Genomic DNA, 71,369 nt, shown 5'->3' with positions numbered 1-71,369 from the left:
TGGATTGCCAGTGTTTACAAGCTCTTGCAAAAAATGTTTTTTTGCTGCACCTGACCAGCAGGGGGAGCTCTAACAGAGACAAAGTAACACCATTACCCTTATGTTCAAAAGTCACACCAGACTTAGATTAAGTTTAATCATCTCAAAGATTCAGTGTTATGGCCCGTCTAGGCGCGGCCAGACCACAACATAAGGGTGATCCATCCCCGTCCAACCCAAGCAGCACGTCACACACTTAATATTTGTGACAGTGATTTATTTACAATGAGTGCAGTTAAACAAGGAAGGGAGCATATCATAACTTCAGGTGACCCAAGGCCAAAACAACAAACAAAAGATAGCCTATCTCAGGAATAAACACAACTTACCTACTCAAAAGAACTAAACCAAACGACAATCACTTTCCTCCCTACCTAACGAAACAGGAGAAAACTGATCAAACAAAAAGGCGGTCCACCCCTACATGCTCTTACATTAACCAACATAGTAACAGTGACACAGTGAACGGTCTGCCGGTTGGGTTGGCCGAGGATGAATGAATGGCAGTCCCTGGTGGTCTCTTCTCATCCGCTGCCTCCCGGTCGTCAGCCAATCGGTGCGAGCCATCCACCCTGGATGCACCAACCACGGAGGAGCACCTGCACACTCAAATTTGCATATGATTACAATCCAGTCGTAACACCCCCTTACCCAAGAATTAACATTACCACCAAAATGTTTAATTCAAGGAGAAAGTGCCCTAGACAGAGTATCAGCCAACACATTCTCTTTCCCTTTCTTGTAACTGATCTCCAAGTTAAAATCTTGCAGTAACAAGGACCAGCGCATAAGTCTTTGGTTGGAATTGCGCATTTGGGAAAGAAACACTGGGTTGTGGTCGGTAAACACGTGCACGGCAAAACACTTGACCCAACATAGACCTCAAAGTGCTGTAAAGCAAGTAGTAAGGCAAGAGCCTCCTTTTCAATGGTACTATAATGGGTCTGGTGTCTGTTAAACTTTTTCGAAAAGTAGCAGACGGATGATCTACGCCACGACCATCTTCCTGTAATAAAACAGCGCCTGCACCACACGCGCTGGCATCTACTTCTAATTTAAAAGAGCGCTCAAAATTCGGCGCAGCTAGCACTGGTGCACTGCACAACAATGCCTTGGCAGACTCGAATGCCACCTGACATGCTGGAGACCAAATAAAAGGCTTTAAAGGGCTAACAAGATCAGTTAGGGGACTAACCACATCAGAGAAATTTCTGCAAAACCCTCGATAAAAACCAGCCATTCCTAAAAAGCGACGCAGAGCTCTTTTTGTCTGCGGGACAGGAAAATCAACAATGGCCTGTACTTTCGCAGTCACAGGGCGCACTTGCCCCTGTCCGACCTGTTTCCCCAAATAAGTAATGGTGGCTTTCCCAAACTCACACTTAGAGAGGTTTAATGTGAGAGAAGATTCGCAAAAACGTCTGAACACCTGAGAGAGCGTTTCTAGATGTTCTGACCATGTTGGAGAATAAACGACAATGTCATCCAAGTATGCCTCACAGTTTTTCACTCCACACAATACCCTCTGCATTAGACGCTGGAATGTTGCAGGTGCGTTTCGCAACCCGAAGGGCATTACAGTATATTGGAGGAAATGATCTGGAGTTACAAAAGCGGAGACTTCAGAAGCTCTGGGGTTAACGGAACTTGCCAATACCCTTTTAACAGGTCTAATTTAGTGACAAATGTAGCTGAGCCGACACGATCAATGCAGTCCTCCATTCTGGGAAGAGGAAAGGAATCTGGTTTTGTGACTGCATTAACCTTTCTGAAATCGGTACAGAAACGTGGGGTGTTATCAGGTTTCGGCACCAAAATGCAGGGCGAACTCCACGCACTGTTACTGGGCTCAGCTAACCCATGTTTAACCAGGTACTACTTCCTGTTGCATTAAAATCCGCTTGGTTGGATTCACTCTATAAGCGTGTTGTTTTATTGGCTTATCAACTTCCACAACAATATCATGAAACAGCACAGACGTTTGCCGGGGATGGTCAGAGAAAATCAGCAAATTAGCTTCGATCAGATCACTGATATCTTTGCGGGCGGAACCTGACAGATGCGACAGAAAAGATTCTAAGTTTCCTAACACTTCTGAGTTTCGCAAACGGGCAACAGGCATACAACCGCTCTTCTCAATCAAGTCATCATCTTGCAAAACATACAGTGGTGGTGCCGAACACAGAGACAGGCGCTATGGGTGAGGTTTTTTCAGCTGCCGCGTCCTCTCTAGAAGCATAGCGTTTAAGCATGTTAACGTGGCAAACCCTCAATTTTCTCCTTCGATCAGGAGTTTTTACTGCGTAGCTAGTGTCACTAATCTTTTTGTCCACCTCATAGGGACCGGAAAACTGAGCATGGAGGCTAGACCCGACTAAAGGAAGCAACACCAGAACCTTTTCACCAGGAGCAAAATGTCGGACCACCGTCCTTTTATCATACCGGGCTTTCATGTTGCCTTGGGTTTGTTCCAAATTTTCACGGGCCAGCTGACATGCCCGGAAAAGACGCTCTCTAAAACTGCAAACGTAATCTAACACATTATGTTCGGCTTGATGCGACTCTGATAACCACTTTTCTTTAAGCAGTCGCAGGGGACCGCGCACAGTGTGTCCAAAAACTAAGTCAGCCGGACTAAATCCAAGGGATTCCTGGGTGGCTTCTCTAACAGCAAAAAGCAGAAGTGGAAGTCCCTCCTCCCAGTCTTTACCTGATTCAAGGCAGTATTTGCGCAACATGGTTTTTAGGGTTTGATGAAATCGTTCCAGTGCACCTTGACTCTCTGGGTGTAAGGGCTGGACCTCTGATGTTTAATTTTTTAACTCCTTCAAAACCTGGGCAACACCTTTGACATAAAGTTTGTTCCCTGATCAGTTTGAACAACTCTGGGTAACCCAAAAGTTGAAAAGATTTTGTGGGCTTCACAACGTTCTTTGCCTTTAATGTGCGTAATGGGATTGCCTCTGGAAAGCGAGTGGCAGCGCCATTACAGTTATATGTACTGGTGGCTGATTTCGATTTGGCAACGGGCCACACAGTCCAACAGAACCCTCTCAATGGCTCACCCAACGCTGGAATAGGGTGAAGAGGCGCTGGTGGAATCGGTTTATTTGGCTTTCCACTACCTGGCAAGTATGACATGAGCGACAATATTTCACCACATCCGATTTAATCCAGGCCAAAAGAAGTTACGTAATACCGGTGATAGTCTTCTTGACCCCAAGATGTCCAGCTAAGCTGGCATCGTGCGCGAGACTGAGAATCTGGAGTCTATATTCCTTTGGCACCAGTACCTGATTTACTCTGTGTAGATCAGTCGAGTCAGGGACCAAGACCGCAAAAGCACACCGTTCTCAGGAATATTTTACTGGCGCTTTAGATGCCTCTGTCCACAACAGAGGAAAACAAGGCACCAGTGAAGGGTCACCCTGCTGCCCTTTGATCGACATTTCTCTGGACATGTTTAAGCTTTGATTAATGTCTTCAGGAATCATTCTGGAACATCACATGCTGATATTTTCACAGACTCAATGGGTGACACAAAGAGTCGTCTTCATCAAGCGTTGCCATAAACGACCCGAAAGTCCACCATCTCACCCATTTTACGAGCCTGCGCCGAGTAATTGCGCACGCAGGACACCTCTGAAGCGGGTGAGCCTGAATCAGCAGCGAGGGCAGGAACATCAACGACTTCTGGCGGGGGAAACATGCCCACCAGCTAGATCATTACCCAGAATGAAGGACTCCTTCAATTGGCAATCGCTGGCGCACGGCGACTTTAACGTAGCCCGACACTAACGGCGATGCAGGTGTACCATATGCAGAGGGGCTTGGTCACACTCATTTTTTTCCCCACACTAGTATGTCGGAACCACAGGATGTTTTCTCAGATAAAGCAGTACAGACTCTAGTAAATGAGTGATAGCACCGTATCTCTCAGGATGTGACTGGCACTTTATCATTTTCTTCACCTGTCAACGAAACAAGCCGCGTGACACAATGGTAGAACTGCGGGTCGCTGTCAGTTTTCGGGTTTTGTTCAGCTCCATGCGCACCTTTGGCGAGCAACGGTTTTATCAAACCCACGCCTGCAGGAGATTTAGCGCCCCTCGCTTCTTTTCTCTTTAATACGGGCACGCGCATTAATGTCCTGAGTCCTGACAATAAAACATTCGCGACCGTTTGATTTAGCAATAACGCAGGCATATGTTACGCACTGCTTTTGGTGACCTTTTTCGTTCAGGAAAATTTCCGGAAACGAATTCTGTGCACAGAACACACTTTTGTGCGTTAAAACAAACTCGTCAGCCAAAAGTGCTGCGTTGGTGAGAGATGAAACCTTTTGCTCGTTTAAATAGGTCACTATGCGTTCTGGCAAACATTTTTTAAAGTCCTCCAGCAAAATAAGAGTTTTCAACTCTTCCACGGTTTTAACTTTACATGAACACACCATTTCTCAAATAACACATTCTTTTCTCGCGCAAACTAACAAAGTCTGGTTAGCAGTTTTATTAAGATTCCTAAATTTCTGCCGATATGCTTCAGGGACAAGTTCATATGCATGCAACACAGTTTTCTTAGAGTTTCATAATCTAAACTCTGTCAATAGACAGGCTTGACACACTTCCTGGGCTTTTCCCACAAGCTTACATTGAAGTAGAGGGACCAAAACTCCTTCGGCCACTTCAAAGCAGCGGCTATGCGCTCGAATGCTCTAAAATAAGAGTCTACCTCAGACTCACGAAACGGGGGAACCACTTGATGTGCTTACTTATGTCAAGCTGGCAGAAGAAGAAGCACTTGTGCTTGACGACGTCGGGGAACACCAGCTGAGCCCTTTCAAGCTCAAGAGCCCTGATACGGAGATGCATAGCTGCACCTCCAGCTGCCTGTTTCGGTCTCCACCTCTCTTATGCGGACGTGAGGCGCAGATCCTCAGTGGACGTACCTTCACTGGATTCAGAAACCCGACCTTAAAAAAACAAACAAACAACAACACACACACACCCACCACACACACACAAGAACAACAACAACACAGAGAAGAAGAAGAGGGGGTAGTTTTACTATGCATCATAAAAACGCATCATGCATCTCCAACCGTATCTTTCTGTTCTGGCTTAGAATCATTGGTTGTTTACTGATCCGTACTTTGGTTGTCATACTGTTGTGATACTGGGGAGAAAGGGTAGGTTGATAGACTAAACCATTACACACAAACTTCAAAACCTAAAGAGTGTGTGAGACTGCTAGCTGTGTGGTTCAGCAATAACTTATCTCAAATGTGTTAGTAAGAGTGACGTGTACTGCTGTCACATTAGCAACGGTTTAACAAATTTCACTGCAAACTATAAAGGAATCTGAATTTTAATAGAACATAGTAGTGATGGATTAAGTGCAGGAACACAGTATAAGTGTCTATGGAACAAATCTCCTTCAGTGTTCAAAATGACCAAAGTGAGGACTACAAGCGTTTCTCTCAGTTGGTTGTGTTTAGGGAAAAGCAGCTAAATACACTGAGACTGCTCCACATTGTTAGCAAGTTAACTCTGGATATCTGTGGGTTTGTCAAACTTGGAGTGAACAAAAGCAGAAAACAGTAAAGATGCAGACGGTGAAAGTCTGGTTATTTCATGACACAATGAAACATTTTACAGTCCACAGAGCAAAGTAGCATACATGATAAATAGATACACATAACACGACCTGTGAGAAGTAAAACTCATCGTCTTACCACATGTTATATTCTGTAAACTTAAAATAAACCACAGAAATTAGAGTTTAGTGTTTTAAAGTCATCTATTAAAACACGAGTCACATTACTGAAGTGACACTTTAACGATGCTTCATATCACAGTCTTTATGATGATAAACATGTTCTCTCATTAGTAGATGTCTGCGCTGTCACTTGTCATGAAAATGTCCAGAGCCTGGGTTCAGCTTCCTCTTCAATTACCATTGATCATTAATAGGGCCCGCAAAGATTTGTCACATTATGCCATAAACAACATGCTTTTATAGAAATCATTGTGACACAAATATTTAGATTCTTGTTTCACAATGTGCATGAACTCAAATCTTTAGAGTTTCATATTTATAAAGTATCGCAATAATACATTTATACCATTGTATGAGCCACACTTCTTGTAAAAAAATGATTGGAAATGCGTTTGAAATAGCTCCTGCTGTGACCTTCCTTCTGTGAGGGCACGCACACTCACACTCACACACACACTCACACACTCACACACGCACACACACACACAAACACAAACACAACTGTTCCTCAGGCCTGACTCTGGGATCCTCTCGTACTCGCTGTCACTTTCATCCAGTTCGCTGTCCTATATTGAACAATGTTAGGGTCTGATGTTGGATCAATGTTAAATTCTGATTCTGATTTTCCACCACGTTTGCACCTTGGATAATATTGAAGCAACAATAAAATCATCATTAAAAACCAACAGGACTTCACAGGTATTTCAATCAATACTAAACCACTGCAATTACCATCAATACTGTGAAAAGACAATTGTGTATGATATAAAAAGAATAACCATTATCTGTTAAGCATTATGTTACAATTTAACACAATGTAAAATTGTAACATTGTAAACATAATGTTACAATTTAACACAATGTAAAATTGTAACATTGTAAAATAATGTTACAATTTTAAATTGTAACATTGTAAAATAATGTTACAATTTTACATTATGTTACAATTTAACATAATGTAAAATTGTAACATTGTAAAAATAATGTTACAATTTTACATTATGTTACAATTTAACATAATGTAAAATTGTAACATTGTAAAAATAATGTTACAATTTTACATTATGTTAAATTGTAACTGTTAAGGGTGGTGAGTTAGCGAACCCAGACGCTGACTCTCGTTTAAGTTGAACAGTGTCTTTATTACAGTGAAGCCAAACCAATCCACAGTTATCCACAGTGCAAGTCCCTTCAGTGCTCCTCTCCCCGTCTCCCCTCGTGTGTCCACAAAACTCCAGAGAATCAGTGAAGTCTCCCCTTCCGTCTCGTTCGCTTCCAGGCTTGGTGCAATACTCCAGCGCTGTCTGTCACTCAGCCACACCGTTAAACAGCCCTGCCAACGATGGTGGATAATTGGCAGTAGCTGGCGACAAATCGGTCGCAGCTGAGGCAGCTCAGAGCGGCAGCACTTCCGGGTCTGAGGTCTTCCGTTGCTACGCGACCGCGTGACAATCGCAGCGGAGCCGGAGAAAAAGCAGAGCGAGAGAGAGGAGAACAAACACACACACAGGTCGACCGGTCGGGCACCGTCCGACTCTGACAGTAACATAATGTAAAATTGTAACATTATGTTTACAATGTTACAATTTTACATTATGTTAAATTGTAATAAGTAAAATTGTAACATTATGTTTACAATGTTGCAATTTTAATGTAAAATTGTAACATTATGTTTACAATGTTACAATTTTAATGTAAAATTGTAACATTATGTTTACAATGTTACAATTTACATTATGTTACAATTTACATAATGTAAAATTGTAACATTATGTTTACAATGTTACAATCAGTAGCGGTTTTAGATACGGGCGACACGGGCAGTTGACCGGGGCTGCATCCTGGTGGGGGCGGCATCACGGGCATCGGCAAAATAAATAATAAATTAATTGCTCGTACTCATGCTGCCCGACATCAGCCAGCGCATATTGGGAATGGCATAGGCACGATCGTTTTCTATCGCCCATTTGCTGGGAGTAAGGGCGCCCTCCGTTTGCGAGGTGCGCCTGCTTCTTGCAGCACAGGGAGGAGAGGGCGGGGCGGCGGGGATTCTCTGGCTGACTGGAGCAGCATCTAATAACCAACTCGCAAAATAAACAAAATTAAAACAAACCAACAACACGAAAACACCAGACATCATGATACAGACTTATAATTTGCACTGATGTTTTTCGAAATTCTATACCTGAAAAGTGAGCGCGAGAGCTCTCGGTGCGCCTGCGCGCTGCTGAAGTCAAAGTAACTTTATTGTCATCTCCGCTACATACAGTCCAGTATGTAGAGAGACGAGACGACGAGGCTCCAGTTACAGCAGTGCAAGTAAACAAACAACAAATATAAGAAGAGTAAGAAATAAATATATACTTTAGGATTCGGGGTAAAGGGATCAATAACAATTTAAAATGTATATATTAAGCACCCACAGTGACACAGGTGTCACTGCCCCTTTACACATTGAGGACACTTTCTGTTAATGTTTCAGAATTGACTGTCCCATGGTTTTTATGACGGTAAAAAATGGGTCTGGGCTCTTAACACTGGAAGTGTTGGAGTAGTTGTCAAACAGCTAACAGGTCATCTGCAGAGGAATGGCTTATCTGAAGAGTTTCAGTCAGGTTTCAGAGCTCATCACAGCACAGAAACAGCTTTAGTGAAGGTTACAAATGATCTTCTTATGGCCTCTGACAGTGGACTCATCTCTGTGCTTGTCCTGCTAGACCTTAGTGCTGCGTTTGATACTGTTGACCATAATATCCTATTAGAGCGATTAGAACATGCTGTAGGTATTACAGGTACTGTGCTGCAGTGGTTTGTATCATATCTGTCTAATAGACTCCAATTTGTTCAAGTAAATGGAGAGTCCTCTTCACACACTAAGGTCAATTATGGTGTTCCACAGGGTTCGGTGCTAGGACCAATTCCATTTACATTATACATGCTTCCCCTAGGCAGCATCATTAGAAGACATAGCATAAATTTTCACTGCTATGCAGATGACACGCAGCTCTATCTGTCCATGAAGCCGGGTAACACACACCAATTAGTTAAACTGCAGGAATGCCTTAAAGACATAAAGACCTGGATGGCCGCTAACTTTCTGCTTCTTAATTCAGATAAAACTGAAGTTATTATACTTGGCCCTGAAAATCTTAGAAATATGGTATCTAACCAGATTCTTACTCTGGATGGCATTACCTTGGCCTTCAGTAATGCTGTGAGGAACCTTGGAGTCATTTTTGACCAGGACATGTCCTTCAACGCACATATTAAACAAATATGTAGGACTTCTTTCTTCCATTTGCGCAATATCTTTAAAATTAGAAATATCCTGTCTCAGAGTGACGCTGAAAAACTAGTTCATGCATTTATTACTTCCAGGCTGGACTACTGTAATTCTTTATTATCAGGATGTCCTAAAAACTCGCTGAAAAGCCTTCAGCTGATCCAAAATGCTGCAGCAAGAGTCCTGACAGGGACTAGAAAGAGAGAGCATATTTCTCCTGTTTTGGCTTCCCTTCATTGGCTTCCTGTTAAATCCAGAATTGAATTCAAAATCCTGCTCCTCACATACAAGGTCTTAAATAATCAGGCCCCATCTTATCTTAATGACCTTGTAGTGCCATATCACCCCATTAGAGCAGTTCGCTCTCGCTCTGCAGGCCTACTTGCTGTTCCTAGAGTATTTAAAAGTAGAATGGGAGGGAGAGCCTTCAGTTTTCAGGCCCCTCTTATGTGGAACCAGCTTCCAGTTTGGATTCGGGAGACAGACACTATCTCTACTTTCAAGATTAGGCTTAAAACTTTCCTTTTTGCTAAAGCATATAGTTAGGGCTGGACCAGGTGACCCTGAATCCTCCCTTAGTTATGCTGCAATAGACGTAGGCTGCCGGGGATTCCCAGTTTTCAGTTTTATTTGTCATATCCAAGTTAGCACAGGGTCAACATTGCAATGAAATGTGTTTGACGAGCAGCAGTCACTCAGCAGCATGATACAGTAGGAGAAAATATAACAAAATATAATAAATAAAATAAAATAAAAATAAAAAAATAGTAAAGAGCAAATATTAGAGAGACATGGTAAAGAGAAAAGATGACTAATATATATGTATCTATAAATATAAATATAAATATATGTACACTAGTGATTAAATAAGAAAATCTTGAAAAGAATATGACGGGAGGGCAGATGGGATATTGCACAGGAATGAGCAGCAGAAAATTACAGTATTGCACTTTTTAAATATAAATATCAATAACAATAAAGTGAAGTGACCAGTGCAGATTAAACAGAGTACTTGTGAAGCTGCAGGGTAGCTTCTGAGTGCTGTGTTGTGTGTGTTTAAGTGTTGTGGTTGAGGTGTCGTATGGCTTGGTGGTAAAAACTGTTTTTAAGTCTTGTAGTCCGAGCAGACAGACTCCTGTAACGTCTGCCAGATGGTAACAAGGAGAAGAGCTGATGTGCTGGGTGGCTGTGGTCCTTGATGATGCTGTGTGCTTTAGGGAGGATTCGCTGGAGATAAATGTCCTGAATGGCAGGAAGCCTCGTGCCAGTGATGTGCTCTGCTGCCTTCACCACCCTCTGTAGTGATTTACGGCTGCTGGCAGAGCAGCTTCCGTACCAAAACTGTGATGCAGCTCGTCAGCAAGCTCTCAATTGCACACCTGTAAAAATTTGAGGTGATGTTGGCGTTCATGCTAAACTTCCTCAGCCTCCTCAGGAAGTAAAGCTGCTGGCGAGCTTTCCTGATAGCAGTGTCTGTGTGGAGGGTCCAGGAGAAGTCCTCAGTGATGTTGACTCCAAGGAACTTGAAGCTGCTGACCCTTTCGACCTTGACACCGTTGATGTGGATGGGCTGGTGTTCCCTGACTGGTCGTTTCCGGTAGTCCACTATCATTTCTCTAGTTTTGCTGATGTTGAGAGTCAGGTTATTTTCCAGGCACCACTCGTACAGTGCCATCACCTCCTCTCTATAGGCCGTCTCATCGTTGTCTGTAGGTGTAGGTGACCTGCTCTACCTCCTGAGCTACAGCCACCCCTAAAATATTAAATAATCTAGAAGCATGAAATACATGTCTTTCAGGTTCTCATCTTCTCTTTTTAGTGTTGGTCTTATCCTGCATGAATATGCTGAATTTCAAAAAGAAAAGAGAAAAAACAAGAGATCTGGTGCGATTGTCTGTAGGATAATTTCCAAATGTCACATAACGGATATAGGAAGGATGTAGAGACTAACAGAGAGATAATTAATAAGCCGATGCTTGAAATAAATGAGGTGGTAGGCAGTTTGGGAGACGTGGGATTGCCAGTGTTTTCAAAGCTCTTGCAAAAAATGTTTTTTTTACTGCCACCCTGACCAGCAGGGGGAGCTCTAACAGAGACAAAGTAACACCATTACCCTTATGTTCTCAAAAGTCACACCAGACTTAGATTAAGTTTAATCATCTCAAAGATTCAGACAGAGGGTGAATACTGTTGCCGACCTTAAAAAAAACAAAACAAAACAAACAAAAACAACCAAACAAAACACACACACACACAAGAACAACAACAACACAGAGAAGAAGAAGAGGGGGTAGTTTTACTATGCATCATAAAAACGCAATCATGCATCTTCCAACCGTATCTTTCTGTTCTGGCTTTAGAATCATTGGTTGTTTACTGATCCGTACTTTGGTTGTCATACTGTTGTGATACTGGGGAGAAAAGGGTAAGGTTTGATAGACTAAACCATTACACACAAAACTTCAAAAACCTAAAGAGTGTGTGAGACTGCTAGCTGTGTGGTTCAGCAATAAACTTATCTACAAATGTGTTAGTAAAGAGTGACGTGTACTGCTGTCACATTAAGCAACGGTTTAACAAATTTCACTGCAAACTATAAAAGGAATCTGAATTTTAATAGAACATAGTAGTGATGGATTAAGTGCAGGAAACACTAGTATAAGGTGTCTATGGAACAAATCTCCTTCAGTGTTCAAAATGACCAAAGTGAGGACTACAAGCGTTTCTCTCAGTTGGTTGTGTTTAGGGAAAAAGCAGCTAAATACACTGAGACTGCTCCACATTGTTAGCAAGTTAACTCTGGATATCTGTGGGTTTGTCAAACTTGGAGTGAACAAAAGCAGAAAAACAGTAAAAGATGCAGACGGTGAAAGTCTGGTTTATTTCATGAACACAATGAAACATTTTACAGTCCACAGAGCAAAGTAGCATACATGATAAATAGATACACATAACACGACCTGTGAGAAGTAAAACTCATCGTCTTACCACATGTTATATTCTGTAAACTTAAAATAAACCACAGAAATTAGAGTTTAGTGTTTTAAAGTCATCTATTAAAAACACGAGTCAACATTACTGAAGTGACACTTTAACGATGCTTCATATCACAGTCTTTATGATGATAAAACATGTTCTCTCATTAGTAGATGTCTGCGCTGTCACTTGTCATGAAAATGTCCAGAGCCTGGGTTCAGCTTCCTCTTCAATTACCATTGATCATTAATAGGGCCCGCAAAAGATTTGTCACATTATGCCCATAAACAACATGCTTTTATAGAAATCATTGTGACACAAAATATTTAGATTCTTGTTTCACAATGTGCATGAACTCAAAATCTTTAGAGTTTCATATTTATAAAGTATCGCAAATAATACATTTATACCATTGTATGAGCCACACTTCTTGTAAAAAAATGATTGGAAATGCGTTTGAAAAATCTCCTGCTGTGACCTTCCTTCTGTGAGGGCATGCACACTCACACTCACACACACACACACACACTCACACACGCACGCACACACACACACTATTGATTACCTACACACATCAGATATTGATAACCTTTAACTGACCCCTGATCTCCTAACTGTTCCTCAGGCCTGACTCTGGGATCCTCTCGTACTCGCTGTCACTTTCATCCAGTTCGCTGTCCTATATTGAAACAATGTTAGGGTCTGATGTTGGATCAATGTTAAATTCTGATTCTGATTTTCCACCACGTTTGCACCCTTGGTTAATATTGAAGCAACAATAAAATCATCATTAAAAACCAACAGGACTTCACAGGTATTTCAATCAATACTAAACCACTGCAAATTACCATCAATACCTGTGAAAAAGACAATTGTGTATGATATAAAAAAAAAAGGATAACCATTATCTGTTAAGCATAATGTTACAATTTAACACAATGTAAAATTGTAACATTGTAAAAATGTTACAATTTTAAATTGTAACATTGTAAAAATAATGTTAAAATTTTACATTATGTCACAATTTAACATAACTTAAAATTGTAACATTGTAAACATGATGTTACAATTTTACATTATGTTAAATTGTAACTGTTAAGGGTGGTGAGTTAGTGAACCCAGACGCTGACCTCTCGTTTAAGTTGAACAGTGTCTTTATTTACAGTGAAGCCAAAACCAATCCACAGTTATCCACAGTGCAAGTCCCTTCAGTGCTCCTCTCCCCGTCTCCCCTCGTGTGTCCACAAAACTCCAGAGAATCAGTGAAGTCTCCCCTTCCGTCTCGTTCGCTTCCAGGCTTGGTGCAATACTCCAGCGCTGTCTGTCACTCAGCCACACCGTTAAACAGCCCTGCCAACGATGGTGGATAATTGGCAGTAGCTGGCGACAAATCGGTCGCAGGTGAGGCAGCTCAGAGCGGCAGCACTTCCGGATCTGAGGTCTTCCGTTGCTACGCGACCGCGTGACAATCGCAGCGGAGCCGGAGGAAAAGCAGAGCGAGAGAGAGGAGAACAAACACACACACAGGTCGACCGGTCGGTGCACCGTCCGACTCTGACAGTAACATAATGTAAAATTGTAACATTATGTTTACAATGTTACAATTTTAATGTAAAATTAAACATTAAAAACATTAAAACATTAAAACATTAAAATGTTACAATTTTAATGTAAAATTGTAACATTATGTTTACAATGTTACAATTTTACATTATGTTACAATTTAACATAATGTAAAATTGTAACATTGTAAACATAATGTTACAATTTAACACAATGTAAAATTGTAACATTGTAAAAATAATGTTACAAGTTTTACAAAATGTTACAAAAAGAAGAGGAGAGGCTGGGGATGGAGCCTGCCTATTTGCCTGACACGCTGTCAACTTTACGCAATAATGCGAGAGATGGAATTGCTTGCTTGTTTATTAAAGTGCTTGAAAAGTTTACAGAGCAATGTGATCGGCTTGCGATTCAAACTCTTAAAACATCACAGGCTCTAATGCAACAAGGGGAAACTCGTTGTGCTGCGGTCAACAAAAACTACGGCTGCCAGCCCTCCTCTCTGTCAAAATCAAACCAGTTAAAGGCAGACTGACAACGCCCTCTTAATGTCACTGCTAGCACCCACGTGACTCCCGTTACACATCACCATAGCAACCAAACAAATGTAAACCCAGTGATCATTAAAATTCAATACATTTAATTATGGCTCCTAGAAGGAGAAGCGAGCAAAAGACACAGGTAAGCAGATGTGTCATTGGATAATGGCAGGTCATGTATCCTAAAACATTAAGAATCAGAATACTTTATTCATCCCTAAGGAAATTATGTGGGTTACAGTTACTCCAAGAAGAAATGGTAAAAAAAAAAAAAAAAAAAAAAGTAACAGTAACGGACTAAACTCCAAAAAATATATACAATAATATAATATTAATTAGTCAGTGTCAATTGTTGATTGGTCCTGTTCTCATTGTATGACGAATTATGATGTTTAGTAGCCGTTTGCAGACTATGTATACTCTCTCTGTCTTCATAGTAGCCACAGCCACCCTGGGGCGCACTGACAGAGGCGAGGCTGCCGAACACTGGCGCCACCGGGCCCTCTGACCACCACCAGTAGGCAACGGGTGAAGTGTCTTGCCCAAGGACACAACGACCGAGACTGTCCAAGGTGGGGCTCGAACCGGCAACCTTCCGATTACAAGGCGAACTCCCAACTCTTGAGCCACGATCGCCAAACACGCTAGGACCGCCACTGACTACAGGTGATAATCAACCATGTTTCATAGGGATGTGACTACATTTAGAAATGTCACACATTTTTAGGTATACAGCAAAAGATGCAATGAAATAAATGAGTGATCACATATTTATCAAAATGAATTCACTGAAATACATCTGCACATTTCTGCAGCCTGACACACATGAACACAGTACACATTTGTTTACTGCAAGCTTGTTTCAGAGATGTAATGCAGTTAATTACATTTTTAGTTATTTTTTAATTATTTGCCTGTTTTATTCATTTTAATCTGGATGTGTCTGTTTCCTTGTAGCGTTAGTGGAGATGGTGAACCTGACACAATCCTGTGTTTAGTGTGAAAGAAACCAGTTAACAGCCGGTTTAGTGAAATTCTCTTGAACTCATGAAAAACTCATCGTCGTCTGGAAGTGAGCAGCTGAAGCGTCCTGTGTGATCAGAGGTCCTCGTCGTCCTCGCTCACCATGACGTCGAGCTCTTTGTCTTTCCGTACGACGCTCTCGGTGATGAACTCCTTCTGCTGCTCCTCCAGCTCACGCAGCTCCGCCTGCAGGCGCTCCAGGTGGAGCACTCGCCGGTTCTTCAGCAGCCGGCTGGGGAATGGGTTCATGTCATTGAAGGCGATGCTGGTCAGCTTCCTGCATGGACACACGCAGGCGTAAAGGACTCGATCACCAACACAGAGGAACTGGAAACTGATCAGCTTGAGCGTTTCTGTTTTATGCTGCTTGATACTTCAAGTACTGCAGTTTGAGCAGGAAATACTGGACTGACTGGACCACATGTATCCGAGAGCTGCAGATACTTACAAATCTCTAAACCATTGTTACTGTGACCAGTGAAATTTAAACTTCTCACAAGATTTCAGTAAAAAGAGTTTGAAGCTCAAAGATTCAACAGCTACATCCACTAATGCTAATACACTTCTGAGAGTGTAACAGCTCGTAGATTAAGGCGGGTGGAGGCGAGTGCATACCTGGCATTGGAGACGGTCTTTGTGAAGAAGCGTAGGTATTGGTAGATCTCCACGCTGTCGTGGATCTTCAGGATGTCGTCCTCTTTGTATTTGAACAGAGCCAGAGTGTATCTGAAGATCACCTGCAGCACAGACACGCATTTCATAACAGGACACTCACACCACACAATTAACTGGAAACTTTGAGGAGGTGAGTCATAAAATTACTCTTTCAGTTGTGGTGCAGTTGGGCCATTTACTAATTACAGCTCTGATCGATTTCCAAGAAGCCACTTGGTTCCTCACTTGCCAGATAATCTTATCCTACTTGATAGTTGAGCTTCTCTTGATCTACGTGGCAGAAGCTGTTGTCAGCATTTATCCCTGTGTGGTATAAATTTCTGGGTCTGAACTGCCTTCTTGTTTCCTGAGACAAACAATGTAAAAGCTGTGCTGCATTTTTCACATTACGAAACAAGCCCAAAGGAATTGGCCCGCTCATCTTCTGGATTTGCGCTGCTTGTGGTAGACTGTGAGGTCGTTACTAAAATTATCTGCCTTCCCACTCCTATTTCATGTCACATGACAGTTCCCCATGCGTAGTAAACAATGTCTTAATTACTCCTAAAATGTAAATAAAGACATCTAAAGCTCAAAACAAAATCATTTTTGTTTCCATGGATACTACTGTGGTGCATTGTCTGTATTTCTGTCATGGTGCGTTCGGGTGTATGGTACCTTGGTACCCTCGTACAGGAAGGCGTCCCACAGAGGCATCAGGATGTCGCTCGGCAGACTCTCCACAAAAACCACCAGGAACCAGTTGAAGGTGATGAGAGAGACGTCAATGTTGTGATCCTCAAAGTGAGATGCCAGGCGAGGAAGCTTCTCCGCCATGAAGTCCTTCAGCACGCGCTGGTCCGCCTGAGCACAAAGACTCTCACACATCAGCCTCACTGATCACTAAAACAGATCACAGCAGGCAAGCAGGTGTGTGCTGACCTGAGAGGCCACCAGATTCTTGGTGTAGTAGTCCTGAGGCATGATGGCTTCCACCACCGCCACCAGACACCAGAAGGCGTCTTCTTCACTTTGGAGGACCAGCAGAGCCAGGGCTGCTAACCTGTGGACATTTATGGAAGGTGAGATCATATCTGGAAGGTGGGTAAACATAAGTACTCAGATATCAAATTTATATATTTATTCTGACCTGTTGAGTCCTTGGCAGTAGCCAATGGCAGGGTTATGCCAGGAGAAGGCCAGAAGGATGCGGCGGAGCTGCTGGAGGGCGGGGCTGGACGGCGAGGAGAAGTGCTGATTGGTTGTCAGGGTTCGGTGAAGGTCCAGCTGGATCTGCCTGGAGGCAGGATTAGGAGCTGTCCGACTCTTCTCACACAGCTGGAAACAGAACAGGCGGATTACTGAGTGCTCGCCAGTATTCCCAACAGGAAGAAGGAGGAGCCACCTGTGCCCAGCTGCGGATAAAGCATTCTCTCTCTCTCTCTACAGCTGTACCTGCTGATAGCGTTGCGGGTGGCGCTCTTGGCTTGTCAAAGTTCTGGCTCGAACCAGACAGCGCCACACTCTCTGCCGATACTCCCGAGGGACGCCTTCACGCACCAGAATTTTGAGCTCAGGTGAGATGATGAAGTCATCGTCGGACCTGCCTGCCAGGTACTGAGCCCAGCGGCTCAGCAGGGGGTGCTCCAGACCCTCCTACAGGGACAAACGAGACCGCCAGTTACTGAACACCGTAGCTCTTGATCAAAACTGGAAAAAGTTTCTTTATGGGAAACTGCTTCCCGGTTCTGGACTGTCGGTCGGCTCTGAACAGGACATGATGAGAAAATAATATAAAATATCATTAATAAATATCATTAAACATACAAAATAATGTTGGTTATGACTATAAAGATTAAATCTTTAATAGGGGACAGGTGGAGACAGATGATTGGCTGTGGCAACCCCCTTAAAGGGAGCAGCTGAAAGAAGGTTTGGGGTGATTTTTTAGCCCTGAGTAGTGACTGCAGGCCCTGCTAGCCTGCTGGGGGATCACGCTGAGTTTATTTAAACTCCTCCGGATAAGCAGCTGTAAACTTTGGTTTCTTGGACCTGGTGCAGCAGGTTGTGGGAGCGAATCTCCAGCGCCTGGATCTTTGCCAACAGCTTCATGTCCTCTACCTCGTAGTCTGGGATGATCTTAAAGCCGTACTCATCGTGATCCCTGAGGACACAGCAGATCTTTAATACATTTAACAGGTTTGGAGTAAACAGTGAAAAATTTGATCTATTTAGAGTTTCTACTTCTCAGTTTTTAATTGTCATGTCAAGTGACTCTTGAATAAGAAAGAAGCAGGTTGTGTCTGTTATTTTGTCTACCCTGCTGTTCAGGTGCTCGTACCGGTCCACGCTGAGCTTCGTGACGCTCTTCAGCTCTCCCTTCAGAGCGTCCTCGATCATTTTCTGCACGGCCTCCCGCTGGGCCGGATGCAGAGATTTGATCTCCTGCAGCCTCCGCAGGACTCCCAGGTAACGGCTCTCCACCTGACAGTTAGTGGCTTCCAGGAAAGCACACTGCAGCCAATCAGAGGGCAGGAAAAGGGGCATTATCACTGTGCTGTAGGCTGTGGGCTGTAGCTGGCCCATAGCAGCTCTGTGTGGTGGTGGAGTGTTTAAATGAACAGAAATGGCATCAGACCGACCTTCACCATCAGGGTCTTCTCCTGCTCTGAGCTTTTCCTCCACAGTTTGGTCAGCTGGTAGATCTCAGAGTTCAGAAACTTGTTCTGAGTCTTATACGCCTCGATGTCATCCTGCAGACACAAACACAGTCAGACAACCTCGGAGGTTTAAGAGGTTTTAGACTCAGTAACGTAATATCAGCTGTTTCTTCACTGTTGATAGCTTCAGCTCATTTTGGAAGGTTTTTAAACTTTCTTTAAAACACAATCATTTACACTCGGTACCTTCAAGTAAAACTTTAATTCGCTGTAAATTATCACTGTGCTTCACCTTGAGGTTGTTGTTCTCCTGCCGAAGCTGTTTGAGAGTCTGAGAGTTGATGCGGCCGGCAGAGGACGAGTTGGGGCGCCGCGGGTCTGACAGACACGCCGTCACCTGATCGGACAGTTTTATGATCACCTGAGAGGAAACAGTTGCACAGTGAGTGCAGCTGCAGATAGACTTCATGTTTTACTGTCACACAAAGATCACAGGAAGCAAGAAAAAGTAACTGAGTACATTTACTCAAGTAGAAGTGCTCGTAACTCTGAGCACTTTTTATTTGTCTGCCAGCTGCAGGCGGTGATTCAACAACACAAAACTTTCTCATGTTGTGTGGGTGCGTCCTGTTTTGGTTCAGGCAGGAAGAAGAAGCTGAGTCACACAGCCAGTTACTGCCTAGATACGATACGTGACCACAGGGTGGAGCAGTTGATTGAGCTATATGGTCATAATGCACGCCACACATAAAACAGAATTAAAATGAAACCTTGACAGAGTCAAATATGCAGCCCGGGAGCCAGATTAGGCCCACCAAAGGTCCCAGTGCAGTCCTGGGTGGCTTTGAATAAAGTGAAAATTTAAAAGTTCAGGTATTTGGAAAATAAAATCATCTCCTACTCACAGTGTGATAATCCCAGCACAGGAGCAGAAGACTATGGGAAGTTAAAAGCTGCTTGAATGATAACGAAATGCTATTTAAACCTGCGACAGCAGAAAACTGAGTGAAGTTGTATGTTTTAGACTTCGTAAGCAGCTGACAGCTCATTAAACATGAACGTTTTGAGAATGCGTTTGGACTTAAAGGGAAATAATTTTGTCTTAACATTTGCCTTAGATTCAGAAATCTGCGGTGAACTCATTTCACTGGTCCGGCTGATTTGAGATCAAACTGCAGTGTATGTGGCACTCAAACTGACACAGCTGATCACTTTAAATAACTGAAACAACTCATGATTATGAAGGACGAGCTACCTAAAGAGCCCTACTCTCAGCACAGTTTTTATTTTTGATCGTCAATTATAACTCCTGCAGCCTCCTCTCTCCTCCTGATGAATTTTAGGAATTGAGATGTTTCAGTGTGGCGTACAGAAATTCAAATCCAGGTCACATGTAGGAGGACGGTCCAAATAAGGAGGCACAAACTTGAAGAATTAGAAAATATTTTAAAAAAACCCACCTCCGAAGAGACCTAAGTAACGTTGCAGAACACCAACCTGCACACTGCTCTTTAAAAGTGGAGACACGGAGCTCGCTCAATGAGCATTTTGCTCTGTGATCTTTCTCAAACGTTCCCTTTTTGGGGTTTTTTGGCTACGATTCTCAGTTTTCCAATAAATCACATGACACATCCATCATCTGGGCTGGTCATTTAGGTGAAGCGCTGAATGCACAGGAGAGGCCCTCTGTCTGATCTAATCAACATCCACCCACACTCGGTTTGTTTTGTGCTTTTTTCCTGAGCCAGCAGCAGCTCCAGGAACAGCCCCAGATCTCAGAGAAACTTTCAGTCATGCAAACAAACGTGCACGGGTTATTTTAACGTGACCAACCGGAGGTCAGTCTGACAGCAACCTCTGGTTTGTCCTCACCTCCTGTTTGGCGGTGTTCTTCTCCATCAGCATCGTGTTGTTCTGCTGCAGCTCGGCGACCTGCATGGCCTTCTCAGCCAGACTCTTCTTCACCGCCTCCACCTCCATCTTGGCCTCGTCCAACCGCCCCCGGAGGTCGGCCGCCTGCCGCTCGCGGTGTCGGAGCAGCTCCAGACGTTCCTGCTCACCCTCCTCTGCCAAAAACTCGGCACAGGTTCGCTTCTCCAGCTGAGAAGCCTCCAGCGCTTTGTGGAGGATCCACACCAGCTCCTGCAGGAGGCAGTGTGTTTGTCACTTTTTTCAGTGGCAGCAGAGATCAATAACGTTTTATGATTACCGAACGACTGATCACCTTCTGAGCTTTGACCTCCTCCATCAGCATCTCTTTCTCCTGCTGCAAGCGGCCTATCCGGTCTGAGGACTGAGACGCCATGTCTCTGCGGCGGACCGGCAAGGTGGACGCGCTGCGAGCCTTCACCCTCCGGCTGCAACTCTCAAACAGTGATGGTGACTCCCTGCCATCTGCAGGGGGGGCCTGATCAGCTGCATTGAGCAATGGGAGGGGAGGGGAGGGGCTCGGGGATCCAGAGGGAGTGCTGAGGTTTGGAGAGGCTGAGAAGTGACAGAGAAGGATTAAAAGAAGTCACACGCCCGGATGTTGAAGCGCGTAAATAAACTGATGGTGGTAATTTACAGGACAAACACAGACCAACAACCTCTTAATAAAAACCCGAGGACTGAAGAGGATCACGGCCCAAATCAGGTACAAAATACTCAGTACAGGTGAGTCACAGTTCAGGCTGATGTTTATGTCTTAAGTCTGAAGTCAAAACGAAAAAGTCCCAATTCAAGTCCAACTTGAAGTCACAGGTAACTATAGATGCATCTTCTTCCTTCCACACCTGATGGGCACCGCAGGCCTCAACTTTATTACATCTATATAACCCCAAATCACAAAAATGCTGCCTTATTATCTCAAAGTAAAGGCCTTACAGTATTAGAGAGACCTCAGTGATTACACGATCCCCCATGTGGAGCACTTTATGACAGAAGGAAGGAAAAAATCCCTTTTAAGGAAGACGGCTTGAACAGAAGCAGGATCAGAGGGGGGCAGCAATCTGTCTCGACCAAATGTGGGAGGAAACATTCATAACATGGTTTGGTTCACTGTCTCCTGTCACCTGACACCTACACAACACCAACTACAAGCTTTATTAAAAAGAGAAGTCTAATAGGAAAAGTAGGGAGTGTTCCTGAATCCAAACTGGGGAGCTCGTCTGTTATATTCTGCAGAATTTCAAACAGCTGAAGGCTTTTCAATGAGCTTCAAGAACAACCCGACAATAAGGAATTTCAACAGTCCAGCGTAGAAGTAGAAAATGCGTGAACTAATATTTCAGCATCACTTGAGAGGATGTTCTTAATTTTGGTGATATTGCATATATGAAACAAAGAAGTCCTACATATTTGTCTAATGTGCGCACTGAGGGACATAAATGACTCCAAGACTCCTCACAGGGCTGCTGGGGGCCAAGCTAACACCATTCAGAGTAAGGATCTGGTTGGACACCAAGTTTCTGAGGTTTTTAGGGCCGTGTACAATAAAAAACTTCAGTTTGTGTGAATTTAAAAGGAGGTCTGAGGACTGAGACGCCATGTCTCTGCGGCGGACCGGCAAGGTGGACGCGCTGCGAGCCTTCACCCTCCGGCTGCAGCTCTCAAACAGTGATGAATTTAACTTTAAATTCAATTTAACTTGAATTTAACATCATTCAAGTGTTTAAGTTATGACTGTAGTTTAACTGATTTGCGTCATGTGGTTTCATAGATGAATATAAATGGTATTACTGGTGTACTCTAAGCTCTGACTAGTTACTGTAGTACTGCTGTAGTACTGTATATACATACTGGGGGTGCTGACTGTGTCGGCAGTGTTCGGGGGAATCCGGGGTGGAGCTTCTACGTGAAACACGCTCTGACTCCAGTCCTGGGATGACCTCTTACGCAGACAGTGGACTGAGTTTCTGTACTCAGAAAGAAGAAACATGAAGACCAACAACAAAACAAGTGGAAGACATCAGACTGTCTGAGCCTTTTAAACGCCTTAGATTTGTGGGGACTCACTGGATCTCGATGAGAGGATGCTTGAGCGACACGTTGGCGAGGGGAATTCGCGTCATCGGCACACTGGCGGCCCCCTCTCCGACCAGACCGATGGGGCTCTTCAACACCGGCAGGAAGTCATCTGCACAAACACACAGAGACATTCAACACCTCAGACACACATGCAAAGCCTGTGTGTTTTCTTCTAGCTGCTTATTTTCAATGAATGTGTGTTTGATGTTTAAATACTTTTAATTTGACCTTTACTTATACACTCTCTTATATACTCTCATTAAGACTCAGTGTCTCATTTACAAGAGTGACCCGTTTCAGACAAACATTAAAATCGCAGCAATAGAAGAAACAATAGAATAGCTAAAAGTGTCTAATGTTCACACATTCATGTCAAAAACAGGAACAAGTCCCCAGGGATGATTTCACAAATTCCTATGTACGTCTTTTAAAGTCTACAAGTGACATCAGCTGATGTCATGTCATGTATCCCATGAAGATGGGGCAGAAAAAGAGGAATGCCTTCTTTCTGAGTTCTGTACGAACTGATGGTGACTGTAATGAAGTCCTGAGACCGCAGACTATGACTAAGCTGTTTGCGTGACGTGTACTCTGATAAATAAGAAGGGAGTAAACCACACATAGATTTACAGATAAAATTATACCAATGAACCATCCTGCATATGGCCAGTCAACCAGAGAATGTACAGCGGTGTGCCAAAGGTTTACAGCTGCTTGTAAATCTTAGTGCCCTGTGATAAACAGTCCATGAGATGGAGAGAAAGAGGCGTTCATGTAAATTTTATCGCTGTAATCCAGGAGGGGTTAAAAGGTGGTAACAACGAGCCTTTTCCTTGCTGTGAAAGAGAAACACGATTGATTTTTGGAAAAAGAAGCCCAACTTTCACATAACCTTGTTTTTTTTCTGCATTCAAAAGCAGTCTGAGCTGACACAGCTGTGACTGTATAAAATCAAAAGCTAGCTGTAATTGTTCAAAAATTTATATGAGCACAATAAATGATTGTATCATCTGTGTAAAAATGAAACCGATGCATTAAGACTTTGTCCTCAGCCATTAACACAAATAGTAAATAGTGCAGGGCCCACTAGATAACCCTGGGGCACTCTCTGGAAATGAGACCACTGAGCTGCATGCACTGCTGATGGTCAGAAAAGTAATTAGTAATACACCACCTGCTTGGTCTGAAAGGCCTATGACCAGTAGCCTCTGGCATGAAATGCCATGGTCAACAGTGTCAAAGGCTTTTGATAGACCAATAAAAAGAGCAGCGCAGTAGTTCTTTGAAGGCTTTCAAGGCTCAATAGACATCATTAAGAACTTTTAAGAAAGCAGTTTCATAGCATTGCAATTTCCTAAAGCCAGACTGAGAAGGAGAAAAAACTACTGTAATCTAGGAAACGCTAAGTTGATTATTTACCAGACCAAGATCCAGAATTTGGAAACTGGTCTGTAGTTATTGACCATCGAAGAATCACCAGTTTTCAGAAGCGGGAGTAAAAAAGGCACACTTCCAAATCTCTGGTAAAGAATTTGTTGTATGGAAAGATCAAAATACATCAACACTGGCTCAGCTATGACACTTGCGGCCAGGCACAAAAAGAAAGGTGACAGGAATATAAAAATATTTATTTAAAAGTCTGAGTTCACTCTTTTTAAAACTCTGTTTAAAAAGTTTAGGCTAATTGTCTGAACCTTAGCACACTGTGAAAATTCAGTGTTGACAGAGACTCGAGATTTCTGTTCGATGAACAAATAGCAGCATCATTGACGGGTCTTAAATTGTTTAATTATTATTTTTTGTCCGGCTTATGTAAAATTATTTGCACTTCTACCCCCATTATCGTTTTCTTTTAAAATTTTCCATACTAGATGTCCAATAATGTGACTGATGTGAATCCTAGATAGTTAGCTAGATTGCTAGATAGATAAAAAGCTAGCTAGTTAGTTAGATGGATAAGATAGCTAGATTGTAGATAGCTCGACAAATAGGTATTATATGCAGTGATAAAACAAAACAAAACAAAAAAACAAAAATAAGTTTAAGTTAAAGAAAAGTAGAAAGCAAGTCTAAAATTGTGAAAATTGTATTAATAAATAATGTTTAGACTATAAATAAAAGAAACAGCTGCAAAAAGGTATAATCCAGAAATGTGTGTGCCTGAAAGGTGTTTTATAGTATAATAGGAATCATTTACTGAAGCAGCTGGGCTGAGTAATTCTGACGCCTAAACAACACACAGGTAAATAAAAACAATTTAAAAAAATTATTCTTTTAAAAATTAAGAAATTTTGTGATTTTCAATGTATATATTGGGATGCAGTCCAGGTGGATCTCCAGGCCATGTCATAAAGACCCTGCAGGGGGCACTGAAAGATCTCTACGCTGTCAGATTAGGCTCTGAACACCTACATCAGGGGTGTCCAAACTTTTTTCACTGAGGGCCACATACATAAAAATATAGGAGGGGCTGGACCACTTACTAGAAATTAGGTATATAACCGTAACTGTAGTGTATTAAAGTTAGAAAAATCATTTAAAAGTGGTCAAATGTGTTATATTGTTGAATATAATTAAAGACAAAACTGCCTTCATCACAGCTTTCCATAAATGGATCTTTATTGATTTATTCAGAAAAAGCTTTGGTAGCTCATTCTCAGAACAGCAGCAGATTTCTTCTTGGACAGAAGATTTACAGCACAGAGAAAAAACAAAGATGGGACGGGTACATTTCAAGCTTGTTATTTAAGTTCTTAGACTTAGCAACACACCTGTTAACGTTCGTTTGAAACCGTTATCAACATTAACAGACTGAACTGGACTTAATAACAGGAGTGCATATAATTTTAGTAAATTATTCTGGTGAGTATCAGCTGCGCTGGGTATGTAAGTCGGGCCATCCAGCCGCGGTGCTGATCGCCACTCGTGCCAAAAATCCGGACAAAGGTCACTTGATCAAGGAGCAGATCTGCATCAGAGGAGATCAGCTGACTTTGCGTGTGCGTGCGCTGTGCACAGCGGTGTGTACTCAGTGTGTTAACAAGAAAAACGCATATAAGAAAGTGGTGCGCAAAAGCAGGGTAGTGACAGAATTGATGCGCATTATTGACATTTGAAGCATGTGTACCTGCACATGCATGCTTATTAACACACGTGTACTGTGGAATATATTTTTACTCACCTAAAGCGCTCGTGCTCTCGTCCACTCCCCGCAAAAAAAAAATAAAAAAAAATAAAAAATTAGCAGCTGTGCGGTGTCTGTGGCATCGGTGCTCTCATCGCATGCGATGGAGTAAAAATCAAAAGCACAGCTTTATCAGACAGCTGCAGTTTAATGTTGGCTGACAGTCTTCAGTGCGTGGCACAACTGTATTTCTGGACATGCTGACGTTGTTGAAGTCCTGCACTTTTTCCGGGCACATTATTTCGGTGACTTTAACGAAGCAGCGTTTTACGAGGTCTCCATCTGAAAAAGGCTTGCCATGTCTTGCGATGAGTTGGGCGACCTCATAGCTGCTATTGGAGCCTTTTCCTGGACTTTTTGAGCACGAAAAAAATACTGTTGCTGACCCTGCAGGATAGCTACCCTTTAATTCCTGCTCTCGCTCAGCACCAGTGTAGGATACATAGGCCTGATGTTTGGTTTCATAATGACGTCGTACATTATACTCTTTCATAACTGCCACAGTTTCAGTGCAGATCAAACAGACACACTTCCCCTTGAATTCTTTGAAAAAATATTCACTCTCCCACCGTGTCTGAAATTTTCTGCACTCACTTTCTACCTTTCGCTTCTTTGGTTCTGCCATGTTTGGTAACTTGGGGTAAATTTCTTCTGTGATTGTCCTTTTTGGTGGAGCAACTGCCTTGATCAACAGTAGCTCCCCCTGGTGTTAAAACTAAGAAGTGCAATACACTTAAGCAAAAGTTGAAGTGCGGGCCATTTTCTATTCTATTTATAAAATTACTTGAGGGCCAATTAAAAATGGACCGCGGGCCGCAGACTTTGGACACCCCTGACCTACATGAAGGATAATTAAAAACAAACAAACAATGGAGCCGTCTCTGTGAGCTGAGCTGAGACGTAAAGGTGCTGAACAAGCTGGGACATGAACTGAATACCTGAGAGCCAGGTGAGCTGCTCCAGCAGTCAGACTGACAAACAGAGGAGGTTTAATGCTTGTTTATCTGAATTTTATCTCACGATAAAAAAATGAAAGAATGTCCAGTTTTTTTCCTTCCAGCAGGTGTTTGCTCGCCAGTTTATATTTAGTCCATGGGGGTTTCCTCTCATTCAGCCGCATGCAGCTGATCTGCAGTCAGAGTCACTTCCTGTCCAGATGATGATGTAACTGAGCCATAACAGGAAATGATCCTCAGCTCCACAGGGCGACATCAAAGAGCGTATCGAGCACGCCAACATTTGGTGAAATGAGATGTGATGGCCTCTTAAAAGTCAAATATTTTCAGAGCTGAAGTATTTGACTGCATGCTACATGAAGTACTTGGACTGATACTTATACGTAACACTTAGCTTCATTCATGTGATTTCATTTAATCACATTTGCATAATTTTTGCTAAGTGAAGATTTAAGTTTTAACCTTTTTAACCCTCTAATGCGCTTACTTGTTAATAGACTACAGTAGAGGCACACAACAGAAGTAAAATTACACTTTTTACTTCATCTACAAAAGTATAATTTAAGATTAAAAAATGGTTTATTTGATCAAACATCACAGAAACTCAAAATGCTGAAGGAGCTCATCAGAGTGCTTAATATTTTTAATTAGTTTGAGTCAATGAACACTGTCACCAATTTTGACCTTGTCAGTCAGTTGGAGGCTGTCCGGCATTGCACATAAACATAGCATTACTGTGTTTACCACTGCTGTCATAGGAATGCTCTGCTTAGCTTCAGCTAGTGTGTGCTTGCTTAACACTGACGGATAACTGACCGCAGGCTGACTGTACACGGGGACGTTCAACTAAAAGCTGATCAGTGAATCCGGACCTCATGCACAAAGAAATAAAACCAGACCACATTCATGTTTAGTGCCTTTCAGCAGGGAGGGAGCGGTGAGTTTACCCACCTGCTCCTCTGCTTAAGTTTTAATGGCCCTGCTGGGATTTCGATGATCTCCATCTCCAAACTCAGGTCCTAATTAGGATGATGAGGGTGTAAGAAGCACAGAGAGAGACCCTATAAACTCCTTCATGCTGACCTAAACAAAAAAAAAACAGCCACATATATGAAGACACGAAAGGAAAAGCGGCTTCTTATCTGTGACAAAAGTATAACCTGAAATATTTCTATGAAAAGTGGAACATAAAACCAGTCAGTGCATGCTAAATGAGTCGGTCGATCCTTTATTCTGACGCAATTTTAGACTTTCAGGGAAGAGTGAGTCAGTCTGAGCCCCTCCCGTGCCTCATGGAAGGATTTCCCAATTCTTGTCGGGACACAAAGGAGGAAGAGGAAGATAAACCACAGCAGTCACTCACTTCCTGAACATGAGAGACCAAACATGAACATGAGAGGGCCGATAAAGACAAAAGAGGTGAGAGCACACCAGAAAAGGTCTGAAGAAGCTTCTGGTGAGAGTCACAGGAAAAGCAAGTTCGAGACTGAAAGTCTGTTTCAACCACAGACTGGGTATAAAAATGAGCTGGGAAACTCACAGCTTTGTAGCTTCTGCATTCTGAAGCCTCAACATTTATAGAGCTAGAAGTGACCACGTGTGGATGAGAGGCATACACTGTACAGGTGCATCACACAGACACAGAGCTCAGACTTCTTCTGGGACTACTATTCATTTGGACAGCAAATGCTGAAAGTGTATTTAGTCAACTGAACATCATCAGACTAGGAGACTAAATCAAAAGTTGACTCAGATTGGATCGCCGCCAAATTAGTCCTGACGAAAGTTATGATGCAAATTATGAGTCAACGAAATTAACAATATCTGTTAGCATTAAAAAGGCTCCAACAGCACAAACGCAGTCCAGAGGTCCAGTTCAGGGACTCCACTTGGCTGAGGTGAACACTACTAGCTACAACCACCTGCGTCGCCATTCACCTGGCAGTCCAAACGGACACGCCCCCTTAAAAAAAAAAACAGGCCGTAAACATGTTTGTCTTTGGGGACTGACTCACTATGGGGTCTGCTTGAATCTCACCAAACTGTAATTTACTGATATTTTCAAAATAAGATTAGACAAAGCAGATCTTCTGTCAGTGTTCAGGGCTTTTGTTTTAAATAAACTTTTATTGTTGCTCGCTGTTAAGTTCATGACTCAGCGTACCATGTAGAAGCTCGAGCAGCAGCTCGCGCTGGTTTCTCACCTGCAGTGTTGTTGTTGTTGTTCGTCGGGTCTGAGCACATAGACATCATTCGGTGCTGCCAGCGCTTCACCTGTAGCTGCTGCAGCCAATAGAGCATCAGCTCCTGGGTCACAGCCTGGAGATGGTGGAGGTGGATTAAGAGACTACAAACGCATGCGACTCAAATCGAAAAATGCTTTAAGCAACATTTGGCCTCCTACCTTCAGTATGAAAGTGCGTTCAGGTGTCTTGATTTGGAAGGTACCCGGCTCTGACTTCAGTGGGTACGTGAAGGTGGCACCGCTGAGCTCCACCCACCCCAGCGGCATCACGTCGTTCGGTGTGCGGTAGTAGAATAGCTGGTTCTTCTTCTCCTCGTAGGTGAACCAGCGCTGCTTCCAGGCCCTCAGGGGCCCGCCCTGCTTCATCAGGAAGCCGCACAGTTTGGGCTCCCCTGAAGAAGAACCTGCAGGGCCGGGCTGCATCTGGTCACAGAAAGCCTCAATGGTGAGGGGTGGAGCTGGTGGAGCCAGGGCGGATCTTTTAGCTGGAAGATCCAAGTGTCTTTTCTGGTCTGCAGGAGAAGGAGGAGGAGACTTGTGGGTGTTTAGGTGAGGAGGATCTTGGAAATGCTGAAGCCTCTCAGGTTTTTTCTCCTCTATGGACTCAGAAATATGGAGCTTATTCTGGACATCCTTTTCAGCTGTTAGGAAAGTTATAAATGAGTTCCTTTTCTCATCTTTAGTTTTCTGATCTGCATGACAAAGATCTTTGTGGTTTTGACAGTCCTGAGAGTCACCCGGTTCTTGTTCATGTTTTGGTCTGACAGGATCTCCAAGGTTCCTCTGATCTGCCCCCAAACCAAAATCTGTTGATTTAGAAAGAGGATCTAGTTTGGTTTGGTCTGGAAAGAGGTTTTCTGCTTGTCGTCGATCTGGTTTTGATTCATCTTTTGAAGAAGTTGAATCTTCAGCCTTACGCCTGTTTGTCTCTGGAGTATTTTCTGGGTTTTTCTCCGTGTGAGGATCCCGCCGATCTGTTTTCTCTTTAGCCTGTTTGGTCCCTCCTGGCCTCTGGTTCTTCTGTGACCCAGGCACACTCCCAGACTCTCTGCTCTGCAGGTCCTTCTTCTGAAACTCTGTCTTCAGCGTCCCCTCATTAGCGTGGGCAGGAAGTGAGCAAGACGAGGCAGCGCTGGGATTTCCTGCTGAGCCGCTTCCATTCATCCTGCAAAAAGAAAGACGGAGGAGGGAAATGGAGTTTAATGATGTTTGTGAGGAGACGTTTGGCGGTAAACCATCAAACTGGATTCTGAGAATTTTAAATCCAGACTAAGTGCCTTTTTCCAGACAGGGAGCATAAATAAAGGCTACATTTGAAAAAAGAAAACAGCCAGCAGGAGAAGAAACGCAGAGACACAAATTCAAAGTAAACCAGTTACACATTCAGCAGTTTGTGTTGAAACATGCAAAATCACCTGTATGCAGTAAAATCACGTGGACATCCAAGGTTCCTCAAACTCCTTTATTTTTTAAATGATTTTTTAAAATTGATTTGCTTATTTTTTGAGTGTTTATCTTATATAGACTATAAATAAAAGATGACTACACCCACCTTAATGCCACTCATTAGTTTTAGTATCTGCCTTTAGAAACCTCAGAGCTAGCATATCGACCATATTTGTATGACAGGGTGGAGTGTCTCTTTAAAAACCATTTAAAGAGAAAAGGATCCATAAATACTAAGAGCATGCTGCAAGCAAACAGAAAAAAAAGTTGTATTGTTATTTCTAAGTGCTGGGCTAACAGTTGCACATTTTCCTGTTTAGAGGAACAGCAGCTTTGCTTTGGGTGTGGATTTTGTTGTGTGTGCAAGGGCAAGTGTACTCGATGTCTTAATGTACAGTATAGTGCTTACTGTATATGTTTAGGAAGGTATACAGTCTGCAGATCATCATTTTAAAATTCAGCTGAGAATGCTAAAAGTTTTTTCTCTACTGAGAAATAAAAATCAAATAGGACCAAACCTGTAAATAATATTTTTCCATATCCATTCTTTCTTCTTTTACTGAATTCACATGTTTGTATTTAGTCTAAAATGTGTGTTCAAGTCTTTATTCACCCGTTGGTGGTCCACGAGCAGAGCACCATGATGAGTGAAGCTCTAATAATACATGTTTTGGGGTTTTGGGGGTTTTTCCTGCAGTGGAGGACCCGAATCCTTTTTCTACTGAAGAAAAGCACCAAAATAAGCACAAATCAGATGAGTTCTAAAGTAATGGGACATAATTACAGGAAGTGGTTCAGGTCCAGGGAAGCAAAACATCTAAATGACGATCCATATCTCTGTATCTCTATACACACAGATATGAAGGGGGAAAGCCAAACTAGAGCAGAGGCTCTTGACTCATGAGCGTGGATGACCTTCTGGTGTGGCAGGTCAGCCCACACGTATTTGTGGAATATCCAGTTCAGCTTAACTGCAGATCTGTGCTGTGCAGATCATGCATGTTACTTACACTGCTGTTATATTCATGGATTTTTCCAGACAGCCTTCAATGAGTTTGGAAGGAGGCCGCATCCTGTATGGACTGTTGGCTTTCAGTTAAACAGGTTTCATATAGGAAAACCAGCTGCCCTTTAATTTTCTATTGACTGCTAGACTCATTTTATTCAAACAGCTGAAAGGGGAAGATGGTCCAGGTTCCCCACATTCTGCTTTTGTCTGACTGTGTTTGTAGAGCATGTGCTTCCAGTTCGAGGTATTTGACATTTGGTTTGTGTAAGCAGTGGTGCGGCATTTGGTGTCAGCGCTGATTCACACTCCAGAGACTTGAATTCATTCAAAGAAGCACTAAGTTCGGAGAGTTTTCCTTTCCTTTAATTTAGTCTGACCAATCCCATCATTTAATGTCTTCACTTCACAGGTGTTTCAGCTACCTGGAGGGCAGGGCTGACTGGGTTTTCCAGTCTATAAAGCTGTTGCTAGTACTTGCTCTGAGTTAGTTCTTTGTTTTTCTTCCTTGCACCTCTCACAATCCTGATTCTCCTGACTTAAGTTACTTCAGTTTGTTTCATGTGTAATATTTTTAAAATGCTTCAGAATAGTGTTTGTTTTTTATCATGACTTTCTGAGAATCACTGTGACAGACTGAGGAGCTTTTTTAAAACAAATTCTATTGTGTTGTGTTGTCACACTTGGTGTCAGCTGTTTTTGGACACCTGCTTGGGATTTTGTGGGTCATTGTATGGAAACTGATCTAACTGCGCTGATTCAGAGTTTGCTTGTTGCAATCGTCAACATGGGACAATGGGTAACACTAAAGTGTGAGATAGGGTGGAAACCCTTAAAAACAACCGATTTAAAGCAAAAGTGCTCTGTGGCCATTTTAAAAGACATTCAGCTTCTGTAGGGAGCTTTTCCCTACATGTCAGGTTTTGGATCCAGTTCCAGATGAAACTACCAGGCTAATATTAGACTGGCAGGAAGAGTAAGAAAGCTGAAAGGTTAGATCTACATGACACTAAAAGATGAGAAAAGAAAATGGCTTCAAATCAAATTAAGTGTTCAACAGGGGGGGAAAGGATCCAAGCAATGCTAAAGAAGACATTCATGCGAAATTCTTCACCTAGGGCAAATTCCTTTCAGCAGTGGTGTGTCTCATGCCTGTATTTCCTCTCATGCTATTTAAGCATTGGTGTGGGTTCAGAGTGTGCTAACTGGAAAAGCTGAGACAGCACTGATTTAAAAGCCTAAGCGCTGCTTCCAGGAACGTAGTGCAAGCATTTTAAGTGCTGGAGAAAAAACAAGCGATGGTCTGTATGTGACTTGTTTCAGTTGGTGCTGCTCCGCTGCAGGTGTGACCGCTTTTAGAGGTCGCCGTGTCGGTCCCACAGCATACTGCTTGTCATCTGAGCGAGCATGAAATGATTCATGTTTGCGGCAGCAGCTTTAGCCAATATGTCTTGTTATCTAAATGTTTGTTTGACTTGGAAAAGTTTTGGCATTCTCACATCTCACCGCACTGCCCCCGAAGGCCCAACCCAAAGCCAAACCCCCAAGTATGTCAGAGGTTTATGACAGTTTGAGCCTACTACTCATTAGGCTTATTTTACTCCTGTTGCTCTATCCTTTGGTAATGACTTACAACTGTGAGATTTTTAAGAGTGACTGCATTTTATTTCATCTAACAGAAACAACAGACACTGTCACCTCTCTGTGTGGAATTCATGTATATGATGTTTATCCATCAGCATGAACAGTGACGCCATGGTAATCCCAGGCTGCAAAGGAAAAATACATATTCTCTGACTGATTTACAAGTGGTTAAAGTTAGTTAACACAAAGACTATGCCTTCAAAGTAAAAGTCATTCATGTCTTGTGGAATGTGTGTCGCAATGAGGCCCAACCTTTACCCTGGAAGTTCTCGGTTTCCTGTTTGGATTACACTTTTTCAAGTAGCACTACTGCTTAGTGGTTAGTTAGCGAGTGTTTGCAGACAAGTGGCCATCCTGCACGCAAAATATGGGTGACTATGGCAACTTCCTAGTAACCACGGCAATTAAAAGGAGTTTTTCTGTTGCAGCACCCTGTTTGCAACCAATATCACCCCAAAACAGCCAGCAACCTCTAGCAACCACTTGCCAAGATGTCTGTCCCCATGGTAACCTGGTTACCATGGGGACACTGTAAGGCACCAGGAAGAAGTGCCGGGAAGACACTGGCAAGTGTCCATGGGGACACTGCCACAGGTTACCATGGGGACACTGTAAGGCACCAGGAAGAAGTGCTAGCAATAACATCAGTGGCTTGTGGCTCTGTGCTAATTTAATGCAAAACTACAAACTTAGCCAACCTATAGAGCGCCCCCTGCTGGTTGGTTTATTAACATAATTCTGCCTGTTTACTGGTTTTTAGGCATGCTCAACTGAGATGCTCTGCAGACTGGCTGTGACTCCGGGACCAACTTTGTTTCATGTGTCTTCTAGAAAGACTTTTCTTTGTTTTATGAAGTTAGTACAGACAGCTCGTCATAACTGAAATCAGATTTATTTTTCTTGTACGTTTTGGAGGAGGATCTCTGACTGATGAAGAGCATCACTGACTTTGCTTTTTGAGCATGAAGTGATGGAAACATGAGCAGCCGGCAGGAACGCAGTTGATCCGGTCACAGAATAAAGCGCAACACCGGCAGCCTGACAGGAAGTGAGCAAATACTTCATGCTTTTAGGAAAGCTGCTTATGTTCACTGATCCCATTCACACACACACACACACACACACACACACACACACACACACAGGTAATTACTGCAGTACTTCATACAAAACTGTGAAAAAATACTTTTAAATCATCCTTCCTCTCAGTACCAAGTCCCTACACGTGTCTACTGCTGCTCACACTTCACATTAAAGTACTTTCCCCACTCAGCAGTACTCCACTGTTACTTTGATTACTTATTATTACTTTGATAGGACTTCTGGAACAGCAGAAACAGTTGAGGGTTTACCTGAAGGGGCGGGGCCTGAGCCCACCTGGCGGGTCTGTTCGTGTTTGACTGACAGCCGCTGCTGCTGTTAAAGAAATCAGACTGAGTCACTCCACCAGCTCCTCACTTCTTCTTCTCCTTCTGGACTTCTCCCTCTCCTCGTTCCTCTCCTCCGCATAGTCTCCTTCTTCTTTTCTGTTTTACGTCCTTTTATTCTGACTTCTCTTTCTTCCGGCTCCTTTCCATCCACCCCTGCGGCTGGGAGCGCTCCTTTCAACGCTACAGTCCAACAACACGGAGCGAAGACGTAACTTCCGGTAAGAAATTTCAAAATAAGACAAACTTTGGAAAACTTCCTCTGATCTTCAAAATAATGTGTACTTTTGTAACATCAGAAGAATTCACGTTATTTAATAGCGAGATGAGGAACTTTTTAGGAAAACTTGCACTGGAAATATTTTATTTCACTTTTTTTTAACTTCACTAATTACAGAACTGTTCAAAAGTTTTAAGCCACCCGTTATTTCTTTTATTTTTTGTTTCCAAGCATCCAGACCTTCTTGGCAGTATTTCTTCATACTTTCTGATAAACTGTCAATGCTTTTCTTTGGACACTGGCTGCTTTTTCATTCATTTTCAGTACACCTCCTGTTCTAGACCATTTTTAGAGCAATGTTTTTGGTTTGTTTATAAGCAACTTCAACGCTCACCTATGAGTCATTCAAGCATAAAAAAACGCAGATAACGAGATGAATCAGTGTTGTGTCTACACACAACTTAGCAAAGAGCTAATTTTAAACAGTGTCTTTAGACAGCCTGTCATAAAATATATCATTTGTTCCATTCCTTTGGTTATATCTATGAAAAATATCAAAGATAAGACAGTTTGACAGCATAAAATTGTATTTTTGGAACAACAAGGTGAATCCCAAAAGACTATTAGCTGGCATATCTCAGCATGGTGTGCAGTGTGTCTTTGAAAAAGATTGACACAAGACTTGAGAGAAGCATCTGGACCTTCAGGTAATCCATCTACTGTTCACTGAAGCCTCATCAGGCTGTCAGGAAGCCATTCTTAATGAAAGGGAAAAGGGAGAAAGGGCTGCAGTATGCCAAATTCCACAACAACTGGACTGAAGATCAGTGGCAAAGGGTCTGATGGAGCGATCAATCCAAGTTTTAAATTTTTTCTTCAAATCATCCTTAAGTATGGAGTGGGTTAGGAAAGAGGTACAACATGAACACTGTTTAATTTATTTTACTGAATGAATCATATGTGCATACATGTCTTCAGTCAAGGAATATAATAGTCACACTTATTATTTCAACTACAGAAACTAAACCTGACCAAAAACAGAGAACAACATGAAGTTAAAGTTTGTCTCCATCTGCTGGCAGCAGGAAAAAACCACAGTGTGGGGGATCGCATCCACAAAGCAGTCTAATCCAGATCCCATTTTCCCAGTAGAGGATGAGTAGCCAGGCACAATTTTGTGGAACAAAAGAAAACTTAATGATAAAATAAAATAAAATAAATAAAACAGTCTGGAATCAGGATCCAGTTCTGGCAGTAACTTAGACACCTGTGATCACCTTTCAATCTGCTGCTTTTAAAGGAAGTCCTATACTGAATCAGGGGGTGTGTTTAGTTTGTCTGTATAAAGACCTGTGACATAGTGAGAAGTGATCTCATCTGCACCAAAGCTGCATGAATTAATTTTGTTCTTCTGTTCTTCATTGTAAATGTGTTTTCTTAGATATGAGCCTTAAGCATAAACAGCTCTTCTGCTCTGCATGGAAGCTGTTAGATGATTTGTTTGTATTTGGTTTTGATGATGATGGATGAAGGATGCATGAGCAGCTCATTCTGTTCTACAGAGGGCACAGAGGAAGGAGTCCATCACTAACTATCCATGACTTCCCTCCATGTCCGAGCCCCACATTCAGATCACTCCACCGTCATCATTCACACCCAAAGTTTTAGTGTGTTGTGTTGAAGAACAAAGCAGTAGCACACTTTGCAGTCTGCTGGACCTGGAATTAAAGGACCAGCACCAGTGTGTCCATGAAGAATCAGTGGGAAGAATAATTTGGTTATTCATATTTCTGGTTCTTGTTGTTTGATTATGTTAGTTTCCCTTTCGTGTCCAGTCTCGTCTCTGTCTTGTCATCAGCATCTCTTTTTGGAAGTCAGTTGTGTTCCCGGGATCATTTCTCTGTGTGTCATACCTTTGTCCGTCATGTCCGCATGTCTGTTTGTTGCCAGTCCCTGTGTCAAGTTCACGCGCCACAGTGTGTGTGTGCTACTTCCTGTTTTTCTTTGGGGGTTTTTTACAATCCCTCGGCTTGTGTGTGTGATGTTCAGCTTTGCTTCCCCTGTCTCATCAGTTAGTTATGTTCAGCTGTGCTCCCAGGTGTGTCCATTCTGCTCTAGTCTCCTCCTGTGTCTCGCTCTGTTCTTTGTCACGCCCTCCCTCATGCTGGTATACCTGCTGTTCCTGCAGGGTTTTTTTTAAATTTTTTTTTAATTTTATCTGTTTTTGTTTTAAACCCAGTATTAATAAAGCTGTGGTTTTGAGTTACGTCAAAGTCTTGCATTGTGGGTCCACTCTCTGCCCACCACACGCCCATTTTATCACAAAGGCATTTTACTGCCTTTGTGATAAAACTAATAACTGGAGTCCGAGTGATGCATGAGCTGGTTTTGCAGCATCACTCTGAGACAGGATTCTGATTTCAGTCTGAACAGCGCCACATTAACACACCTACATCAGGAAAATCAAGAGTAACAAACTACAGTTTTCTGGGCTGTTGTTAAATGTCACCCAGCCTCCTCACAATCAGCTGATGTTTTTTTTCAGTAGCATTAGAAATTTAATGAAGACACAAAATTTTGCCTTTATCTTCATTTTACCCGAAAACACAATCACTCTATTAAAAAACAGCAACAAAGTCAATTTTGCATCCTTCCAAGACAAAATGCTCACTTTTTTCTGTACTCTGTACTCCAGATGTTTGATCTATTTTCTGACGATTTATTGAAGAAAACTTCAGAAAGTACATTTTCAGGTAAATTTTCTATGCTCATATCAACATGTGAGATATATGGCAGCTCAAAAAAAGTCAGAGCATATGATGGGTCTCCTTTTTACACGAGGATTATCTTTTAGCTCTGAGTCATATTTTGATCCATCCATCCATCTTCGTCTGCTTATCTGGGGCTGGTTCGCGGGGGCAGCAGCCTAAGCAGAGAAGCCCAGACCTCCATCTCCCCAGCCACCTCCTTCAGCTTGTCCGGGGGAACACCAAGGCCAGCCGAGAGATATCATCTCTCCAGCGTGTCCTGGGTCTGCCCCGGGGCCTCCTCCCAGTGGGACATGCCCACAACACCTCACCCAGGAGGCGCCCAGGAGGCATCCTTGTCAGATGCCCGAACCACCTCAACTGGCTCCTTTCGATGTGAAGGAGCAGCGGCTCTACTCTGAGCCCCTCAAGGATGGCTGAACTTCTCACCCTATCTCTAAGGGAGAGGCCAGCCATCCTTCGGAGGAAGCTCATTTCTGCCGCTTGTATCCGTGATGTCATTCTTTCGGTCACTACCCACAGCTCATGACCATAGGTGAGGTTAGGGACGTAGATCAACTGGTAAATTGAGAGCTTCGTTTTTACACTCAGCTCTCTCTTCATCACAACAGACAGGTACAGCGTCCGCCTCACTGCAGCCACTGCACCAATCCGTCTGTCGATCTCCCGCTCCCTTCTCCCGTCATTCGTGAACAAGACCCCGAGATACTTAAACTCTTCCACTTGGGGCAAGAACTCGTCCCTGACCCGGAGTGGGCACTCCACCCTTTTCCGGATACATGCAAATCTTCTTATTATTGTGAAATAGAGAAACACTTGAGATATTCGCGTGTTCTGTATAATATTTTGGACAGATCATATTGATCAAACAACCCTTGGTATGCAAGAACATTTTCAAACTACTTGAAGGGCATGGATCACTTGGATTTGCTTCAAATAAGCTTGGCTGTAGTTTTTAATTGAGCTATCTCCTCTGCTTTTGCAGTTATGATGGAATTACCTGATTTCTAACAACTCCAGCAGAGTGAAGCATGAAAAGTAATTTAAAACTGCACTAAAACAGTGTGAAAATCTTCAATTAACTTAAATAAAAGAGAAAAAAGAAAATGTAATGATTTTTAAGAATGGGATTTTACTCTGGCTCAAATGTTTTTACAGAACACTTAAACTCGTAACAAACAAATAAAACAAATAAAGAAACAAATAAAAACTGAACTAAAACTCATTCTGGAAACTAAACCAAACATACAACCATTTAGTGTTCCTACTAAAGTGATAACTGATATTAAAGGTTATTTATATGTTGTAAAAACCATGGCATCTGCGATGCTCTGAGTGAACAACAGGTGGCAGCAGACTTTTACGTTTCTCTGCAGAGCGTCTTCAGGTTTGTTTTTCCAGAACAACAGACGATCCTGTCCACAGATGCAAGAACAACAACCTCAGTCCTTTAAATTAAAACAGGAGTACCAGAATTAAAAGTCAAACATCTAAAATCTTCAACGTAAAAGCAAAAAAACCAACAAGAAGTAAAACTGAAGAAATCAACTTTCTGTCTGAAGGGCAGGAAAAGTCTCCTGTATCGCTTACCTGTGTCCTCTGGGCTTCGCTGCATGTATTTAGTGATCTCATGCGAACATGAGGATCAATTATTGTCCCGTGTAGGCCCCTGTAGCTTACTGAAGCAGAGAAAAACGAATTAAAGAAGCGAGAAGAAGCTGCCAACAGGAACAGAGCCGGCGGGGCGATGAGGCCAAACAAAGAGGATGGATTTCAGACTGAAGCCTAAACCTTCCTAAATCAGTTAGTCCTGAGCCCATCCTGACCTCTAATCTGCTCATCCGGCCTTTGAAGCATGCACTTCAGGGGGAGGAAAACCGATCAGCCAAATGTCCCACTCTTAAGTGACAAAATGCCCCGAGGTGACACACACACACACACACACACACACACACACACACACACACACACACACACACACACACTGTGAGGCAGCTGGACGAGGTAAAAACACTCCTGACTTTGTCTGTGATGTGTGGACAGCTGCAGCGAAGAGCAGCGCTGTGTCTGATCAGACCACCTCAGTCGAGTTCAACACAAGTCCAAGAGCAGATCTGGAGTGAAGCACCAGCAAAGTCAGGAGGCTGGAACGCACGTTTACAGGCTTTTCATTTCAAATGCCAAACACACACAGACCGAGTTTCAGCTTTTACGAGACTAAAACAGAGTAAGGACATGTTGGGAACCCCATGGTGGTCCATCAGAAATCAGTGCCACCCACCAGACCCCCTCAGAGTCAGCTGAGTAGTAAATTTAATGAAACCATACAATAAATGTTTCCACCACACTTTCAATACTTACAACAGTAGCAACTTTAATTTAGAGCTTTTTAACTCAAATAATTTTTTCCATCATTTTTTAGCCTTGAGATACACACATGAAATTTTCAGTACTGACATTTTAGCTCTAGAAGATGATCCTGGTTTATAAATGTAGGTAAAAATGCAAAGCTTTGTGTCTTTTCTCCAAACGTGACGAAGAACATATTTACCGAATGAATGTGTGAAATTTTTACTGACAGTGTGCTTCATTAGTTGTCCCTTCTAATCAGATCCTGGAAATCAGCTGTAGGTCTCATAAACACAGGCACACGTGCTACACATTTCTATCCCTGCAGGTAGATTCTAGTTAAATGTACCTCCTAAAACCTAAAACTGATAATGCCTTTGTTTTTGAGGACCAAAACAGTTCAAATTTGCACTGTTTCTCCTAGATTTGAAGTTGTAGTATTAGAAGACATTGTGTATTTGGGCAAATACAAAAATAAAACAGGTAAAACATTAAATTGACCTTTAGATTTTAGTGTATGCTGAAGTTACTGGACAATCAGTACTGGACAAACATGGTCTGCTCCTATGATGGGGGTTGCAGAGGAACCTCCACTTCTGCACCTCTCTGGACTAGTTTTAATGGCTCTGCTCAGACCCCAGCAGGTCTTGGTTTGGGTTCAGGGAGGATGGTAGTGGTTTGTTTTTATTCAGAAGAGTCCAAAGAGATGAAATTACATTTGCATTAAAGCAAAAGCTGATCTCTTTCTAACCTAACCAGCAGTAACAGGGTTACAGCCTTTACAAGAAGGTGTTAGAGTGTTATTACTAAAAGTATGAAACACTTTGCACTTAGCTTGCTTGCATTTAAACTGAGGCTTCAAAATAACCTCCTGGATTTGTTCCAAGATGGCTGCCAAACAGGACTTCGTGGACATCCATAACTTTAAGTTCAGTGCTACTGAAGGTGCAACATTTCATTTTCACGTTTCTTCTTCCACGCCTGTAAATCAGAAAGTCGTGGAAATGTTTCGGGGATTTTGTTTTTAAAGTTTCATCGCTTTAGGTTTTTTTTTTCTCTTCTTGCTTTATTGAGGAGAGCGAGGACAAGCCCCGACAAGAGCTTAGAGGATTAAGTTCATTCTCACTGCCAGCCTGAATGAAAAAGCATCTGCACAAACACACTTCGCTCACGCGCACATTAATTCAAACACACACACACACCCGTGGGGGGACTCAGGACTGAGCCCAGTCAATGGAAAGACCTCATAAGGATGGAGATGCACTCTGTGTCTGTGTGTGTGTGTGTCTGTGTGTGTGTGTGTGTGTGTGTGTGTGTGTGTGTGTCTGTGTGAGATCCAGTCCAGTGAACCCTGAAACATCCTGAGGCATCAGACTGCAGCCAAAACTGAAACTGAATCTGCTTCGTCTTCACGTCCACACCCGGCTGCGTTCACAGGTTCAGCACAGTTTACAGCAGGTTCACTGAAGATGGAGGAGCGCTACTGAACCTTCTGCTCTAAATGGGAGAAAAGTATGGAAACTTGTGTCCACCTCTGAAAAAAAATACGTGTTTTTGCCATCCATAACTCAAAATTTCAACCAGAACCAGAATAAGTAGGTGCACTGTTCCCACAGACTGTATATCAAAAATGGACACTTCACATTCAGAACCCTTGACTATGGAGCTTGTGACATCACCATGTAAGATTTTTGGAGTCAGAAGTGATGGAAGGGTGGAGTGCTGCTGTTACTAAGCGTCAGTGACATCCAAATAAAATCCTAGAATTTCACTCACCAAAGCAAGTGGTGAGAAAATCTAGCTGGAGGTGGTGGAGGGGTAAAAGACGGAAATATGGAAAACAGTGGGAGACCACGAAACAATGAACAAGGAAACATGAGAAAGAATAGTAATGAAAATCTAAAATAAAAATTAGCCTTAGCGTTACCATTTTACACCATGCTAAGTGCTGAGTAACCTCCAAGTAAAATCCTGGAATTTCACCAAAACTGGAGCCCAGACTTCTTAAACGTTTATTTGTACAATTAACCACCCACACTGTAAAATGTAATTCTAGCTGTTTGTTATTTCAACATATTATTCTATATCAGTTTGACGATAGATGACTGAAGTTGTTGTTATAACATAGAATTACAAGTTAAAAACGTCCCAATTACACCAAAAAAAGCTAACTTGAAAACTCATGTCCAGCTAAATCAGCAACTTATGTGAACTTGACAATGCGGGTAAGTTGAGCACAGCAGGATTCAAAACTGCCTCACGTGACTGCTACCGAGGTGCATCATGACACAAGTCCGGGAATTGGCGGTTAACGACATGCTCACTTTACTTGGACGTTTTCTAATCGTCTTCTTTGGAATATGCTTTCAAGGTGAGTAACATTGGTTATAACTATAAGGAAAGAGAGCTACAAAAGTTGGAACATGTTTTGAATCTATGGCATGATGTGTGTTTTTCTCTTTTACCGAAATGTTTGCTTTAGCTAATGTAACTTTAGCCGACAAGGTCCAGCTTGTATGTCATGACCAAACTTGACCTAATAAACTGACACATGGCCTTTTTTATGGGTTTAATGTGGCACTGACCAAATCACAAGTATTGTGCCGCTAGCTTTAAGGTTATGCACTCAACCACTGTTGCGATATTAGCAAGCTAACTCGGCTAATTAATAAAGCTTATTTCATATTGTCTCTGTACTTGTAAATTTCTTTCAAGTTCACAGGCTGTTGTATTTTGGTAGAAGTTCATTTTGGCAATATTTCCAATAACTGGCTGGGTTCAAAAAGAACTTTTTGGCAGGACTCCGATGCTTGTTGTCATCTGTTTACCCCTATGTAATCACTTAAGTTGTTATTAACTGCTGCGTGCTAAGCTGCAAGAGTGCACTGAGGACTGAGACAAAATATGGTCTACAAACCAGCATTATATTAGTTTTTATCAGATAGTCCTCCAGTGTGCTTATTTTTTGCTTTAATTCTATTGTGCAGTTATTTGTTACCCTGAAATGCTTTATGCTTAACAACAGCTCACTATTTTGACTTATTTTTGAACTCTTGTGATCAGTATGACTAGATTATGTGAGTTTCCATACTAAAAGAGCTGTAGTGATAAAATAATTGGCATCAGAGACACTGATTTTTGGCATGGTATACTGCAGAAGGTTTTTTTTTTTTTGCATAATTTACCTTTTAATTAAACTGCATTCTCTGTATTGTAACAAAACTAACATTGTTTATATGTCAGAAAATTAGCAAACATGAATAAATGGCGAAAACAATATAATTATAACATATATTTTTATTTTACTTATTTTAGGTCTGTGAAGCCAAACTTGATGCTGGGGATTTATTTTTGTCAGTGGAGTCAAATGGTAAGTTACAATTTGTGCATTTTGTCATACTGGAAACACCACAGATTATATTGTAACTTAATAGCTCTGTAGAACAAATGATATAAAGATTGTAGTGTCAGGGTACTTCTTAAGAAGTAATATGGCACTATTGATGATCACATGCAGGTGGCATAAACTAAATATTCAGACGTGTTACCAACAAATGATTCATTAACAAAAGCAATGGAGCAGACTGTTTAGGTTCTTGTGGTTGTAATAACATCCATAACTGCAAGTTTGTCATTAATTTATTTTCACAGGTCTAGATGATCACGTCTGACTTTGTCATTTAAATGAGGTGGACTTGCAAACTTTGCGCTCTTTGGGGTAAATTGCTGTCCACTACATATACACAGAATGTGCACAGTATTTCAGATCTAAAAAGGGAGTATGTAATGGACTTGCTGGCTTTAATGTAAAAAGCCTGTTGTGTAACTTTAATGAGGCAGTTGGACTAAAACAGTATTGCTCATCAAGGTAAACATCTGAGGAATAAGGAAATTGTTACTTGTCCTTTTACTTAGTGTTCTTTTAGTCGCACGTTTACTAAAGTTTTACATCACATAAGTCATTTTCACAATCATTCTACTTTAAAAGATTTCGAGACAGAGCTTATTGTTCTCTGAACTTCCTTGTTTGCTGAACGGCAAAGTGCATCTTTTTGTTTGTTTGCTTTTGTGTGTTTGTGTTTTCTCTAATGGGCCTCAGATGACTGTTTGCTTAAATTTGGGTCTCAAAGAATCTTTTTTTAATTCTGCCTGTACTCTCCACCCCTCTTCTTCTATTGCTCAGGTTGAAGCAGAATTTGCCCGTCTTACATCTGTTGACCTGAAAGGGTTCCTTTTTGCTGTGCTTGACCATTATGGAGAGGTTCGTGGAGCTGTACAAAATCAAGAGCGGCATAGGAGGGCTAACTAGGCTCATAAAATGCTTCAGAGATGATGTAAGTGTTCAACTGCGAAATCTAATCCTTTGTTTAAGTTTTAGGTTATCCAGTTCAACTGATGAACTCATTGAAAGAAAGCTGATAAGTAAAGTCTGTCATCATATTTCACAACTGGACATTTAGTGTGGTAACTTTTACAGAATCTGTGTATATTGGTGGTAGGTTGGATATCATATTCTACTTGAATGTCCTGATAAGCCTGATTCAAAACCTCCAATGATAATCATATATTGATGGAATTATGTATCAAAAAGCTGTGAATTTGGAGCTGTCTACATGCTTCATAAACACTGTTTAAAAAGTGTTTTTGTTTTCTTTTTGACTTCTTTGACCAGAGCCCTACACAAAGGAAGAGGACAGAGGACCTCATTTTCTAAAGGAAGATCCCTCACACACTTTCAAGACTGTGAAGGTTAGCATTGTTTCTTTTAGTAAATTTAATAATGACAGCACCACAGTGGATTTTAAATGAAACATGTGGCATCTATGAAACAATAGATGCCACATGATAACATGTGTACTTTTTCCTCACCAAATGTATTATTACAAGATCTTTGACACTGGATTTGGTCTGGGTTTCAGAGAAACTAACTGGCAAGCTAGCATTGATATTATTAGTGTCTTGTGTTTATTCATGTCTTCACCAGGGTCTTTGACATTTCGCTGCTGTACTGTTCACTTCAGCTTTACGTTTGATTTCTCACATTGTATATTGTAATGGCAGAGATATTAGGATATTTAAGGGGCTGCAGTGGCTGCTACAGCTGTGGGGGCAATACTTTGGTGAAATGTCCTGGACCCTGGAAAAGAGACTGTGTAGACTGGGTAAGCAATTAAAGGTTACTGGCCGAGAGTCATTGGGCAGCTGGGTAAAGGTGGATGTTGATATTCAGTGCCAATTATGCAACCTGTTCAGCCACGTCTATATGCTCTTTTTTCATGCTGTTAATATAGGGGGAAAAAATAAACTTTAATCAATAAACTGATTAAAGAAGCATTGTCTATGGAGCCATAATCTGATCCTGTAGTGTAGCTGCAGTTTGCACATTTCATGTATTCTCAGCCAGATTTGGTTTAGAGCACAGCCAATATTTAGCAGAAGTAGATTTAAATTCACACACTGGTGATGGCAAGCTACATTGTAGCCACAGCCACCCTGGGGCGCACTGACAGAGGCGAGGCTGCCGGACACTGGCACCACCGGGCCCTCTGACCACCACCAGTAGGCAACAGGTGAAGTGTCTTGCCCAAGGACACAACGACTGAAACTGTCGGAGCCGGGGCTCGAACCGGCAACCTTCCGATTATAAGACGAACTGTCAACTCTTGAGTCACGATTCAGTCATCCACCCATGTGTGTGAATGACTGAATGTGTAAAGTGCTTTGGAGTCCTTAGGGGACTAGTAAAGCGCTATACAAATACAGGCCATTTACCATTTAAATTGAAAATTTTGTTTGAATTCTGCAATTGAAGACATGCTCAGTTATTTATGAACATGGTCTTTGTTTAAAGCAAGAAATGGATTTGTAACATGGGGGTGCATATCTCATTCTGAAAAAACTTTAACAACTAATAAGTGTTACCCAACGCCAATCACCATCATCCAAGGCATCAGTATGGCTCTTCTTTGGAAAGACATGAATTCTTAAGCACAAGGGATATTGTGTAATTGTAATTGTGTAATTTTTTTTTTTTTTTTTGTCTTTGAACCCTTTTATAGCCGACAGGTATTGAAGACACGTTTTCTAAGAGGATGAAAGTTGGCATTGCGATGGTGAAAGAAGAAGACATCATCGATGTGTTGGTTGTCCTTGAGGCGGCAGTAATCCTGTCTAATCTGAGGGATGTCTCAAGTGCCATTTCCATGCTGATGGGCCTTCTTTTTGCCCTCAACATAGACTATCCAAAGGAACTTAAGGACATCTTTGAAGTCATTCAGAACATCCTAATGAACATTGGTGGAAGGCAGTGCATCTCACTAGTGCATGGTCTAAGAAACAGACTCTTGCAGAAAGCCATGCAGAACTGTAATTGTATGCTCCTTAGTGTTAAGGACAGTTTTTATTTTACTGTTTGTTTTTTTATTCTTGCAAGTTCTCATTCTCACTTTTGTATGTCACTAAATGACTACACTTTACATTCCAGATTAGACAATTACTCATTTGTTCATGGTTTAAGAAACTTATGTGAACAACAATATAATGCTGGACTTTGCAGATGCTTATCTCATGCAAGTCAGTAGTTTTTCCTTTGTTTTGCAATTGAGCAGACTCAAACTGATGTTTCTGAAATATCCATATTATCAAATGTTTCAGAAGCATGCGCTCATTTTCAGAGATATTGGTTCTGTGGAATTTGTTGGAATTGTAAACGAAGACAAATACAAGAGTTTGATGTCTTAGTTGTTATAAACTGATCTTTACTGTCACTTATCAAAGGTTTTGTACTATTTTAATATTTCACGTTTTATGCTAACAGGTGTGACTGAGCACAATGAAGTTTAAAAATTTTGTAAATGTAAAGAATAACTTTTCTAAAATAGCAAGTGTCCCGTTGATACATTACATTAAAGCAGACTTTATGTTGTTACTTCACAAGAATCACTACTGCTCCTAGAGTATTGGTCAGAATTTAATCTTCACCCAAACTGGGCTCAAGTCCAAGTTCAAATTTATTGTTTCACAGGGAGCAGCCTTTGAGTTTTGATGGATTGTGAGCCTGATGAGCTACATCACTGATTTTTCTGTTTCTCAGATGACTAAGATGGCACAATAAATGGTGAATGTTGGGTGCTCATGAGTAATTGTCTTGTCATGTTCTTAAAACAAACTTTCTGTATGAAATGATCAGATAGACTTTAATGGAATCTGTGGGGTTTTATTTTTTTTTCTGTAAACAACAGAAAATTAATTTAAAGGAATGTAGATATTTAAACCTGAGATCTAAGATAAACCTAACAGGTAGTTTTGCTGAAATGGATGTTAGAAAGCTAAAAAAACAAAACAAAACTTAAGATGTTTAATACACATTTTTCTTTACATCCAGTCAATCAACTCTGATAATTAAAATGAAACTGATTTACAAGTTCACTCAGCTACCTTAAGGAGCTCAGTTAATTAATAAACTTAAATCAACTTAGCTAACAGATTATGTTAGTTAAGCTAAAATAGATTCCTAAGTTAAAAGAACTACTAAAGTATTTGAATTAACTAAAAAACCCAAGTCAACTGAACTAGGACAAGAGTTTAAACAATAGATTATTTTAATTTAGCTGAAAGGGTTTTCCCAAGTAAAAATGACAATTAAAGGAGTTGAACTGACTAACAAATCTCAGTCAACTAAACTAAGATGAAAGTTTAGACAACATGTGATTTTTCATTAAGATAACAATTGGTTGTGTTATAAGAACAAACTCTATTTCTTGACTTAACTTAAAATTTTAAGGCAGCCCTTTACCTCATATTTTTAAGTTGAAACAACAAGTTATATTTTACAGTGCAGCAGCCACATTATTGGTCAGATAATCGCATCAAAAGGCTCCAACAGCACAAACACGGTCCAGAGGTCCAGTTCAGGGACTCCAATTGGCTGAGTTGAAGCCAAGCAGCTACAGCCGCCTGCGTGACCATCCAGCTGTCAGTCAAAGAGGCCACTCCTCCATTATATAACAACATATTTAGAATGTAATTATAATGTATTCACTGTCCTAAAAGTAGGATCAGTGCGAGTGCTTAAAGTTCATCAGCAGTGTCTGTGTTTTGTGATGGATTTATTTATTTCTCTTCACGTTCTCGTCTGCTACACACCAGATTTCTGTGATTTCAAAAATCCTCCAAGAAGGAGCTAAATGAAGATCAAATATACGTAAACCTAAATAATTTCTTATCTGAATGTTATTTGGTTTTCTGGTAAATGTCTTTCTTTCTTTGATTACATCAGTCGTCTGAGCACCTGAAGCTCGTCAGTGACCTCAGCTGTTTCCCGTCTGAGGAGCAGAGTTTTGCTTCGACGTGATGCTACTCTTTGTCTCTGCCGTAGAACCTGTTCAGTTTTTCCTGGTCATTTAAAAAAAAATGGTTTCTCAGTGAGACGGTCTTGGCCTCTTGAACCCGGCTCCGTGTCCTCAGACCACCCTTCAGCACAATACGCCGACTCTCCACCAGCAGCCTCCATCTCATTAACAGCTCTTCACTCCCAATCAGGCCGGTCCTTTCTGTGTGCCGTTTGCCCTCGGTATTATCTCCGAGCTGAGAGCAGATCATCACGCCGGAGCCTCCTTCATGAACAAACAGAGCTTGTTAAAACCTCCTCGCTCCCACCGGCTCCTTTACAAGTGTGAAAGGATCCCAGAAGGATTCATTAAAGCTGCTGCTGAGCAGACCGAAGCTGATTTAGCTTCCAGAAAGTCCCCTCATCTCTTTAACCCACGGCACATTTCTGCAGAGACCTCACTGGTGGTAAAACACCTGCTTGGTTTATCTGTTTTTCTCTCCTGGGCTTTAACGTGTCAAACTGGTAATTTAGAGTCAATTTAGGGCAAAAGTTTTGTTCACATGAGGAGAAATGCTTTGAGAACTGAACATGGGAAAGGTTTGTTCTCAATACAGGTGGAAAAATGAAGTGTAAAGTTTAAAAAAACTGAAACTCAGAAATCAGTATAAAAAACTGACCTTCAGAGATTTAACACAGAAAAGCATCCATTTATATATCGGTAGACTGATTTATCATATATCAAATAAAGATAAAACGCACAAAGAAACCAATTAATCAATTAGTCCATCAAAAAGTTTAATTATTGAGAAATCGACCGAGAAGGTGATGAAGAAATCTATCGAGATCGAGATGTCTATCAAGATGCACGAAGGGATCTATTGTCAAATCAAGCTATTAAAAAACCTGTTGCAAAATCATCTATGAAGACGTCTATTGAAGTGTATTGATCAAGGAGTCTATGAAGTCTTTTAATAAATCAATCAATTGAATCTATCAATAAATTTTTTGTGAAAAATGTTATTTTTTTTATTAATCAATAAGTCTAGCAATAAGAAATGTATTAAGAAATATATCAAGTTATTTAAGCACTGAGAAATCTACAGCAGAATACAAACATTTTTGTAGTTTAATCTGTTGAAATTATTTATATTTTAGTGGATAGATTATCAATCACCATGAAGTAAGCTAATTACTGAGCGCATCCAGTGCTGGACTGACATATTTATCAATGAGATTTAATCGTAAACAGCAATGAAGCCTTTTAATCTGTGTTAGCAGATGATTTTTCATTACCTGCTGCACTATCAAACTCACAGGTGTAAGAGTAAAAAGGTTAAAGGCGTTCGGGGCTCATGTATTTCCTGAACTCAGAACTGAACCACCGGATTAGGTTTTAGTCGGCTCGCTCTTATTCCAAATCTTTCTCTGTGACTCTGGATTAACGGCGCAGTGTCTGGAGAGAAAAGTGATCCTAGCTTGGAAAGTTAATATCACCTCTGAGTCCGTTCACAAAAGCTTCCTGTGAGGCGACACGGAGATAACAAAGGGCTCTTATCTCTGGACTGAGGAGGGATTCTCTCCTTTCTTTCTGTCTCTCTCGACACCCTTTTGACTCCAGGGTTTGTGTTTTGTGTCCCCACGCTCGGAGGTGACTGACCTGCTGGGAAAAGATGTGTCAGACGAGGTGCTCAAGCCGCCAGATTGGTAGAGAGAAGGGGGGCGCTTGGTATCGGGATCCAGATCAAGGAAGTTCTGGATATCTGCAAACATCTTTGCAAGTTTTATTCGTTTCCAGCTGCAGCCTTTTCAGGAAGTACGAATGGCAGAGTATCATGCACCGTTTTCACATTTCACTTGTGTCTGATCAACAACTGAAAGCTTTGGGCTACTCCGTATGTGACAGTTACTGATAACAGAGTTTGAGGGTAAAGCAGAGCTCCCCAGGAGGGTATTGTGGCAAAGATGGGGCCGTTGGGTATGTGCACGAGTGGCAGGAGCACGAACAAAAACTAAAGCCACGGTTCATCTGAATCAGTGATGAGCAGAAACCTGGTCGAGGCTCTTGACTTGGATGATAACTTTTTGTAAGGATGTGTCTCAAAAGTATGTTTAAGAGTGCAGAGAGGGTTTATAAGAATGTGGGAGGGGTTTAATGGTTTAAAAATAATTTAAAAAACACATGGTTTTTACTTTTGGATTTTCACCTATCATTTGGGTACACTACAGGGATAGTGTAGTGTTTCTGGCTTCCTCGTGTCTTTGAATCTTTGCTTATCAGATTTATGTCTGGCTCTTCTTTTTTGGAAACTGTCCGTCCTGCACTTTGTCTCTTCCTTATCTCACAATCCAAGCACACTGCAGTTTCTGACTCTCGTTACATTCAGCTCTGTCACGGTTTGATGATCTAATGAAGGAGACGGGGAAATTGCTTCAATTTGTTACTGGATTAAACAGAAAAAACATTTACTGACTACATATGAGTTAGCAGCCAATTATAACCAGATTTTTCTGCATCACCATCTGAATGCATTCAGATTTCCTCGACAGAATGAGGCATTTTGAGATGAAGGGCAACAGGTTGCAAATATAGCATGCTTCCTGCAGTAGAGAGTCTATATCACACTTACAGGCCATATTAAATATGAAAAGTCAAAGAGTCACTGAAAATGTGACCCTTACAGCCAGTGTAACTAGATTACATGTTCAGATTACTGGTAGAAATCCCATTAGGAGGGCAACATTGTGAAAACTCAGCACCTAATAAAGTGGGCGCACGCTGTAGTTGATGATTTACAGTGTTTTTAGAAGTGAGTGTGTGTGCGTGTTTAGACATTCTGGGGGTGGAGGGGGCTGTTGTATTGTTGCTCTGCTGACAGTGAATGAAGAGGCTCAGGCCTTGTTTGGGATTAACGATTCAGCAGCAGAGATTCAGTCTTTGTTCACGCTCGTGTGTCAGTCTGCAAACCTACATATGAAACAAAGGAGAATTCATGAGTTCAGACTGTCGGACCCACTTTACAACAAAAACAGTGTCATTACAAAACACGCAGAATAACTGATGGCTTAAACTTTATTTTGAAGATTACCCTACGGCTAACGTTTTCTTCTTCTTCCGCTGCTGCTGCAGCTCCAAATGGTCCAATAAAAGCGGCGTCCGACGGCAGTAATCCTGCCGATGACCTTGCTTTGTCACACGAGGTCTCCGAGTGTGTGCGCGAGTGAAACAAAACAAAACAAGCAGAGACAAAAAGGGAAGAAAGCTCACATTAAATCCAGCACACTGCTCGCCTATGCTGCGACCTCTGATCGCTGCAGAGAGCTGAGCTGCTTCTCTCTTCCGTCACTCTCATCCTGCCTCTTCTGCTTTTCTTCTCACAAGACGTGCAGGTTGATTCATTTTGCTTTGCAACTCTTTTTTTTGGTAGTTTGGTCATCTTTTCTGACACAAAACAGGAAGTTCAACAGGAAAGAGTCACAAGAACTCACAAGAAGGTCAGGAACAAACCAGCAGGTCTAACCACATGACTTTAAAGGGAAATTAAACCATCACTAACTTCCTGCTTCAGCTCTGCTGTACTTACTGTAGATGGAAGAGTCCAATTAATGGTTGCAATATTAGGGGCGTGGCCTCTTTGACTGACAGCCAGCTGTAGCTGCTAGCTGTCTGCTGGCTTCACCTCAGCTAATTGCAGTCCCTGAACTGGACCTCTGGACCCCTTTGTGCTGTTGGAGCCTTTTATCTGACCAGTAATACGGCTGCTGGGAGGTTAATTGTATTGACAAATCATTCAAAAAGTCTGAGCTCCAGTTTTTGTGGGTGAAATTCTAGGATTTTATTGGGATGCTACTTAGCACGGTTAAAATGCTAACACTGATGCTGGACAGTATTACGGCGGCTACTTTGTTTTAGATATTATCAAGTTTTCCTGTCTCACACATGTCACACAGCAGAAAAACTTCTGTAGTCACTGTGATCTCAGGGTCTTGTTGTTGAGATTTGGTTGGTATTTTTATTTTTAGTAATTCTTTTCTTGTGTTGTCTTGTGGTTCATTTTTTCCAGGTGCTTTGGTGTATCCCTTTCCTTGCTTCCCTTTTTCTCGTCTCCCATTGTCTTCTGTATTTCTGCTCTCCACCACCTCCAGCTTGGTTTTTTTTTACCACTTGTTTTACTCCGTTTATTTTCTGGGTGATAGACTTAACTTGAATGTTATTTTAAGGTCCTTTAAAATTATGAATTGTAATCATGCCTCATCAAGGTCATCTTTAGATGCACCTCCAGAAGTTTCTGAGGCCGGCTGCTACTTTGTATCTCTCTGTGGACATCCTGTTTTCACCATCTTTGCCCCAAATTTGAGGTCAGAGCTTCGAAAAAAGTTAAAAGGAACGTTTTCGCAAACTTCCTGCTGTACGCTCTGAGAATCCCTTTTTAGAGACCGACTTGGTTGCGGATTTGTGCTGAGCTTAAACCTCCTGCAGGTTTTTAATTTATCAGATCTGCTCAAAAGGTGCCAAGGTTTCACACGTTTATACATTCAAGATTTATCAAATGTAACTCAAGATTTCAGTTTGTGATGCTGTCTTCTTGGAAGCCAAGCTTGTGTGTTTGTGAAAACTTCACATCTGATATGAATCTGAAACCTTTCACTGGATTCAGCTCTAGGAGATGCTGTTGCTCCGGCCAATCAGAGAGCAGGATTTTCTGTTGCTGTGGTTTAAAAAAAGGACATGCAGACATTGCACAAGAACAACGTCAACAAGTGTGAGAGATGCAGAGATGCAATCAGGCTCACATTACAATGGAGGAGTGTGTGTGTGTGTGTGTGTGTGTGTGCGCACCAGGAACAAAAAGGTGCAGAAAAGCATTGCATCTAATATTAAAATGATCCAGTAATTATAATAATAATACATTTAATCATAAAGCACCTTTAAAATCTGAGTTTCAAGTTTCATGGTTATTAAATTTAATGCAATTAAAAGTGAAAAATTATACAAGAAACTTTTAAAAATGATACACAAATGATTAAAAGATTGTTAGATGTGATTAAAAGGACGACGCCACATAAAAAAGTGTGTGTGATCTGAAGGAAGTCGTTTAAGGTGATCTCTGAAGTTTTCCCATTAGTTGGACTTTTTAATCTAAACTCTTTTTATACGGGACTCTTTGAAGAAGAAAGCTGCACACACACTAATGAATTCAGCTTCAGACTTTGCTAAATGAGTTATTTGGACAGCAAGGAAAACTGCGAAGGGTCAAAGGCAGCTCAGCTCAGACTCAAATAAGACATTTTTCAGAATTGTCAGGGCCGTTTTCTTGTTTCAAGGTTTGACTGTGAACTGAACGTATTCTCACTTGTGGAACGGACTCTCTCTCCTCTGTCTTAATTGCCTCGGTCGGCCGCTCCGTCTCTCTGCAGATGTCTCGCTCCTTAATTTGCGTAGAGAGCAACAATCAGCCCCATCTGTCCCAGTTTTTACTTTCGTCCTCCTCCTCCCCCTGAAAAATCACCTCTGTGCCCCCCTCGCCCTTCACTAAATCTCCTTAGTAAGCCCACCACACACACAGACACACAGACACACACACGTACACGCACAGACACACACACACACACACACACACTCCTCCCATACAGAACCTTGTCAGTGGTGTGGGGATTGAAAGCCAATCAAAAAGCTATAGAAGAGTGCTTTGGTGCACAGGAACACAATCGGGGGTCTGCGGGGTGGGGTTTGGTGGGATGAGGTGTGTATATGCGTGTGTGTGTTTGTGTGTGTGTGTTTGTGTGTGTATGGGGGTGGGTGGAAGAGAGGTGAGGTGGACCCCCCTCCTGTCAGTCGCAGTGAAAGAGGCTGAGGCCAGCAGAAACGGGGACAGATGGGAGGACTCTGAGGGAGGAATAATCACTGCTTCGTCCTCCTCCTCCGTCCGTCCGTCCGTACTTGCTGACAGGACGCACAAGAAAAATGTGATGTTTGTTTCCAAAACAAACTGTGAAGCGACCGCTGCTTCTGCGAGCCGTGGACATCAACACACTTCAGGCTGGAGCAGAGGAATCTCCAAGAATCCCTCAGATTCCCGTTCTTTCAGATTATTACACACAAAGCGTTTGTGCTGAACTAAATTTATCCCTCAGGTCTTATCCATGCGGTTTCCTGTTTTCTGCCTGTGTTTGCAGGCTTATCACACACTCTCATTCCCTCATGCTGACTCATGGTCTGAGCTCTTTACGAATGAGTTTCTGGGTTTTTGTTAATAATTTAAAATGCGGTCCTGGTTTTGATTTTACTCTTTTTTTCCTGGCTTTGGGTTTTGGGGTCTTATTCTCTCCTCTGCCAAGTGTCCCTCTGTCTCTGTCTTTCTATTTCCTGTTATACTCTCAAAGTTGGTTTTCTCTTGTGCATCTTCTTTCAGTTCTTACTTCCTGTCTGTCGGATCGATGTGCGCCTGTGTCTCTGTTTATAATTTCGAATTAGTCCTCAGTGTGTTTTTACTAATATGTCTTAGTTTATTAGTTTTACTTTATATTCATTCCGGTCTCCGGTGTGACCCAGTGATGGGTTTGTCACAAGGGTACTCAGAAATATTCACATTTTTTATTATTATAATTATCAATGTCTCACTGATATTCAAAACCTCATTCACCTGTTTAGGAAACCACATGGATGTGTTCAGTAAGTCTCACTGCAAAGCATCATTATATCAGCAGCAGTGAGGAGGATAGCCACATGGTGCCTTCACAACTAAAGCAAAATAAATCAATAAAAAATTTAAATTCTATTCTGTTTTCAAAATTATTATAATTGTGGATATGATGTCATACATACAATGCCTAGTTAATGTAAGTTTACATACACCACATAAGAAGAGAAAAGTGTACCTCACAGGTTGTTGCATGCCACATGAAACATGCAGTAAAACCTGGAAATGGAGGATAAACGTTGTGCACCATTTTCACACTAACTTCAGCACAACATGGTCGAGTTGGTCTCACCACAGCACACCAGTCAAATGTTCTAACGTCAATAGTGAACCATGGGCTCAGTAAAAGTGTGCTTGGCTTCACAGCACTTAACAGACCCAAAACTAACAGACCAAAGCATGTGGGATTTAAGTGGTGACATCACAAATTTCATATAACTTAGCCGAAATTTAGCTGAATTTAAAATTTTAAGATTCTGCTTTAGTTTAACTGGACATTTTTTGCAATACTTTTAAAAGTTTTTTCCTGAACCACTTTGCTTTGACTGTCGGACATTTTTTCCAAAATATGTCTTCAAACAGCTATTCCCTTGGGATAGGGTGTCCCCGTGGAGAATACATCCAGTGGATCCTTCAAACAGCCTCTCAGTGAAGGGTGACAACACAGCAGCAGGTTATGGCATGAAGTGGAAAATTTGCTAATAATTAAGATTTAATTGCTCACTTGTCAGTCATTAATGATTCATGGGTGCATTTATGAGTTTTGGATGTTGTTATGTCCTTTCATTAAGGATAGTCCAGTGTATCCTCTGCTAAAGGAGGTGATAAAGGAACCACTGGACCTTCACTGAGTGAGCAGCTCTGCCAGTGTATCACAGGTTAGGTTCTGCGAGGCGTGTCTTTTACCTGCAGTGTTTGAAGATCGGCACATGTGCTCACTGAACACAGGCAACACTTTTCTTTCCTCCTGGCTCTACTCATTCTCCTCGTTTGTCTGTCTGCAGGTTTCCACCCAGCCCCTCCTCTGCCTGCTCGCTCTCCACTCATCATGTCAGCATTTTGAGTGGGACTGCTCTGGAAATAAAAAGAAAACCACTGCATTAGAGATCTATCTAAAGCTGGGATATCGCATCTCAGTCTGGGTGGAAACACATGCAGAAACATGTAACTATTGGTCAACTTTCATAGGTCAAACTCAGACACTGAATGATCCTTAAAAGGACTCTATTAGAAAATTGCTTTGAGCTAGAAGGAATCAGATGATCTTGGTGTCTAAATGTAGGAGAAACGGAGACCTTTCATATGCTCTAACCTGTTGTGGACAACTACTTATGCAACATGATAATATGAGCCTTACCCAAAATGCACTTTTTTAAGTTTTCTCAAGAGAACGATCAGAAACAGATCAAACTTGCAGGATATCAATGCTTGTTTCTGTTCAACTACACCACAGACATTAAACTGGAGCATTTAACTGAAGCTATGATAGATCCTGTAATACTGACACTCAGAGCTGATTGTTAAAAAAAAAAGCTTGGAAGCCTGAGTGACAGAGGAGGATGCTGGGATATGGTGAGCTGGATGATCCACTGTGGCGACCTCTAAAGAGAGTAGCCAACAGAAGAAGACGACGACTTGGAGTGGGTGTAAAATTGATTTGGTTTGAGTTTCAAACGGAGCTTAAATGTGTTCTTCAGCCCTGAAACCTCCACGTGCATGTCTCCTGTGCTTATGAAGTCATCAGGACTCTGCTGGAAAACATAAGGAGATAAGAAATACCACCCTTATCTATTTTGATGGTATTTTTTTTAAATAATGTCATTTATCCTGTCAGATTTGTTATTTTCATGCACAACAGGTCTAACCAAGCCATCTCCTGCAAACACTGACCAAGACTCAAAGTGTGGGATTTGTTTTCATCCTAAACGACATGCCCGCTTCTCTCCTGACAACATTTTAGCACCTAAACTTTGACTTTTTTCTCTTTTTTTTGCAGAGAATTTGGCAAAACGCACCACAACTTTATGATGCTGCGAGGTAAGTTAAACTTTCCCTCTCAGCGTTTTGGGAACACTTCTGCAGGTTTGGGATGATTGATGCTTCTGTGCGAACATGTAAATCAAGTCAGCCGGAGCACGACTGATGGGGTGATTGATGGCGTCTTTAACAGAGAGCACAATCCCAGATGAGTCCCTCAGATTCGAGTGGTGCTTCTCTTTTGGAGCCTCTATCTGTGTTTTTTACGCTTTTGTCTGAGCTCCCAAAGTGAACCATTGAGACGAGTGAGTCTTGTGTTCCCCTGCAGCCGCCTTTGTGAACCTCACAATGACCATTCAGCTCTGTTGGTGGTGGAGCGGCTTTTCATCTCACACGCCAAACATTGCAGCAGTGGAACATGAGGCCAGAGAGAAGATCCTCCACAAAAACATGGGTAAAAGGACAGCGAGGAGCTGGAGAGGAACGGGTTAAAATGCAGAAGGTTCACCGCAAGACTGCAGGGAATCAAACCTGTGGAACATTCACCTGTTGAATAATAAAATCCTGCAGTCACACAGGTGTCCATAAACAGGTTAAATGTACCCTTTTCCCCAAATAAACAGTAAGAAGAGAAGAAGAGAATTAGTCAGATACCCTTGATGTTGAGTCTAGTTTGTAAACAAAAACAATTTATCATGATTCCGATTCAGGCATTAAATTCAATATTGTTATTTTCAGAGCTACAAATATTCTCCATACAATTGCAAATATGTTTTTAAGGCCCAAAAAGAGCAATGTTTAATTTCAGGAACCCAAATTATTCTGGACATATTTTTAAATGTTTAAAAATCTCCCAGAAAGCTCAGTTTTATTTGCAGCACACTCCCAGTCGAGGAAAAAATCATCAAAATTAAACCACCTTGTGTTTTTTTTCATCCAGAGTTATTTTGTTCTTGGACAACGTTCAAACAAAAACTATGACAGGCTCTAAAAATCACTGAGGGTTTCCATGTATGACCTTCACTATCGACTAGAAACTGCTTCCTTTAGTGAGGATGAGCTGCAGATGTGCAGAGTCGCTCTGATTTCAGGACCCTGCAGAGATGCGTGCTCCCTCCTTCTCCTCAGACCTCACACTTATCTGTATCCACGTCCTTTCAGCCTCTCCTCCTCCTCCTCCTCTTCACGCTTGACAGTCGGCTGAGTTTGGACTGTGTCTGCTCTGAAAGGCCTTTGTGTCGGGCCGCTGCGCGTGTTATCCTCCGTGGCCTCTTGTGTCAGTCACAAGAGGTCCAAGGAGCCCGAAGGGGCCGAGGCCCGGCGATAGACTGAGCCCGGGGCCTCCGGAGCTGGCCTGCGGCCCGGAGCGGCCCCCTCTCCGGTCACGGTCTCGTCTCTTTCACTGACAGTTTGTTCTCAATTAGATAGCTTTTGTCCCAGAGTGAAAGCCTTCAGCCGACGGACTCTGCGCTGCCAGCTGGGGAGGGCTTTCTGTGCGGCTCAGGAGATGGCATCCGTGCCATAATGCCGATGTTTCGCTTCTCCACAAACCCCCGCCGCGACGCTCTTTACACTCTCATTTTGGCTTTTTCAATGCTTTCCCTTTGAGGGCAGCTGAATAGCACTTAACTAGCTTTTTAAAACTTCCTCGATATCTAAATCTCATTGAGAAGCCATGCAGACAGTCAGGAACAGAGGCGCTGGTGCAAAGCGTCAATTGAAAATTTATTATATACAAACTCGGAGCTGGTATCAACAAGGCATTCAGTGGATTCAGTTTTCCATTGTGTTGAGTTGCTGATCAGAAATCTCAGAAAAGCGTATGCTAGTTAGAGATAAATGAAGCCGTTTTCTTGGGCTGTGAATTTATTCGTGTTTGTATCAAAACACTAAGGCATAGGCTTAAAAATGCAGAGTATAGAAACTACTGGGTGGTGTCTATGATTTTGTTTCACATTTAATTGTGATGTATCGAGCTGAAACTTATATTTAACTTTAAGTTTTGTGATTTGTTCTGTTTGTTTGCCTGTTTGTTAACATTTATCTACAACTTAAGGACAGATTTGCATGAAAATGCTCCCAGGGGTGGGGCTTGGCACAACCTTGGAAGTCAGTCCAGATCTGGGTCCAGGAATGTCAGGAAGGACTGTTTAGTGTTTTAAGACCAGGCAAAACTTGCATCACATCTTCATAAGTACAAAACAATTTTATAAGAAAAACTGAGGGACATCCTCAAAATATTATAAACTAATCTGTGTCCACATGTCCTTCTGGTCCAGGGTCTGGTGTGGAGGCAGTTTTAAACCTTTTGTGTGTGTTTGTTATTGTTACTGGTTTTTTTATATCAGTTTTTGTTATGATGATGACATTTCCAATGTGCTCATGACTGAAAATGAGTCTCTTTGTGTTTTTGGTTCTTTCTTAAATTTACTCAGCCTAAACAAAGGAAGTTACTCTTTCAAACAAGGCTATTAATTCTTCTTCGAATGATTCTGTCATGTGGTTTTGTATTTCACCATCACCGTTGTGTGTTTTGTTGTGTGAAGGACCCCAGGCAGCCCTCAGCGGGGCCTCGTGTGGCCCTCCGACCACATTTGGAAACAGTGCTGATGTATCTGAGCGGCAGATGGCTCAGTGTGTGCAGTTTGTCTTCGTGGTGTTTTTCAGGTCAAATGTGTGTGTGTAACCGTTCATTTGTTGTGATAATTCTCTGGTTAAATCTATTGAACAAAACACGCTCACTGCTCATTACTCTGCAGCATCGACCCGACTCTGCTGCAGAGAAACAACACGTCAGACAGAGCATCACTTAAACTGCCATTCACACCTCATCTAGACGTATAAATGCCCCATTATGGATTAAAGCAGACACAGTTAAATGAATGTGCAACATGTGCAAATGGGAGGGGGTGAACCCCAGCAGGTCACATGATTCTAATCACAGGAAATGTTCTCTTGAATGAAAATGAAGGATAAAAAAAGTACAGCACTGAAGGATTATCTAAAAAAGAACAAAATGACAGAGCCCATTTGATAATTAGAGTTAATTACATCAATGTTTTAAAAATAAAAATACATTAATTGTGGTTTGAATCTTAAATTTTTGTGTCACACACACTATTATGAATAAATAAATAAAGTTTGCATTTCAGTTTCATACGCCTTTGATAACATGAAGAGTCCTGAAGTCGGTCTGTAATTGTAATATCCTCACATCAACACAAACTTCTTCAACTTAAAGCACTTTTTCCATGTCTTAATCAGAACGTCCTGCAGAAGTAAAACATCGACTCCATGCAGCTAAACATGAAGGTTTCTGTAGATTAATTACAGAGGTTAAAGTGGGAGATGAGGGAACCCATAGGATCAAGTGTTGCGGTGCATTTTGAGACAAGAATCGCCAAGAAATAGACACAAAAATTGTCATGGCTGGCTTAAAAAAAGGGTAAAAGGAAGACTTTGGTGAGTGAAGCTAATCAGCATCATGAGCTTCATTGTAAACTGATGTGTGCTACCCTTAGTGTAACCTAACACTGACCATGGACACCACGTCTGCTCTGCACCAGTTTTCAGTTTGTTTTGTATTTTGTTTCCTTATGTTGTTGGAAATATGTTAAGTCCTTGTGTTGCCACTATTAGTTAGGATTTAGTTTAGTTATATTCTAGTTTTACTACTTTTATAACTCCTGATTTATAAGTCTTACTCTTGTCGTCAGTGTCAATATGTCGTGTTTCTTGTCTGCATGTTTCATGTTATCAAACTTGTTTGTCATGTCTTCATCTCTCTGTTTCCTGTTTTATTTTGAAAGTCTTGTGTTTCTGTGTTTAGTTTTACTCTTCCCCTGTGACGCTGTTATGTTCATTCATGTCAGCTGTTTCCCCGTGTGTTTCTACTTCCGCTGATCACCTCCTGTGTGTATTTAGTCTGTGTGTTTTCATTCATTCCTTGTCAGGTCATCTGTTGTTTCTTGCCATGTTTCCAAGTTTCATGTCCAGGTTCGTCCAGGTTCATGTGAGGGTTCTTCATATTGTTTTTTAGTTCTCCCAGTTTAGGTTAATGCTTAGTTTTGCATCAGTTTGCTTGCCTTTTGTTTGCACCTTTTTTAAATCGGCCTCGTTACCTCATACTGCCTCATTCTTTTGTGTCTGCATTTAGGTCTACTATTCACAATTCATACAGTCTGCTTCTGCATACTGTGACACAAACCAACAATAATAAACATCAAATATCACATCTGTACAGAAGTGAGATGGGAAAAAAAGGAAATAGTAGATTGTGTTACAAAAGTCAATGTCACAGCTGTGAAGAAAAACAATCACACAAGACAAGCACATGCATTTCAGACAAATAGTTTCCTCCAGTTACAAACAACACGACAGCTAATATTTAAATTCCCAGATAATTTTCATTAATATTTCTGCTACTTTACATTCTTTGAAAGTGAAGTCACATTTAATGAAAATGTTATTAATCCCAGCACACATAAATGAATCTTTCCTCTAAGTTACAATAAATAGAGTTACAATAAATAGTTCTCAGCAGCAAGAATCCAAAAGTCACCAATTACTCAATGAAAGAAAATGTATTCTGTTGGCAGACTACAGGAGGTGAAGGCGTCCAATCACGATACTTTAAATGTCTTTAACCTTTCAAACATAGAAATGTGACTTATTGAATGAAACACACGATCCGACAGTAAAGCTGCAGTTTGGTCACACGACGGCAGCGATGGCTCATCATCACACCGCTAATCTGATCCGATCCCCAAAGAGCAAGCGAGGCTGAGAAAGAATAGAGTTAAAGAGAGGGAGTGTGGGGAGACTATAGAGAGGGGATTAAAGGCATGTAGGGGTGAGAAGAGAGGGTGAGGGGGGCGAATCTGGTTTTAAATACACAGAATGAGAAAGAAATTAGATGTCTGGGAAAGTTTGGAAAGATTCAACAGAAAAAAGATGCAATGAATGAGAAAAAAAATTAAAAACTAAAAATGCTGTAAAATGTGCTCAGGTGAAGCCAAGTCCACAGAGAGACTGGTTAGTTCAACATGTTTAATATTTTTTTTAATGAGCAGGTGAAGAAGTAAACAAAGAAAAGCAGGAAAACAACAAAAAGGACAGAAGGAGAGAGAAAAAGGAGAGAAAGTCTTGCCAGGATTTGAGTTAATCCTCTCAAACTCTTTAGATCCATGGATCCCAGCGTGGGGGTCAGGACCCCCCTGAAGGTCCCGCAATAATCCCAGGGGTCAAATGATGATTAAAAACGAGAAAAAGCCCAAACCAAAGTGACAGGTTCAAGTTTTTAAAGCAGCTATCAACATACTAGAAAGCAGGCAGGACCCTTTTTGTTTATCAGCTGACCCCAAGTTGGGTCGTAACCCTTTGGTTGGGAAACTGTGAGAATTTGAATGCCTGGTAATTAAAAATTACATTTAAAGCCTTAAATGTTTTCATTGAATTAGAAACTGTTTTGTGAACTTTGAATCTAAAGTGTCTACAACAAACTGGTTTGTAGTAACAATGTATGAACGAAACATTGATTTATAATGAAGTTAAGCTCCGAGTGTGTTATTGTTGCCAGGAAGAGTAAGGCAGACAGATGGAGGAGAAGGTTTGGGGGTAAAGACAGAGACGTGCCACTAAGGAGATTCATCAGGTGGGCATCAGGTGCTTTCCCGCAGAGCTGATCTGCCTCTTCTCTCCCTCTCTGTAACTGTAACTAGTTTCTGTCATTTCTCAGTTCATACATCCTCTATTTGTGTCCTTGCCTCCTCTCTTCACGTGTTTGTTCCTCCTAAAGATCTGAAAAGAGGACGAGCCACGAGAAGAGAGGAGATGAGGCAACAGGCATTTTAACCAACTGAGACCTCCTCACCTCATTTCAAAGTGATATCAGTTAAACATGTGTGACTCAGATAGTGAAAGTCCAGAAGAGGTGATGCAGAGGCAGTTTGAAGGGTAACTTATGTTTAGAGCTTCAGTCTTTCCTGCAAACAGGACTGTTTTAGCAAAACGTGCTAAATGGAGGTTGTGCTGACATCAGAGCGCTGCTCAGCTTCACAACAAAGACTCGATAAGCAGGAATCCAAAGACGGCTGTTGAGCTTTGTGTTTTCTACCTTTAAAAGGATTCAAAATGAACAAAGGAGAGAAACAGAACTTCTGAAAGTAGACTGAAGGGAACTCTGAGCCATGGGGGGGTCCCTCTGCGGCGGCTCGGCTCTGAAGCTCCGCCTTTTGTTTGCCATTTGTTTACCTTTGGCCGGCCGAGGTGTGGAGGAGAGGACAATGAGCTGGTAGATCAACAGCTCGGCCTGAATGAGGCGGCACTCCTTTATCTGCTGCCCCCTGAATGCAGCGCACCTCAGAGGGCCGGTGATTAAGAGCCCAACAGGCCACCTCAGGCTCCAAGGCACAAAGGAAGCCGCTCCACTTATCCAATAAAAAAAAGTGTCCCACACAATGAGCGCAGGCGACGTCCTGCTGACATCACACTCCAGTGATCAGTGGAAGGACGGAGGATAAAGAGGGAGCACTCGAACCGACAGACTCTCCTCCTTTCAGGCCAAGGAGGGTGGGGGGTCAGCTTGTTAACTCCTCACTGAGGATTCTGAGAAGCTTCAAGTGTGTCGAAGCTTTTAAACTGGCTGTTAGAGGACGAGGAGCAGAGTCAGAGTGGTTTACAGACCGAGGAGGAGGAGGAGGAGGATACGCACGCATGTATCTAACATGTTAGCTCATTTAAATCCTCAATTTAACAATCACTCCCACCATGAAAATGCATCTTAATGGCATCGTTACTGTCCCTGTGAGAGGAAGAAGAACTTTAGGGAAGCATTAAAAGGACAAGGAGGTGCAGGAGGGAAGGAAGGGGTCATGAGCACAGACTGTATATAAAAGATGGATGAAGCCTTCTATGGTTTGTGAAGCTTGAATCGTGACGTTGGCCACCTCTGAAATACTTTTTTTAAAGGCAATTAGTAACTAATTTGTAAGATCCAAAGAAAATCCTACAATTCACTACACAGAAACCAGAAATCCATCCACCTGTTCACCTGTCTTCCCACCTGGGTCCTGTACTACCAGGACAGTTTTTCCTCGTCAGTCAGGCTAAGCAGTTGCATGAAGGATGTTATCCTCTCTATAACTCAAGCCTTTATTTCTAAATCAAGCTACAAGTGCATTAATATGAAAGTCGATCAATGTGGACGGGTCGAAGCTTTACAAAGGAAACAAAAATCTAAAGAGCTTAAACACGTAAAATGCTTTTGCATTGCAGCTGTGATGCTTTCAGTGTGTCGATTTGTGACAGGAAGAGAGACTTTCAAAAAACGAGACCTTCTGTGGTCAGGAAGAAACGATCGGCAATGACGCAACCAGAGGCTGTGACACGTCAGTGAAATTTAGCGACTTGCAGGGCTGGCAAGCCAAGTAACCGTTGGCAACATGAAAAATTCAAACAGGTAAGTCATCTTCAGTGGCAGGCTGGCCAATCAGGACATTTCCTGGTGGCTTGAGGGTCATTTTGGATTGTCACGAATTTGAGCAGCAATGTTATAAAAGCAGGGATGAGCAGAAGGACGCTCATGCTCTCCGATAGACTCTGAGCGCTCAACACAGTATCCCCAACACCTTCAGCTCAGGCCAGGATTATACTTTCCAGCATCTGCAAGTCTGTGCGGATGTCCATGTGCCTGCCTGTTTTTAGTGTATAATTGAGGCCTTACAGCTACACCTGCTGGTGTGGGGTGATCAGACTAACTGGTATTTAAGGCACGATGGGCACATTCAACTACGCCCAAGATGCTACATCCGTTTGTTGAGTTTGGTTAAGTTTATCCTCCCAAACACCCTGCATCTCACCATGCTAACACACCCACAGTAACACCACTGCTATTACACACAAACACGTTATATTTAAAATAATGTTTCTGTTTTAAATCAAACTTTTCTCATAAATGTTCAAATTTAGGCTGCTGTGTCTTCTTCTATCTTTCTCACAGCCTGTGGGAAAAATTTCTGGAAGTTTTTAACCACGTAGGGAAAATCAGTAGAGTATTTAAGTATTTGCATGCAATAATTTAAAGAAAAGAGAAAGAAAATGTATCATCAACAAGTTAAAAAGTCAGAAAAATGTTAGATAAATAATATTTTTCCATGCTAATCTGTAAGTTTAGAAATTATAGGAAACATAACAAAGCAAAATGATGAACAATCACATGCTGACAGTCCTAAGAAACATACGGAGTTAATGTGGCCCGAGTTGTGTGAAACAAATGAAGTTTAAAACAACTTCCTTTGCATTACCTGGTTCAACAAAACCTGAAGCCCCAGTCAGAGATAACGGGTATCACAACGGTGGTTATTAACTTTCTGTTAACCCAGGTTCTCTGCTCCAGGCTCGGTGCACACTCACATAAAAGAGAGTGTTTCACGATCCCTATGAGTGCCACCTACTCCAATCAGAGACACAGTCAGATGATGATGATAAAAAATTGTGATTAAACTCTATTAAACGAATAAATAAATAAAGTAAAATGAAGCACTGTTGCAAATAAGATGAGAACAAAAATGCATCAAGCATAAGAAAATTATTAATTTGTTGATTTTGCACACACAGCTGCAAAATAAACATTTAAACTCCAGTTAATTAATCGCAGAGTTCACGCTCTACCTTTCTAACATGATGGTTGCACTTCAGAGCTCTCAAACTTTAAACTGGATCCATTTAAACATTAAAGCTTTCGGTCTCACAGCCTCAGAGACGTGGAAATCACTTCAGCTCGTTGCAGATCGAAGTGAAAATAAATAATTTTACTGATTAAACAGGTGTTCTTGGTGTGTGTTACAGGAGCTGCTTTTCCAGGAGCGTATATCAGACTAAGCATCAGATAAAAATGAAGTACAACAACTTCGGTACTGGATCTGCGACCCAGTGTTTGTGTTTCAGACTCACAGTTACAGTAATTGTATTATTGTTGTTGTGTTGTTGTTGTTGTTGTTCATAGTTTAGGTTTTCTTTAGTTCTTACTGATTGTAGTCCTTCCTCCCTTAGTAGTTACCTTAGCCTGTGTTTAGTTTCTGTTCCCATGTCTACTCTATGCTTTCCCTGTATCCCAAATTTCATGTCTAGTCACCTATGTTCCCGATGTCTCCCCAGTTACTGTGTTAAGTTTGTGTGTCCTGAGTCTGAGTTTCCGTCTGTTTCCTGTTTTATTTTGATAATCCATGTCCTGTGTGCACTGTGTCTGGTTTTACTTCCCTTGTCTCGTTAGGTCTGATTTGTCCCAGCTGTGTTACCACCTGTTCCCCATCCTGCTAATGTCCTGCTAATGTATTTAAGGCCTGTGTAATTCCTAGTTCCCACTTCCTGGTTTATCTTCTAGTGTCTTTTTTTTTTTTTTTTTTTTTTTTTTCTTTATTGTACAATGTACCAAAATACATCGCAGAACTTAAGCAGATCCATCCAAAAATGTACAGTTATGGGTGATGAGGAACGAAGCAGCCATCAATCAGAAAAGAAAGGAAAGGCACAGTAATAGAAGTCTCCAGCAGCAAACAATTATCTTAATGTCCTTCCTTATAAAGTAAGATATAACTAAATCAAAAAGAAAAGTAATACTAAGAAAAAAAAAAAACAAAAAAAAACAAAAAAACAAAAAAAACACAACAACAACAACAACAACAACAACAACAACAAACAAACACAGAAAAAAAGAAAAAAAAAAACGGAGAACGTACAGTCCACGCACATACAGTCTATCTACATTAGCTTAGAAGCTGCATCAAAAAATCAAGTAAGGTGTGAGCTTTATTAACATTACATTTGTCTAATGAAGCCTTCAATAAAGAGACTTCATTTTTAAAAGCAGCGAAGATCGGAGTAATTTTCAAGAAGCGACATTTATGAATGAAGAATTTTGCGACTATAAATAGGTTGTTAATCCCAAATTCTATTTTCTTATTTTCTGTTTGTAGGCCAACTCTAATTACTTGAAAGGTTAGAGAAGGGCAGTCAATATTTTTAGAAGTTAACCAGTACTGGAAACCATCCCAAAAAGATCTGATGCTTTCACATGAGTAGAAAAGGTGCTCTGTAGTCTCAATATCAGTGTTGCAAAATGTGCATGTGTTCGTATCTATATTGAATTTCTTGTGAAGATAATCCTTGGACGGGTATATGGCATTTAACACTTTAAAGTGAATTTCTTTAGCTTTTGGCGGAATTGGAAAGGAAAGATACTTGGTCAAAAACCTAAAGTTATAATCTTTAAACAAATATTTTCTTGTTAATTGAGAAGGAAAAAGTTGCTTGGTTAAAATTGTCCTTAAAAATTTGTTATTGCAAGTCTTTCCTTTAAATTGACGATCATCAATAAATAAGGATGGTTCACGGATTATAAAGGAAGAATAGGTTAAACTGGCTTTAGTCATCTGAATCATTGCAGGGGGAATGGCTTTCACAACTTTAATGAATTTACTTTGAGTACATACTAAGCCATAATTATCAATAAATTTATTATACGATAATACATTGCCGTCATTGTCTAAAAGGTGTAGAACGGTCCAAATTCCGTGGTCCATCCAATCCTTATAAAAGAAGGATTTTCTTTTTATCAATATACATCGGTTGTTCCAGATCGAATTTGTATGTGGAGAAAAATTGTGCTTATAAATCATTTTCCAGTACTGGAGAACCTGTTTATGAAAATTGGATAATTTAATTGGTAATTTGGAGATTTCAAAATCACACTTTAAGAGAAATTCAATGCCACCAAGCTTCTCAAAAATTACTTTTGGGAAATAAAACCAAATATTATTTAAATTATTTATGAAAGACTGCAACCATTTAAGTTTGATGGAACCATCCAATGCTTCAAAATCAATCACATTCAATCCGCCTTCTTCTAAAGACTTCACTACATCATTCTTCCTAATATAATGTTGCTTATTTCTCCAAATATAATTAAAGTTAATTTGATTTATATTCTTGATTAGTTTATTGGAAATATATAAACATTGAGATGGATAAATCAGTCGCGAAATACCTTCTGTTTTGGTAAGTAGGACACGTCCAAAGATGGAAAGGTCTCTTTGTAACCAGCTGATTAGGATCTTTTTAGATTTTTGGGTAATATGCTCAAGATTTAGGATTTCTCTATTATTTATATTCTTTGAGATTATAATACCCAAATATTTAATTTCAGTTTTTACAGCTATATTAAGAGAGATGCTGGGTTTTCCATCATGAATAGTTAATATTTCACATTTTCTAATATTCAGATACAAACCAGAGGCCTTTGAAAATAGTGAAATTTCATTTAATGCGAGAGGAACCTGTAACATGTTCTTTAAAAACAGTGTAGTATCATCTGCTAGCTGACTTATAATCAGTGGGGCTCCCATTAAGTTCAGTGGTTGAATATTTGGATTGTGTTTTATGAAAATAGCCAAGAGTTCTGTTACAATAATGAAAAGTAGCGGAGAAGCTGGACACCCCTGACGGATTCCTCGACTAATGTTAAATCGTTTAGATGTTCCAAAAGGTAAAGAAATAGAACTATTGATATCGGAGTATAACAAAGAAATTAAATCTATGAATTTTTTACCAAAACCAAAATACTGTAAAGCTTTAAAAATAAAAGGATGTTCGACCGTATCAAATGCTTTATAGAAGTCTAAAAAAAGAATCACACCATCATCTTCAATTAAGTGATTATAGTCCAATAAATCCAAAACTAATCTAATATTATTGTGGATAGAACGATTCTTAAGGAACCCAGATTGTGTTTCACTAATAATCTGATCTAAACCGTCCTTTAATCTATTTGCAATAACATGAGCAAGAATTTTATAATCTGTATTCAATAGAGTAATTGGACGTAAATTATCGATTAATCTTTTATCTTTACCAGGTTTAGGAATAAGGGAGATAAGACCCTGTTTCATTGTCGTTGCTAATGATTCATTGCTAATGATTTCCCTAATAGTTTTGAAGAAAAATTCTTTTACTTCTTTCCAGAAGAATTTATAGAAGATGGCAGTCAAGCCGTCCTGACCAGGAGCTTTGTTCATTTTCAGTTTGTTTAAGGCTTGATCTAAGTCATCCATTAATATGTCAGAATCACAAATTTCTCTAAATACAGAATCGATTTTTGGAATATAAGGTTCAATCTGATCAAAAAAGGCAATTGAGTCAGTAGTTAAATATTTAGATGAGTATAAATTTGAATAGAACATATGTATTTCTTCTGCTATAGTCTTATGATTTGTGCATTCTTCCCCATTTACAATTAAGGTATTAATAGATTTCTTCTCTTGCCTCCGTTTCTCCAGATTGTAGAAATATGAAGTACTCTTTTCACCTTCTTCTATCCATTTTGCACGAGCTCTAATGTATGCTCCATGAGCCTTTTTCTTGTATAGATCATCTAATTGAGCCTGTAAAGACAGTAGGGATTTCTTATCAGCCTCTGACATAAACTGTCTATTACAATAGTTATTTATATTGTAGAGTAATTTACTTTCATACTCTTTTTGTTGTTTACTTGCCATTTTACTAAACGTAATTGAAAATTCTCTAACTTTAAACTTAAAAAATTCCCATCTGTTTGTGTAAGTACCAATTGTTCCATCATTGTAAATTTTATGGATGAGAGATTTAATCATCTTAACATACCCATCATCAATTAACAGATCTGCATTAAATTTCCAGTAATCTTTTTTAAATTGTGTTTTATTTTCAGGGTTAAGTTTAAGAGTAATAGTACTGTGATCTGTCAGCGGGGCTGCTGAGATAGACACATGTGAAACATATCTATACAATATAGACGAGCCCAACCAAAGATCTATTCTGGACATATTATTACCATTTGGTTTAATCCAAGAGAATTGAGTGACTCCAGGATTTTTCTCTCTCCATATGTCACTTAAATTGTTTGAGTTAATGAAATTTGATAAAGTTGGATTCCACTGATTAATACCATATCTAGGAGGGTTTCTATCCTGCCATTCATTTGGAACAAGATTAAAGTCACCACCTAATAATACATGGTCTGTGTGGTATAGAAGTTTATACTCGGAAAGAACATCTGTTATTTTTTCCAGCATGACCTTATTTAGAGTAGGAGAGGAGTACCCATAAACATTTACTAGAATCACAGATGAACCATCAATATTCAATACAACTGCAAGCCAGTGCCCTGAAACATCAGCCTGAAAAGTCACGACCTTCCCTGGACATCGGTAGAAACAGAGAGCTACTCCAGCAGAGTGGTTAGATCCATGGCTGAAAAGGATTTTATCACCCCATTGATTTGACCAGAAGGTGACATCAGTGTCACTTGAATGAGTTTCTTGTAGTAAGACACAATTCGCTTTTAGCCCTTTGATAAACATAAACATTGCTTTCCTTTTAACATTATCCCTGAGACCTCTAACATTCAACGACACAAAGGATAAACACGTGCGTAGCATTAAAAATAAACAAAAAAAAAAAAAAAAATCTTCTCGTGTCTTAGTTTGAGTTTTCTTGTTTGTAGTTTCGAGTTTTGTTTTGTATTTGTTGTAGTGATTTCCAGCAATAAAGCTTCTGCTTTCAGTTAAATTTCCTGTGTGTGATTCCTGCGTTTGGGTACTGCATCCCACCTGCCACACAGCAAACCATGACACAGACAAATAAGAGATTTTAAGGGTTGTTTGACGCAAACAGGAAACAAATTCGGGAATAACGTTTCTTAAGCTCATTACTGAATGTCCGAGTCTTTAAAAACTCGTGCCCTCATGCCATTTGCACACTGAGGCTGAAGGCTCTGCAGGAGGACAGAGGAGGAGGAGTTTTCCAGCGAATCAGGCAGCAGTGTCATGCCTGTTAATCTCCAGAGCAGGTTATGTAAATCGGCGAGACAGAAAAAACTGAGCTGAACTGAAGTTACTTCAGTAACCACTCTCATCCCCACAGCACTGACGATGATGATGATGTGAACTGAGGTGAAGTTCAGAGGAGGATGAAGACCTAAAGGCGTGTCCTGGTCTTCGTGTCCTGGGTGTAATCCTGAATTGGTGGGGGAGGAGGGGGAGGCTCTGCCAGCTGCATGGCAAAATCAAAGCCCCTCCCCTTCCTGCTCAGTGCCACAAAGGATGAAAGAGCTGAGTCCCGCTGGGTGGCACCAGCTCCAGGTGACCACAACAACCTGACCAGCTCACTGAGCTGCTCCCTAATGTGTAAAACCATCTCCCGTCGTTGTATAGAGCCCATTTAAAGCGCGGGGGTGGGAGGATTGGAGGGCGGGGGGCTCTTTCTCTTGTTTTCTAACCTGACGACATAATCTCAGCCTTGGAGCGTCCACACAATGGAGCCGGTGTGAAGGTGGCACCTCAGAGGCCGGGCTCTAACTAGCAGTTTGAGCTGTCCAGGTTCGATAATAATACGGCGGGCTCGAGTTACATATCGGGCTGAATGGGGGGTCGCCTCGCAGGACATTTCAGACCTGCTTTTTATTCTGTGTCTGTTTTCACAGGACCAATTAGAGAGAACTGAGGACGGAGGGGGGGAATCAGATTTACACCTCAGCATGTTGGCTTTCATTTGATTTATGC

General features: G+C 41.3%; 1 protein-coding gene and 1 long non-coding RNA gene across 4 annotated transcripts; both read right to left on the bottom strand.

Moving 5' to 3' along the window:
* Window positions 1–14,481: 14,481 nt before the first annotated feature.
* On the bottom strand, window positions 14,482–34,662 carry tbc1d2 (TBC1 domain family, member 2). Of its 3 annotated transcripts, XM_005453258.4 has the most exons (17): window positions 34,357–34,662; window positions 29,068–30,073; window positions 28,868–28,982; window positions 22,512–22,632; window positions 22,296–22,411; window positions 20,740–20,999; window positions 20,388–20,657; window positions 18,808–18,936; window positions 18,498–18,608; window positions 18,197–18,369; window positions 17,908–18,019; window positions 17,311–17,511; window positions 17,006–17,193; window positions 16,798–16,918; window positions 16,534–16,719; window positions 15,817–15,938; window positions 14,485–15,478 (listed from the first exon to the last, which is right to left on the bottom strand). In XM_005453258.4, exons 2-17 carry the CDS (start codon window positions 30,070–30,072, stop codon window positions 15,277–15,279), a joined length of 3,432 nt encoding a protein of 1,143 aa, XP_005453315.1. In that variant the 5' UTR covers window position 30,073; window positions 34,357–34,662; the 3' UTR covers window positions 14,485–15,276. The 3 variants fall into 3 exon arrangements, with proteins under 3 accessions (XP_013128286.1, XP_019219139.1, XP_005453315.1); XM_013272832.3 differs by lacking the exons at window positions 28,868–28,982; window positions 29,068–30,073; window positions 34,357–34,662 and adding an exon at window positions 25,705–25,737 and having other exon boundaries at window positions 14,482–15,478; XM_019363594.2 differs by lacking the exons at window positions 28,868–28,982; window positions 29,068–30,073; window positions 34,357–34,662 and adding an exon at window positions 27,615–27,742 and having other exon boundaries at window positions 14,483–15,478.
* A 3,889-nt stretch (window positions 34,663–38,551) lies between these two features.
* LOC112847689 (uncharacterized) lies at window positions 38,552–55,864 on the bottom strand. The gene is made up of 3 exons (XR_003221408.1): window positions 55,705–55,864; window positions 39,010–39,098; window positions 38,552–38,867 (listed from the first exon to the last, which is right to left on the bottom strand). It is a non-coding gene; the product is annotated as an uncharacterized LOC112847689 (long non-coding RNA).
* Window positions 55,865–71,369: the final 15,505 nt, after the last annotated feature.

This window comes from Oreochromis niloticus, linkage group LG2 (assembly GCF_001858045.2).
Source record: "Oreochromis niloticus isolate F11D_XX linkage group LG2, O_niloticus_UMD_NMBU, whole genome shotgun sequence".
Classification (NCBI taxonomy): Eukaryota; Metazoa; Chordata; class Actinopteri; order Cichliformes; family Cichlidae; genus Oreochromis; species Oreochromis niloticus.
This window is presented reverse-complemented; position numbering and strand designations above follow the sequence as displayed.

Coding starts and splice junctions, on each gene's coding strand:
- tbc1d2 (XM_005453258.4), bottom strand. CDS start 30,072: ATGAATGGAAGCGGCTCAGCAGGAAATCCCAGCGCTGCCTCGTCTTGC. Junction 28,983..29,067: donor AACGCACTTTCATACTGAAG/GTAGGAGGCCAA, acceptor CACCATCTCCAG/GCTGTGACCCAGGAGCTGAT. Junction 15,479..15,816: donor AAGACCGTCTCCAATGCCAG/GTATGCACTCGC, acceptor GTGTCCATGCAG/GAAGCTGACCAGCATCGCCT.